This window comes from Zingiber officinale, chromosome 11B (assembly GCF_018446385.1).
Source record: "Zingiber officinale cultivar Zhangliang chromosome 11B, Zo_v1.1, whole genome shotgun sequence".
Lineage (NCBI taxonomy): Eukaryota > Viridiplantae > Streptophyta > Magnoliopsida > Zingiberales > Zingiberaceae > Zingiber > Zingiber officinale.
The window spans coordinates 25,504,982-25,577,070 of record NC_056007.1 but is presented as its reverse complement, the minus strand read 5'-3'; the positions used below and the strand labels follow the sequence as shown (position 1 = coordinate 25,577,070).

At 37.6% G+C, this 72,089-nt stretch overlaps 1 protein-coding gene across 1 annotated transcript; it reads right to left on the bottom strand.

Moving 5' to 3' along the window:
- Positions 1-25,562: 25,562 nt before the first annotated feature.
- LOC122033843 (agamous-like MADS-box protein AGL104) lies at positions 25,563-54,842 on the bottom strand. The gene is made up of 12 exons (XM_042593005.1): positions 54,658-54,842; positions 54,399-54,452; positions 54,302-54,320; positions 54,161-54,219; positions 54,017-54,044; positions 53,858-53,919; positions 53,675-53,774; positions 51,626-51,682; positions 51,397-51,530; positions 51,072-51,243; positions 50,850-50,996; positions 25,563-25,958 (listed from the first exon to the last, which is right to left on the bottom strand). The coding sequence occupies exons 1-12, from the start codon at positions 54,840-54,842 to the stop codon at positions 25,563-25,565; spliced, it is 1,413 nt and encodes a 470-aa protein (XP_042448939.1).
- Positions 54,843-72,089: the final 17,247 nt, after the last annotated feature.

Below are 72,089 nucleotides of genomic sequence, written 5' to 3'. Positions count from 1 at the left end.
GGGGAAGGCAAAAATTCATTGGCTAGGGGTGGGAAGACCTAGTGAGTAACGGCACGGCTAAAGGTCGTCGGTCGACGACATAAGGGGTCACCAGTTGGGCCGCCCAAGGGGTCGAGGGGCCGGGTCGTTACAATAAAAAGGCGCCTTTTATTGTAACGACCCGGTCCCTCGGCCCCTTGGGTGGCCCAACTGGCGACCCATTTGGCGGCTCCTTGGCGGTCCCTTAGGCGGCCCAACTGGCGACCCCTTATGTCGTCGATCGATAACCCTCGGCCGTGTCGTTACTCACTAGGTCTTCCCACCCCTGGCCAGTGGATTTTTGCCTTCCCCAGGATTCGAACTCTAGACCTCCAGGCTAAGTACTAGAGTTTATGAATTCTGGTAACCAAGTGAGCGCCACTCACTTGGCTACCAGGATTCATAAACTCTAGTACTTAGCCTGGAGGTCTAGAGTTCGAATCCTGTGGAAGGCAAAACTCCACTGGCCAGGGGTGGGAAGACCTAATGAGTAACGACACGGCCGAGGGTCGTCGGTCGGCGACATAAGGGGTCGCCAGTTTAGCCGCCCAAGGGACCGCCCAAGGGGCCGGGTCGTTACAATAGACTTGTACATCAACATAGCATGAGCATGCATAACAACTTAGACATGGCATAATCGTAAACCTAAACGTAAGCATGCAAATTCATATCATAAGCTTAAGCATAGACTTGTGTTTCAAGATAGCATGAGCATGCATAGCAACTTAAACAGGGCATAATCGTAAACCTAAACATAAGCATGCAAATTCATATTATACATATAGCCTACTAAACTATCATGATGTGAAGCAAGAGTAAGCACAAGCACACTATGCAAATTCTGAAACTTACAAGGTCTAGAAGCTAACATGGTATCATCCTCTAGATAAACAAAAGAGCATAGGAATTTATGAAATCTGAACCTTGCAAATGGTAGGAACTAATATGGTATTATCTTCTAAAACTAAGAGCTTAAGAACCTATAAAATTCGAAACCTACAAATTTATAGGAGCTAACATGATATCACCTTCTTAAAAAATAAAAGAGCATAAGAATCTATACAATTTGAAATCTACAAATTATAGGAACTAATATGGTATCATCTTCTAAAGCAAAAGAACTTAAGAATCTATAAATCCAAAACTTAGAGTACCTACATTACAATTTGAGCATGCAAAGTTCTCTATCTTCTAATGGTAAACAAATAGAAGAACATGAAGCAATTGTAGAGTTATCATCAAGATGAATAACCTCTAAAATTAGTAAAGAAAAATCCTCTTAAATAAATCCAAAACTTAGAATTCTTACACTACAACTTGAGTATGCAAAGTTCTCTATCATCTAAGGGTAAACACATAGGAAGCATGAAGCAATTGTGAAATTGTCATCAAGATGCCTAACCTTTAAAATTAGTGAATAAAACCAACCATTTAGAATCTGAAATCCACACCAAATTATAGAACTAACTAAAGTAAACACAAGTAGAGAACATGTACAAACTTGTGAAGTAAAATCATGATAAACAACCCATAACAATTTAGTGAGGAAACTACCCCCCATGAAAGCTGAAATTCTCCATCTATACAAACCCTTTGGAGTTTAAGAAAATAACTTAATGTTGGTTGCTACTCACAAAACCTAATGGTTCCACTGTACAAAAATTTTGTACAAAGGTCTGAACCTTTTCCTAGCTATCATGTGTTCTTTTAAATTAAATTTGGATCGCCTGCGGAACTTAACACGTTTGATCCAAAGTTTAATCTATTTGTTCTTTTAGGTTTAGACTCGGATCTCCTGCGGAACTTAACACGTTCGATCCAAATCACCTAGGTTATTAATTTCATTAAATATTAATTTCCAAAATTGGCTTCCAGTACTGACGTGGTGAGGCACATGGCCTTCTTGGATATGGGAACAACCACCACCGACTAGACAAAGTCTTTTAAGGAAAGTTAATATTTAATTTCCTTAAATAACTTTAGGTCAACCGAAAAGAACAATCAAATCACAAGGAAAAGAAAAAAAAATAAAAGAACACAACATCGAAAACAAATTCGAAATACTAGAATCGCATGCCTCTTGTATTTGGTATTATTTCCAAAAATAACTAGTATGATGCGGAAAGGAAAAATACTAGTTATACCTTTTAGAAAGACCTCTTGATCTTCTACCGTATTCCTCTTCTAACCTCGGACGTTGTGTGGGCAACGATCTTCCGAGATGAGAACCACCAAGAACCTTCTTCTTCCTTACGAGTTTCGGCCATCAAAACTTCTCCTAGGATGAAGAGGTTCGGCCACCACCACCATGCTCCAAGGGATGCTAGAAACAAAACTTTCTTTCTCTCCTTCTTCTTCTTCTTCTCTAAACTTGATCCAGCCACCATATGAATCTCCACAAGAAGGATGAGGTTCGGACATCAAAGAGAAGAGAGGAGGAGAGGATGGCCGGCCACACCAAGGAAGAAAAAGAGGGAGAAAATAAAATAGAGTTGTTCGCCATGAAGTCTTCTCTACCCCCTCTTTTATAATCCTTGGTCTTGGCAAATAAGGAAAATTTAATAAAAACTTCCTTAATTCTTTTGCCATTGAAAAGGAAAATTTATTTAATTAAAAACAATTTTTCTTTTCAATTTACAATGGCCGGCCACACCATAAAATTTCCAAGCAAATAAAATTTTAAACACAAATTAAAACTTCCTTATTTGCTTCCGGAAATTTATAAAAAATTTCTCCAATAATTTTTCCCTTCATGATTGGTTAATAAAAAGAAAATTTTATAAATTAAAATCTTTCTTTTAACATGTGGATAAAAAGAAAGTTATCTCTAAAAATTAAAATATCTTTTAATCTACAAATAAAGAAAGATATTAAATCTTTTCTTAATCTTTTGTAGAAACTAATAAAAGAGAATTTTTAATTTTTAAACTTTCTTTTAAATAATAAACATGATTAATAGGAAAGTTTTTACCAAAATTAAAATTAACTTTTTAATCTACAAATAAGGAAAGAGATTTAGCTCTTCTCTTAATCTTTTGTAGAATCTTATAAAAGGAAAGATTTAAATTTATAAACTCTCTTTTAAATCATGTTATCCACATAAGAAAAAAATTTTAAAATTAAAATTCCTTTTTATTTTAATAGGGTCGGCCACCTAAGCTTGAGTTCAAGCTAGGGCCGGCCACATGAATTCACCCATGAACCAAACCATGGCCGGCCCTAGCTTGGTCTCCAAGCTAGCTTGGCCGTCCCTTATAGGATGGGTAAGAAGGTGGGTATGTGGTGGGTATAAATCTCTATATACAAGAGGCTATGATAGGGACCGAGAGGAGGAATTGGTTTTGGTCTCCCGATGAAATTAAGTATCCCGTGTTCGCCCCGAACACACAACTTAACTTCATCAATAATAATTCATTCCACTAAAGAATTATTATTGAACTACCGCACCAATCCTAAATTACATTTTTGGGCTCCTTCTTATTATGAGTGTGTTAGTCTCCCTGTGTTTAAGATGTCGAATGTCCACTAATTAAATGAGTTACTGACAACTCATTTAATTAATATCTTAGTCCAAGAATAGTACCACTCAACCTTATCGTCATGTCGGACTAAGTCCACCTGCAGGGTTTAACATGACAATCCTTATGAACTCCTCTTGGGGACATTCTCAACCTAGATTACTAGGACACAGTTTTCTTCTATAATCAACAACACACACTATAAGTGATATCATTTCCCAACTTATCGGGCTTATTGATTTATCGAACTAAATCTCACCCATTGATAAATTAAAGAAATAAATATCAAATATATGTGCTTGTTATTATATTGGGATTAAGAGCACACACTTCCATAATAACTGAGGTCTTTGTTCCTTTATAAAGTCAGTATAAAAGAAACGACCTCTAATGGTCCTACTCAATACACTCTAAGTGTACTAGTGTAATTATATAGTTAAGATAAACTAATACCTAATTACACTACGACCTTCCAATGGTTTATTCCTTTCCATCTTGGCCGTGAGCTACTGTTTATAATTTATAAGGTACTGATAACATGATCTTCTGTGTGTGACACCACACACCATGTTATCTACAATATTAATTGAACAACTACATTTATCATAAATGTAGACATTTGACCAATGTGATTCTTATTTCTAGATAAATGTTTATACCAAAAGCTAGGCTTTTAGTATACATTCTAACAATCTCCCACTTATACTAAAAGATTAAGCTGCCATAACTGCTACCATACATTTGATTCCCAAACCTTCAGCATGCTCATCAAAAGCTCTTGCCTTAAGGGCTTTAGTGAAAGAATCTTCTAGGTTATCACTTGATGCAATCTAGGCAGTAACAACTTCTTCTCGTTTATACGATTTCTCGTATTGGGTGGTACTTGCGCTCTATTGCGTTTACTTTCCTTATAGACTTATGGTTTCTTCGAGTTTGCTACTGCACCACTATTATTACAATGAATTGTAATAATCTTTGGACAAACCAGAAATCATATCTAAGTCCATCTTGAGGTTATTGAGTCATTTAGCTTTTATGGCTACCTCAGAGGCTTGCCATATACTCAGCTTCTATGGTGGAGTCCAGAAAAACACCTATGCTTATCACTCTTCCATAATTATGACTTTTCCTCCTAAAGTAAACACAAAACCCCGAGGTTGACTTATTATTATCCCTATCTGATTGGAAGTCAAAATTCGTGCAACCCACAGGGACCAAATTAACTGCCTTGTAAGCTAGCATATAATCTCTAGTGCCTCTAAGGTACTTTAATATATGCTTTACTGCAGTCCAATGTCCTTGTCTAGGGTTACTTTGATATCTGTTAACTATGCCCTTGGCAAAACAGATTTCTGATCTCGTGTATAGCATACATTAGGCTGTCAAACTTTCGAAGCATAAAGAACTGCCTACATGTCCTCAATCTCCTTTGATGTCATCGGAGACATCTCTTTAGATAAAGACACTCCATGATTAAAAGGTAGAAAACCTTTCTTATAGTTTTGCATGCTAAAACGAGCTTGTTATATAAAGCTTGAGATAAGCACAACATTCTTTTCTTGCGAACCTTGTTCCCAAGAATATGTGCTTATTTTCCTAAGTCCTTTATAACGAATTGCTTGGACAACCATACCCTTACTTCCGATAACACCTTGATATTGTTTCCAACTATCAAAAATGTAATCTACGTATAGTACAAGAAATATCACCACGTTTCCATCACACCTTTTGTATACACAAGACTTATCTGGTTACTAAATAAATCCATAGGTCTGGATAACTTTGATAAACCGGATGTTCCAAGACCTTTGAAGCTTTGTCTCAGTCCATAGACTGATTGGGCTTGCACACAAGATGCTCTTAGCCCTTTGCAATGAACTCTTCTGGTTGCTTTATATGGATGCTTTCTTCAAGACTTCCATTAAGGAATGCTGTCTTGACATCCACTTGCCAAATAGATAAAAGAATCTAGATAGATTTAAGCATGGCTACCAATGAAAAAGTTTCATTTTTCATCAAGCCTTGCTTTGAAAGTTTCTACCTTCCTGTCTATCCCTCTTTTCCTATTATAGACCTTTTTATACCCAAAGGCTTTTACACCATTTGATGGTTCTACAAGCTTTCAGATTTTATTAGAATACATATATTCTAATTCTGTTATTCATTACTCTTTGCCAAGATGCTGCATCTTTATCTTGGAGTGCTTCGTCATATGTCCGGAGATCAGGTTCATGTCCTCCAGGGATCAAGTCCAAAAGCTCTCCCAAAACATGAATCTTTTTAGGTTGCCTAACAACACTCCCACTACGACGAGGCACTTTCTGCAATTGTGTATCATTTGTGATACGTGTTGTAGTTTCTTGTGATATTTCATCTTGTACAGTTGGTACTAGGTTAGACATGTCCTTTATTATTTCCTTAAGAACAAATTTACTTATGGGCACGTGATTTATTACATAGTCCTTTTCTAAAAATCGGTCATTGATGCTAACAATGACTTTCTGATTTTTAAGACTATAACCCTACTTTCATTTCTCTAGGATAACCCACAAACAAGTGAATTCCTGTCCAACTTATCATTATCTCTCTTCAGCATATGTGCTGGACTACCCGAATCCGAATATGCTTCAAAATAGGCTTACGCTTATTCAGCAATTCTATATGAGTAGAGAGTTCTGACTTTGGAAGGTACTATATTCACTTCCGTTTCCAGAGTATATCCTTAAAATGAATTTGATAATAACTCATCATCAATCTACTTATTTCCATAAGAGTCCTATACCTTCCTTTTTCTACACCATTCTGTTGGGGTGTACCAGGTGCAGTTAGTTGGGATTGAATCCCTACTTCTGATAAGTGACTCCTAAATTCTCCTAAGAGGTACTTGCCACTACGATCTCACCGTAGTATCTTGATACTTTTACTTTGACGTTTCTCCGCATCAGCCTTGTACTCTTTGAACTAATCAAAGCACTTAGTCTTGCGGCACATTAAGTAAATGTATTTGTATCTTGAATAATTGTCTATAAAATAGATGAAATATTCGATACTACCTCTTGTCTGGATAGTCATAGGATCACACAAATCAGAATGAAACAATTCCAACATATCTTTGGCTCCATACCCCTTAGACTTAAAAGCTTCTTGGTTATTTTTCCTTCCAAGTAAGACTCGCAGGTTGAAAAGATTTCCACTACCAATGAACCCAAAAGTTCACCAGCTACCAATGAATCCTACTCAAGTTAATATAACCTAGCCTTAGATGCCAAAGATATAATTGGTTCATTTCCGAAGGTTGCTTTCTCTTAAAGTTAGAAGATGTGTTATAATTTCCATTTATTGCATCGTGGGAGTTATTGGATTATAAATTGTCAACCAACATACCAGAATAGATAACTTCTCTATTTTTCTTGATAACAGCTTTGTTATCAAAATAGACACAATATCTATTCTATAATAGTTTAGAAACTGAAATTAGGTTCTTTCTAAACCTAGTACGTAAAGACAATTTCTAATAATCCATATTTTATTCCTATTAAAGGATAAACATCTCCCGCTGCAACAGCTGCCACTTTTACAGCAGTGCCCATGTGGACGGTATTTTTATTTTCATTTAGTTGTCGGGTTTCCTGGAACCCTGCAATGAATTGCGAACATGATTAATGGCATCTGTATCTACACTCCAGGTTCTGGTAGATAACACCACTAAACATGTTTCAACTAATGAATACACCTATATTGTTCTTTAGTTCTAAAAAGACAGACTACCTTAATGTCCAAGTCCTATTTCCAATTTTTACAATCGGGACTACTAAGTCTTTTCTATAGTATAACAGCTAGGGAATTGACAAACATTTTAAATCCTAAGAATCACAAAAATATTTGGTCAAGATCAATTCCTTAAAATCCCCATGAATTTTGTATGCCACGATAGTGTGGACGTATACAAAATCAAAGAAGAGATTTTATCCATTAATTTTATTATCTCGTCAACTTTACTTTATGACGAATAAAATTAATAGTTGATCTTTCTTTGATCAAATATTTGGTCAAAACTTTTGAATTTAAAATAACATTGATTCCTCAAACAATATTATTTAAATTCTTCAACACCTCAAACACCGTGAATTTTGCATGCCACGATAGTGTGGACGTATATAAAATTAAACATTTGTAAGAGGAGGGGTTTACCCATTAATTAACTTGTCAATAAATCTTTATGACAAATAAAATTACCTCAAATACCGTGAATTTTGTATGCCACGATAGTGTGGACATATACAAAATCAAACATTTGTAAGAGGGGTTTTTAATTTTATTATCTTGTCAACTTATTTATTTGACAAATCAATAGTTGGTTTTCTTCGGTCACACAAATAATAGCAGTGACTCCGATGGGGAGGATACTATTAGACGTGCCTAAGTGTATACCATTACTTGACACTAAGTCTGTTAATAAGATTGTGTCTCTTCCGATGGGGAAGATCACACGCTCTTAATTAACTTCCTATAGTCATCCAAAATGAAAGTTTAAGCTAGTGATCCGCAAACAAGCTCATCCGATATAGAGGAAGGCACTCAGAGCCAACGCGCAAGCTTGTTGCATCACTTATAAACCAGTAATGGAGACGGTGGAATTTATTTAAAAATAAATCACTCTCCTACATAGTTATTTAAAGTGAGGAATTTTGACTATGCTAGCCTACTTAGCATGCATACTAACAAACACACACATCACAGCATAAAAAGCAATAAATAGAAAATTAATTTTCAACTATTATGGCTTTTATCTATTGTTGTCCTCCGTGTGTCGCCAACCCTAGCTGCTGCCATCTTTGGCCACCGCCACCGGGTCTAGTTGTCGCATCCAACTTGCTCCTTGTTCCGCTGCGCCTCTGATCCTCAAAAGGTTCCACGCCTTGCAAGATTCGATCCGCGACATAAATAGAATTTTACATTTTTCGATCCTATATTCCTCGAAGGAATGTACATGTAAACTAGATCGAACATAAAATAAAATTTACATCCATCGATCCTATATTCTATAAAAGGAATGTACATGTAACTAGATCAAAAAATAAAATCCTAATAAAACTAAATACAGCTCCTGCTGTATTTTATAATACAATCATGCACACACAATAAAATGCCCTTGACATGTCCAAGGGTCCAATCACACACATAATAACTATAAGCCATAATAGTTGGATCCTGCATCCACAAAGTTAGCACATCCTACTATTAACCAGCCTAAATTATGTATGACATGTGCATAATTAAACTAATACCAAATACACAGAGACAAAACCCTAGCTCTGATACCAATTGTTGGTTGCTACTCGGAAAACCTAATGGTTCCACTGTACAAAAATTTTGTACAAAGGTCTGAACCTTTTCCTAGCTACCATGTGTTCTTTTAAATTAAACTTGGATCGTCTGCGGAACTTAACACGTTTGATCCAAAGTTTAATCTATTTGTTCTTTTAGGTTTAGACTCAGATCTCCTACGGAACTTAACACGTTCGATCCAAATCACCTAGGTTATTAATTTCATTAAATATTAATTTCTAAAATTGGCTTCCAGTACTGACGTGGCGAGGCACATGACCTTCTTGGATATGGGAACAACCACCACCAACTAGACAAAGTCTTTTAAGGAAAGTTAATATTTAATTTCCTTAAATAACTTTAGGTCAACCGAAAAGAACAATCAAATCACAAGGAAAAGGAAAAAAACAAAAGAACACAACATCGAAAACAAATTCGAAATACTAGAATCGCATACCTCTTGTATTTGGTATTATTTCCAAAAATAACTAGTATGATGCGGAAAGGAAAAATACTAGTTATACCTTTTAGAAAGACCTCTTGATCTTCTACCGTATTCCTCTTCTAACCTCGGACGTTGTGTGGGCAACGATCTTCCGAGATGAGAACCACCAAGCACCTTCTTCTTCCTTACGAGTTTCGGCCATCAAAACTTCTCCTAGGATGAAGAGGTTCGGCCACCACCACCATGCTCCAAGGGATGCTAGAAACAAAACTTTCTTTCTCTCATTCTTCTTCTTCTTCTTCTCTAAACTTGATCCGGCCACCATATGAATCTCCACAAGAAGGATGAGGTTCGACCATCAAAGAGAAGAGAGGAGGAGAGGATGGTCGGCCACACCAAGGAAGAAAAAGAGGGAGAAAATAGAATAGAGTTGTTCGCCATGAAGTCTTCTCTACCCCCTCTTTTATAATCCTTGGTCTTGGTAAATAAGGAAAATTTAATAAAAACTTCCTTAATTCTTTTTCCATTGAAAAGGAAAATTTATTTAATTAAAAACAATTTTTCTTTTCAATTTACAATGTCCGGCCACACCATAAAATTTCCAAGCAAATAAAATTTTAAACACAAATTAAAACTTCCTTATTTGCTTCCAGAAATTTATAAAAAATTTCTCCAATAATTTTTCCCTTCATGATTGGTTAATAAAAAGGAAATTTTATAAATTAAAATATTTCTTTTAACATGTGGATAAAAAGAAAGTTATCTCTAAAAATTAAAATCTCTTTTAATCTACAAATAAGGAAAGATATTAAATCTTTTCTTAATCTTTTGTAGAAACTAATAAAAGAGAATTTTTAATTTTTAAACTTTCTTTTAAATAATAAACATGATTAATAGGAAAGTTTTTATCAAAATTAAAATCAACCTTTTAATCTACAAATAAGGAAAGAGATTTAGCTCTTCTCTTAATCTTTTGTAGAATCTTATAAAAGGAAAGATTTAAATTTATAAACTCTCTTTTAAATCATGTTATCCACATAAGAAAAAAAATTTAAAATTAAAATTCCTTTTTATTTTAATAGGGCCGGCCACCTAAGCTTGAGTTCAAGCTAGGGTCGGCCACATGAATTCACCCATGAACCAAACCATGGTCGGCCCTAGCTTGGTCGGCCCTTATAGGATGGGTAAGAAGGTGGGTATGTAGTGGGTATAAATCTCTATATACAAGAGGCTATGATAGGGACCGAGAGAAGGAATTGGTTTTGGTCTCCTGATGAAATTAAGCATCCCGTGTTCGCCCCGAACACACAACTTAACTTCATCAATAATAATTCATTCCACTAAAGAATTATTATTCAACTACCGCACCAATCTCAAATTACATTTTTGGGCTCCTTCTTATTATGAGTGTGTTAGTCTCCCTGTGTTTAAGATGTCGAATGTCCACTAATTAAATGAGTTACTGACAACTCATTTAATTAATATCTTAGTCCAAGAGTAGTACCACTCAACCTTATCGTCATGTCGGACTAAGTCCAAATGCAGGGTTTAACATGATAATCCTTATGAGCTCCTCTTAGGGACATTCTCAACCTAGATTACTAGGACACAGTTTCCTTCTATAATCAACAACACACACTATAAGTGATATCATTTCCCAACTTATCGGGCTTATTGATTTATCGAACTAAATCTCACCCATTGATAAATTAAAGAAATAAATATCAAATATATGTGCTTGTTATTATATTGGGATTAAGAGCACACACTTCCATAATAACTGAGGTCTTTGTTCCTTTATAAAGTCAGTATAAAAGAAACGACCTCTTAATGGTCTTACTCAATACACTCTAAGTGTACTAGTGTAATTATATAGTTAAGATAAACTAATACCTAATTACACTACGACCTTCCAATGGTTTGTTCCTTTCCGTCTTGGTCGTGAGCTACTGTTTATAATTTATAAGGTACTGATAACATGATCTTCTGTGTGTGACACCACACACCATGTTATCTACAATATTAATTGAACAACTTCATTTATCATAAATGTAAACATTTGACCAATGTGATTCTTATTTCTAGATAAATGTTTATACCAAAAGCTAGGCTTTTAGTATACATTCTAACACTTAACTAGAGCATCATACTCCAAGAAAAACAACCAAGAACATCAAACTTTTAGAATCTGAAATTCGCTAATTATAGAACCAACTAGAACATAATTCAAGTAAGGAACATGCACAAACTTGTGAAGCAAAATCATGATGAACAACCCTTAAAATTAGTGAGGAAACCATCCCCAAGAAAGATTTGAAACTTACATTCATACCAACAGTTTGGGAGCACAAGGAAAGAAACTAAACCATGGGGGCATCTTTCTCAAAACCAAACAAACATTAGAAGATATAGGTTTCGAATTTCTCAAGACATAGAAACTAATTAAAGTCTTAACAAGGTAGAGAGCATGCCTTCAAATCTTTAGCTACTAACTCCCTCTTCTTGTCTTCCCTTGGAGTTTTAGAACTAGTGGAGAACAATGGGGAGGGTGGAGCTTCTTAGGGCTGACGGATGAATAAGAATATGGAGCTTTTAAAGGTAGGGGTTTTAAAGAGATGGAAGCTTAGGACTTTGTCTAAATTCTTTCAACTAAGTTATATAAACTTTATTGTACTAAGTCATAAAAAATTATATTCATATGTTATATAAATTTTTATACTAAGTTTTATAAATTCTATACATGCTGAGTCCTATAAATATTTTATTTACTAATCCCTATAAATTTTCATAAACTTACTGAGACATATATATTTTTTCGATACACATATTTGGATAATAAATTTTATACATATGTATATCCCATTATTTTTTCTTAATAAAATTGATTAATCTAAATTTCATAATTATGGGTTAGCTGAATTAATTAAATAAATTTTTAATTAAATAAACCTTCTTAATTGAACAATTGAGTTTTCGACATTATAGCAGTTTTGTAGAATTTTCCTTTAAGTTTTAGAGGTATATTACGATCACATAAAACACCCGATACTCTCCTCTATTTCAACCATCCGGTTATATTCTATGTAAGAAAGGAAACCAAAGAGTGAATAAGATAAATAACCTTCATAATATTCATGCATGCTTATGTTACTATAATCTCGAAAAGAAGCAAAGTTCTAGAGTGTCAATTATCATGAGTGCAACTGATATACAAAGAGGATAAAGAATAAGCATTGCTAAAATTCTCACTAGGTACATATGAACTATCAAGCTTATTCTATCAAGGTAGAATCTATCACCACACTAATCGATAATATGCAAACAAAATATTCAATCATGTCAAATGATCTAAAAGCTTGACGGTTAAACTTAAAAAGTTGTTACGATTCTCAAAGTATTACAAGAGAACACACAAGGGAAATGCAACCAAAACTAAACAAAGTGCAAAGAAAGAAAGCAAAGTAATGAAAGAAATCAAAGCAAAGCACACGAGAAAAAAGATAAAGAAAAACAAGAAAGAGAAAGGAAGGAGGCGAACCCCCCTTATTTCCTGACGATTGAAGGCAATTTAGTAGTAGTAGCCAGGTAGGGAGTGAAATGATACAAGTGGAGGTGAGGGCCTTCTTCAAATGGTAGAAAACTTCGTTAAGTTTTGCTCCCTCCAACATTGCCTCCTTGAAAGTTCTGTAGGTGGTTGACAACGATTCAGTTGTAGCATCCACTCTGGAGGAGGAATAATACGATGTAAGTAGGACCACTCCTTCCAGTATATACCCTTTGAAAGTTCTTCTGGGAGGTTGGAGGCAATTCAGTTGGAGTATCCCCTTTGGAGTGTTGGAATACAAACAATCTGTTGCCAGAGATTTTAGGGGATTTAGTTGAATTTAAAAATTACATGGAATTTAAATTCAACTTACAGTTGAGCTGACCTGAGCAGATGATCTCAGGCTGCTAGCAGGGGTTGGTTTTTATCCAAGTGGTAACCTCAGAGTGACTGAGTGAGCAGAGCGCCCGAGCAAAGAGGTCGGTCGGACGAGGCAGACAGGCCTAACAGAAGAGGTCGATCGGACGAGGCAGATAGGCCGAGCAAGAGAGGTCGGTTGGGTCGAGCAAACAGACTGGGCGACAGACAAGTTGGGCTATCAGAGAGGTCGGACGGGTCGAGCAAACAGGCCGAGTGAAGTAGACAGGTCGGGCTGTCAGAGAGGTCGGCCGGGTCGAGCAGATAGGCCGAGTGAAGCAGACAGGTCGGGCTGTCAAAGAAACTGGCCGACCGGGTGAGCTGACATGCTGGGCTAAGATCCCGAGCGGGCAGAGAAGTCTGTCGATCTGACAAAGAGACCGAGCGAGCTGATCGAGTCCTGCGAGTCATAGTTTCCTTGAAATAGATTCGCCCATGACCCACCTCTGGCTATACTTCGAGGCTTACAAGAGTCATCTGTTTCCCAGGATACAATGGCTGACCGTGAATCCAACCAAGCACTGGTGGTACCTAAATACGACCACGGGCACTCCGCCGAGCAGGAGATGCACGACAGAGGAGGAGGAAGAAAAGTGAAACGACCACCGTTTCACGCATTATTACTCGATCGGATTTATTCTGTATTAATCTTGAATTTAATGCATTCGATTCATAACAGCAAAAGATCTATATGGTAAAATGTTGGTTGTTCCACTTGGGCAAATTTTACCCTGACCGATCCGACATTCGTGTGCATAAGTCGTGCTCGCACACGAGTCAACTTGGTTCAGTGCAATTCGAGTCCTGGATTTGCACCCCCTGTGCATCCACGCGTGAGAGAGAATCTCTCCCCACATCTTCAATGTATGTGAATCAATATAAACCAACAAAAATACCTTGAAATTTCCAATGTGGGACTAAAGTCTCATTCACAATGGAACCTCTTCCATTTCTTCTCATTCACTTATTCAACATGGAGTTGGGATGATTGTAGATGAGGTCAAGATTGCTCTGTCCACCATTTTTTCCATAGAGTTCCGCAGTTGGAGATAGTTTAATTGGAGAATCCACTTCGGGGGATGATTATTGCAATGGAAATTAGGGCCTCCTTTAGCATGGATCTTAGAGTTGAGGCATAATATATGATGCGAAGTGCTATCCCAATCCACGAAGCAATAACCACTCCTACTGCATAGTAGGAGGATCACAAAATAGATCCAATTGGAATGTCTAATCTGGGGCCTCTAGCTATTCATCACTTGCATGAGGATTAACTCATCATTTTTGTTTGCTCCTAAGTGTTCATCCAATAGTTTCGTTGCATTGCCTAAAAACACCCAACAGGTTCTTCTCCGGATCAGATTGAGGATTCTGAGCAATGATATCTTGAAACTATTCGTCCTCCTATAAGTATGCCTCCTTCAAGTGATTAGGAAGGAGTTGTAGCTATAGTTTAGGTGGTTGCACAATTGAATGAAGCAATTTTGTAGGCATTGGCTCCATTATACAAATGCACTTTCATCTAAACAAAATCACAGGATCAGTAGACAACTCACCAACATCATCATCCATCTCTGCCACATCAATATTTTTATCAAGAGTTTTGCATGCAACATCCATATAATCAGAATCTACAACATGTTGTTTCCGGTAAATTCCGGAGTATGCAAACTGATCGTCGAGGCTAGTGTTCGACACTATCTCCGTAAACGATATTGCTCCGCTACGGTGCTTAACGGATTGTTGCAATTCGTTCCCAAGATACAACGACGACAATCGTCTCGGAATCGTAGCACTCCGACTTCCGAGACCAGCGAACCTTCTCGTAGGCTTCTTGGACTCTTGAATGCACAAGATGAGTGAGTGAATACTTGAGGAAGAGAAGATTAAGTTGAGTGATTTGATTTCAATCTGGAGGGTTCTATTTATACAGAAGGAAGAGGCTTTAGGGAGGGGTGTGACCTTTGGGTGGATTAATCTGGTCCGTCCGGACTGAAGAGTTATAACCCTTCACATAGCCCCTTTAATCTCATCCATCAGATCTAAGAGTTGTGACCCTCAGATCTATCAGCCATCGGATCTGGATCCATTGATCCGATGCTTCAGATCATGTCTCATCCCAAGCCGTCAGATCGTGACTCATTGTGATCCAACGCTCTAGATCGCATCACAAGCGATCCACCATACTTCTTTGATCAACGTTGATCAACGGCTGCCATCCGTTCGCCCAACCAACTGTCCAGTCATCTCCCTTTGCCCACGAGGATGCCACATAGGCACTGCCATGTCAGGTACTAGCCTAACACGTCATCGAAGTGCAAAGTGCGCCTACAAAGCGCCCATTGCGCACGTGCGCACGTGCGCACGTGGCGGGTGGCGGGCTCACAGGTGCGAGCACCTGCTCGCCCCTGAGCAGAGAGTACCTGGTACTTTTCTGAGTTAACTCCAATAACTCAACATCATTAATAAGTAAGGAATGCACATCGGAAATTTCCGATGTGGGACTATTCTCCCTTGCATTTCCTTAATGAATAACCAACGTTATTTTGGGCCGACTTTGAACATTAATTTCTCATTCACCCTTAATTGATTTTGAGCAAATTAATAGTCTAAATCTATCTACGCGAAACGTAGATTTCAATTTTGAAGTCAATTACGACTTTCAACAATTGATGGCTTCCGATTTTTCCTCCTCAAAATCGTATTGGTCCATTTAGGCCCCAATATCCAACAATCCCCCACATGAATGGAAATTAATGTAATGCGTGTATGCATGCTGACACTTTACAAGAGTCCAATCGATAAGTCACTGCATCGGGAGAGGTAGCTTGTGGCTTTGAACCTTCCGTAGTGGAATGCTATCGAGTATACTAGGCTGCGCAGTGAACGTGATGTCTTGAACTGCTCAGCTGTTTGTGTATACTAAGACAATAACACCCACACAGAGACCTATCTCACCTACTTTAGGTTCTCATGGTTGGTTCCGTTTTGGCCATGGACACCATCTTGGATTCATGAGTGTTTCATTGAAGCGGCCTGTCTTCACACTCACATAGGTGACACTTCTATCAAGAGTATCCTACCATACTCCACCTTATAAGGTATAGAAGTCACTAAAAGCATAAGCTTAACCTCACTACATGAGGTAGGATAGCACAAATTCATCCTAGGATTGGGATAGAGATAAACTATCTCCTGTGCTGAACCACAACTTCTGAAACTTTGTTGTCCCATTGAACCAAGATCTTGGGATCTCCAGTCAACAAGGTTGGGTTTTCCACTTCAGTCGTTTTCAGTTGTAGATTTTTTAATCCCATTCCTCTTGATGAGCAGTATACTTGATCTCGACTCAACCCTTTCGTAAGAGGATCTGCCAAATTATCTTTGGACTTAACATAGTCGATTGCAATCACTCCATTCGAGATCAACTGCCTAATGGTATTATGTCTACGACGTATATGTCTTGACTTCCCATTATACATACTACTCTGTGCCATTCCAATCGCCGATTGACTATCACAATGGATCAATACGGCAGGCACAGGTTTCGTCCAGCTCGGAATATCTTCCAAGAAGTTCCGCAGCCATTCAGCTTCCTCAGCTGCTTTGTCTAGTGCTATAAACTCGGATTCCATAGTTGACCGAGCAATGCACGTCTGCTTAGTGGATTTCCAAGATACTGCTCCCCCACCGATCGTGAATACATATCCACTAGTGGATTTGGAGTCTTTTGTATCTGATATCCAATTAGCATCACAATATCCCTCCAACACAGCGGGATATTTTCCATAATGTAATCCATAGTTCATAGTATATTTCAAATATCTAAGAACTCGCATCAATGCCTTCCAATGGGCGTCGTTTGGATTACTGGTGAAACGACTCAGCTTGTTGACCGTACAGGCAATATCCGGACGTGTGCAGTTTGTAAGATACATCAAACTGCCTATTATCCGAGAGTATTCCAACTGCGATATGGTCTCACCATGGTTTTTCGCTAAGTGTTGACTTAGATCCATAGGTGTTTTTACAGTAGAAAGATCGTACGCATTGAATCTTTTCAAATGGGATTGTGTTAGAACTATCCCCTCTGATGTCCTGAGAATTTTAATTCCCAATATAACATCTGCTTGACCCATATCTTTCATATCGAAATTTTTGGTCAACATTTTCTTTGTAGTCATGATTACATCATGATTACTGCCCATTATTAGCATGTCGTCTACGTACAGACAGACGATTATATAGCCTTTGGGTGTGTCTTTGACATAAATGCATTTGTCACATTCATTTATTCTGAATTCGTTTGACAGCATTACTTTGTCAAATTGTTCGTGCCATTGTTTAGGCGCTTGCTTAAGTCCGTATAACGACTTAACAAGTCGACACACCTTTTTCTCATTTCTTGGAGCTATGAACCCTTCGGGTTGCTCCATATAAATTTCTTCTTCCAACTCACCATTTAAGAACGCAGTCTTAACATCCATTTGATGTATTTCAAGGTCATACAGTGCTGCAATGGCTATTAGCACTCGTATGGACGTAATCCTTGTCACCGGTGAGTAGGTGTCGAAGTAATTAAGGCCTTCCTCTTGCTTGTACCCTTTGGCTACAAGTCTGGCCTTATACTTGTCAATTGATCCATCAGCTTTATACTTACGTTTTAGTATCCACTTACAACCTAATGGTTTATTACCAGAAGGAAGGTCTACTAATTCCCAAGTATGATTATTCATGATAGACTCAATCTCACTATTGACAGCTTCTTTCCACATTGGAGCATCGGGACTAGAGAGAGCCTCACTTAATGTTCTTGGTTCCATTTCTGACATGAAAGTCATGTAATCTGGCCCGAACGATTTCTCAACTCTAGCCCGTTTGCTACGACGTGGCTCTTTGTTTTGATCGTCAATAGTTCTTTTATAACAGCTAAGTTCGGTAACGACATTCTCGTTTGAACTTCCGTTGTTATCATTTTCAACATTTCCTTCTTATTTGGGAATACGTTTTCAAAGAATATTGCATTTCGAGATTCTATGGTTGTTCCCACATGAATATCAGGAATGTCTGATTTGTGAACTAGGAAACGATATGCACTACTATTATGGGCATATCCGACAAATACCGCATCGAACGTTTTAGGTCCGATCTTTACTTGCTTTGGTTTAGGTACTTCGACCTTTGCCAAGCACCCCCACACTTTCAGGTATTTGTACGATGGCTCGCGGCCTTTCCATAGTTCATAAGGAGTTTTATCACTTTTCTTATGAGGGATTTTGTTGAGAATGTGATTTGCCGATAATATTGCTTCCCCCCACAAGTTTTGAGGTAAGCCTGAATTTATCAACAAGGCATTCATCATCTCTTTTAGTGTCCGATTTTTACGTTCGGCAACACCGTTCGATTGAGGTGAGTAAGGTGTCGTTGTTTGATGAATAATGCCAGATTCTGAACAAAATTCATTAAACGGTGCACCATATTCTCCACCTCTATCGCTACGAATTATTTTAATTCGTTTGTCAAGTTGATTTTCAACTTCTGTTTTATAAGTTCTAAATGCCTCTAGGGCTTCGTCTTTACTTCTTAAAAGAAAGACATAACAGAACTTTGTGCAGTCATCGATAAAAGTAATAAAATACTTTTTACCTCCTCTAGTTTGCACAAATTTCAAGTCGCATAGATCACTATGTATTAACTCTAGAGGAGTCGTTGACCTTTCCACCGAATGAAAAGGTAGTTTCGTCATTTTTGCTTCCACGCACACTTCACATTTGTGTGTTCCGTCAACATTGACGTTTGGTAATAAATTTAATTTGACGAGACGTTTAAGAGTATTATTATGCACATGTCCGAGTCGATCATGTCACAAATTAAAACACTCAACAACATAGCTGGAAGCATTTATTTTATTACCATCAAATTTTCGGAATACAGGCATTACAACCATTTTGAATAGACCTTTTCTAGGTACCCCTTTCCTACGAAGATGTTATTCTTCGTAAGTACAAAGTTGTCTGACTGGAACACTAGCCTAAATCCGGCCTTAACTAGTGCCGCTCCAGAAACTAGGTTCTTACTGATGTCGGGAACATGGAGTACATCAATGAGTGTTAGCTCCTTTTCGGACGTCATCTTCAGAACAACTTTTCCGAGTCCGACAATTGGCGACGTCGTGGAATTACCCATATAGAGCTTCCTGCCATTTATCGGAGTATACTTGGAGAACATCGCCTTATCGGAACAGATATGACGAGTTGCTCCAGTATCAATGAACCACTGCTTCGGGTTGGTATCCACCAAGTTGGCTTCAAATACAACCGCAGTGAGATCCAAGTCCTCAAGAGAGGTTGCGACGTGGTTCGCAGCATCCTTTGGCCCCTTGGTTGGCTTCTTCGGGCGTCTGCAGTCCTTGGACAGGTGTCCTGCCTTTCCACAGTTGTAGCAGGATCCCTTGAACTTCTTCGCTTGTGCCTTCTTCTTGAACTGTTTCGGCTTTTTAGCGTTCGGCTCGACCAGGTTGGACATATCGTCTATAGTCCGCTTGGTTCCTCTGCAGTCGGATAACTTTCGATTATCCTCCTCTATTCGTAGCCTCAGGATCAGGTCTTGCAGCCCTATCTCCTTTTGCTTGTGCTTTAGGTAATTCTTGAAATCCTTCCATGACGGAGGGAGCTTCTCAATTACCGCAGCAACTGCGAATGACTCGTTCAGCTTCATTCCTTCGGAGTCCAGATCATGCAGTATTAATTGCATATCTTGGACTTGAGATGAGACGCTCTTTGAGTCCACCATCTTGAAATCCAGAAACCGGCCGACGATGAATTTCTTCAGTCCGGCATTTTCGGTCTTGTATTTCTTCTCAAGTGATTCCCACAAAGATTTCGCTGTCTCCAATGAACAATACACGTTATACAACGTGTTGTCCAAGGCGTTGAGAATGTAGTTGCGACATAGAAAATCTCCGTGCGTCCACGTATCGCAAGCAGCCTTGCTACCGTCCGTAGCGACTGGCGGGTCTTCACGCAAAAACCGTACAAGGTTTAGCGTTGTTAAGTAGAACAGCATCTTCTGCTGCCATCTTTTGAAGTCGGCTCCGGTGAATTTCTCCGGCTTTTCTCCGTGCGGAATGGATGTCGGAACGGCCGTCGGAACAGCGGTCGGAATGGTGGTTGGAACGTCGTTGGTAGCCATATCAGTTTGTACGGAATATCATTTACGACTGTTGTTTCCGGTAAATTCCGGAGTATGCAAACTGATCGTCGAGGCTAGTGTTCGACACTATCTCCGTAAACGATATTGCTCCGCTACAGTGCTTAACGGATTGTTGCAATTCGTTCCCAAGATACAACGACGACAATCGTCTCGGAATCGTAGCACTCCGACTTCCGAGACCAGCGAACCTTCTCGTAGGCTTCTTGGACTCTTGAATGCACAAGATGAGTGAGTGAATACTTGAGGAAGAGAAGATTAAGTTGAGTGATTTGATTCCAATCTGGAGGGTTCTATTTATACAGAAGGAAGAGGCTTTAGGGAGGGGTGTGACCTTTGGGTGGATTAATCTGGTCCGTCCGGACTGAAGAGTTATAACCCTTCACATAGCCCCTTTAATCTCATCCATCAGATCTAAGAGTTGTGACCCTTAGATCTATCAGCCATCGGATCTGGATCCATTGATCCGATGCTTCAGATCATGTCTCATCCCAAGCCGTCAGATCGTGACTCATTGTGATCCAACGCTCTAGATCGCATCACAAGCGATCCACCATACTTCTTTGATCAACGTTGATCAACGGCTGCCATCCGTTCGCCCAACCAACTATCCAGTCATCTCCCTTTGCCCACGAGGATGCCACATAGGCACTGCCATGTCAGGTACTAGCCTGACACGTCATCGAAGTGCAAAGTGCGCCTACAAAGCGCCCATTGCGCACGTGCGCACGTGCGCACGTGCGCACGTGGCGGGCTCACAGGTGCGAGCACCTGCTCGCCCCTGAGCAGAGAGTACCTGGTACTTTTCTGAGTTAACTCCAATAACTCAACATCATTAATAAGTAAGGAATGCACATCGGAAATTTCCGATGTGGGACTATTCTCCCTTGCATTTCCTTAATGAATAACCAACGTTATTTTGGGCCGACTTTGAACATTAATTTCTCATTCACCCTTAATTGATTTTGAGCAAATTAATAGTCTAAATCTATCTACGCGAAACGTAGATTTCAATTTTGAAGTCAATTACGACTTTCAACAATTGATGGCTTCCGATTTTTCCTCCTCAAAATTGTATTGGTCCATTTAGGCCCCAATATCCAACACAACATTAACAACTTCATCAGAAATTTTGCATGCACCATCCTCACCATCAAAATTGACATCATCATTAGGAATGGTTTAAAGGGAAGTTGCTAGGAATGATTGTAGTAAGGACCAGGGATTGATGTTGCAACTCACAAATATAAACAACGTAAAAATCATAAGACACTCTACCATAAAAAAGGATGCAACCTCATCAATCAAAATAGATTTTGATAAAATTGAGATAGTTCTTTCATCATATCTACTAATTGTGTAATAAAAGTATTCATAAAAAAATTATACATCATAGTTAATAACAATAATGAGTGACTAGCTCCAAGGAAATGAATCATCTACAACTAAGCAATATCAATATCTCAGCATAACATTAGGACCGGTAGAAATCAATTTGCAAACTTGAATCGGAAAGAATGGAACATTTTTAAAGTGTTATAACCTTATAAGAAACGATGCCAACCTCTGGTGTGTGCGCTTGAATGCAGGATCCAAAACCAATGCCTCTTCACACTCCTTTATACAAAATTGAATTGCCAGTTTAACATGGGAGATGTGCTTATTGGTGGTAAATCTATTAATATTGCATGCAGACTGATTTATTTTGTTCCAATTATTCAATTCATGTCTTCTATAGCACAATTTAATTACTCAAACATTTCCAAAGGCAAGGAGATAAAAAAAAAACAAAACAAAACTAAGGATCATACCTTCTTTAAGGATTTCAAATCTTCGAAGAACACGCCCGAAGAAGAAAACTGATCCTTCAGACGTGCACCAGCATGAGCACCGCGACAACAAGCATTAAGACCAACATCCGCCATCATAACTATACCGTGAGAGGAGAAATTTAAAAGGGGAGGGGAACGGGTGTCAACCAACAAACACGAAAAATAGTTAGAAAAAGAGAAGGATGCAGTGCTGACAACAAATCCTTCAAACTTGCTCCAACAAGAGCACCGTAAGACTGTGCCATGAGGGGAAGAATTGAAAAGGGAGGAGGGACAATCGAGGATTAGGACACAAACCTAAGAAAAGATTAATGATGATAATGGAAAATAATTTCGAATTGATTTCAATTAATTGAGATTTATTATATTTAGTATCACAATCAAGATCGACATCACAATCAAAATCGATATGAATCAAATAGTAAAAAATAATGTTTTCAAATCTATTATATTTATTGCTATACTTATAAATTGTATGTTATATTTAATCTCTTCATTATTGTTTAGACAACTTGTATAAATAAGTCTATTGACTTTAGTAAATATCAATGAAAGAATTATTCACTATTCTATTTCTTTTCTTCATCTATTAGCTCCAACATGGTATTAGAGTCATCTTATTTTCCTTCTAATTTTCCTCTTCTGAATTTTTGTTCTAGCAAATACAGGAGTTTTTACATCAAGGTTTGATATTATCGTCTACAGTATGGCAACTTCGACAATAGTAACTCTGGTAGCATCAACTTTTCTTCTCCTTTCATCAACAACTCTTTTCCATCAACGACAATAATGTCGACAATGCCAATCGTAGCAAGGTAAAGTTGTTATTCGTTTGTTTTATTTTTTTCTCTTTATTTTTTTCCTTGTCCATTTTTCTTTCGTTCTTGTTAGAAAAACAAAACAAAAAAATAGGAAAAAAAATAGAGAAAGAAAAAAAAAAGAGCAAACAAAAAAAAACAAAAAGGAGGGGGAAAATGAGCAAAAAAAAAGGGAAAAAAACATAGACAAAAAAATCAGGAAAAAGAAATGTTTTCTATCAATTTTACTGAGATCCCTACGCCATCACAAAATATATCTTTTCCTTTTCATATGATTCCTTCTTTTTCTGTTAAACTTGACCATAATAACTATTTACTCTAAAAATTACAATTTCTTCCTTTACTTTATGTTCATGATTTACTTGATCATGTTGATGGTACTTCATCCTCACCTCAAAAAGATGATCCATCTTATGCTATTTGATTTTAAAAGGATCAATTAGTCTTGTCTTGGTTAATCTCATTAATTACTGAGTCTATACTTCCAATGCTCGTTGACCTCAACACCTCTCGCCAGGTTTGGAAAGCTCTTGATTATTCTTTTGCATCTCACTCTCAAGCACAGGTTCTCCAACTTCGTTTACAATTGTAGTATGTGCAACAAGGAGATGTCTCTATCAGTGACTATATACAATCAGTCAAGAACATTGCCAACAACCTAACTACAATTGGACATTTGGGCTCTGATACCATATTGGGGAGGAGATTGACTATGTTGATAAGATTGTGGAGTTTTGCTAATCATGTGTGCGATAAAGACATAGAATCTGACAGTATTTGAGATTGTATTTGTAGAAGCCTTTCATAAGAGGATAGCATACCATGAAGAGTTTCGAGTGATACTTGATCCATGTGAATTGTCACACTAGGAACAAAGCTATCATATTGAGGAACAATCATTGAAGGTGATTTCACTTCACCTTCATCATCCTCTTCAATGTTTGACCTTTAGATCTACCGAAGCATTGTTGGTTACCTACAATATGTCACAATTATACGACTCAATATTGTTTTCGCTGTAAATCGTGTTTGTCAATTTATGCATGCTCCTACTGAACACCATTAGGAAGGTGTTTAGAGAATTCTTCGATATTTCAAAGGCACTATTCTATATGGTCTTCTTTTATATCTCCAGTCCTCACAAAAGTTAATTGCCTACAGTGATGCAGATTGGGTTGAATCTCCCAAAGATAAATGTTCTACTAGTGGATATGTCATATTTCTTGGGCAAAATCTTATTTCCTAGCTTTCAAAGAAGCAACGTACAGTCTCTCGCTCAAGCACTGAAGCTGAATATAAAGTTATAGCTAACGTGACATGAGAAATTATTTTGTTACAATCTCTTCTTTATGAATTACACTTTTCCCTAACTGTTACGCCTAAAATCTGATGTGGTAATATTGGAGCAACTTATCTTGTGACAAATCCTATTTTTCATACTCGAACCAAGCATGTAGAATTGATTTTTATTTTTTTCGTGAGCGTGTGACGACTCGACAACTTTCAGTTTCTTACATCTCTACTGAAGAACAAATTATTGATATATTTATCAAGTCATTTCCCAGACAACATTTCACTAAGTTAGCACTCAAACTCAACATTCAAGCACTCCCATTGAATTTATCGAGGGGTAATGACGATAATGGAAAATAATCTCGAATTGATTTCAATCAATTGAGATTTATTATATTTGGCATCACAATCAAGATCGACATCACAATCAAGATCGATATGAATCAAATAGAAAAAAATAATACTTCTAAATCTATTATATTTATTGCTATGCTTATAAATTGTATGTCATATTTAATCTTTCCATTATTGTTTAGACAACTTGTATAAATAAACCTATTGATTTTAGTAAATATCAATGAAAGAATTATTCTCTATTTTATTTTTTTTCTTCATCTATTAGTTCCAACAAAGATGAATGTTGAGAAAGGAAAGGTCGATCGTTTCGGCTAGGTGCTGCGTGAAGAAAAGGGCAAGCTTCCTACCAGTATATGTGTTGGAAATGGGGAGAGTGGAGATATGGGAACATGACCCATGTTCTCCACTACTCATAATGGAAAAGGTCCATTATGCCCCTGGTTTATTTCCCTATATAAAGGGGATGCGTCCAAGGATCAAGTAGGAGAATCAGGGGGTGTTGGAGACGAGAGTAAGAGGTGAATATCCAAGGCAGTGGGATTTGGTTTGTGGAATTGCGGAGGGCTTTCCGATCCTGTGATCGCTCTTCCAACAGTGAGTTTTGTCATTGCCGATTGCGGATCTGCGGGAGATCGCTGTAAGTTTTTACCGCTTTTAATTTAATTAATTCATCTATCATGCATTTAGAATATAGATCTGCATTGGTATCAGAGCACAAGTTATTTCTAAATGCTTATAGACGAATTATGAAATTGTCGTACGAATGTTTCCTCGTTTGTTTTGTCATTTCCCGTCGCTGTTTTGCACGACTAATGTGTCGTAGCATACACGTTGTGCCAAATTTGTAAAATCAAGACCGCTGGATTTGCCGGCGACGGCAGTCCGTTGTCGTCGTTGGCGTCCTGGCTGGTCGGCTATGTGTTGGTGGCTAGGACAGGCAGAACCACTGTCGGCGATCTCATCGAGCCTAATATTGACTGTTTTTTGGTGCTGGAAAGAACCGGCTACCACCGGCAGAGGCTGGCGATAACTTCTAGTTTGGCCGGCGAAGTGATCATGGCTACCTCGCGTTGCAACCTGTGTTCGTCGCGGGAAAGACGGCGTGCACAACGTGCACGATCTGCGGCGTGCGAACGTGGCCAGCGGGTGTGGGCAGTGGGCGGCGGAGAAAATGCGATGCTAAGAAAAAGGAAGAACGTGCTTCGTGAGGAAACATTTCATAAGGAAAAGTTTGATTTAAATAAATTAAATTTATAAAAAAAAATATGTTGTCGCATGCAATTATAAAAAACCAAAACCTTTTGGTTTCGAATAGTTCTTCCTACAAATTTTTTTTAAGCTTCTGTGTTTAAAAAAAAATTATTTGCATGGTGAAATTAATTAAAATTAGGATTATTGGTCCATTTTTAATTAATTATATGGGTTTAAATTGATTGGTCTAATTAGACCTAATTTAGATTAAATCATTAGTTGGTTTAATCAAATAAATTTGATCTAAACCCGAATCAATTTGGGTTGATTAATTGGACTTGAACCAAATATGATCAAATGACCAGATTTGGGTCAGATTTGATCAAAACAATTAGATTTGTTCTAATTGGTCGGACTTAAACCAATGGACATTGGTTTGATCAAACGGACCTGAGTTTGATCAATAAGTTTGAAATTAGTAGAAATGAACTTAGAGAAAAAGTAACAGAATATAGGTACAAAAATCTCTGCCCAATTAGATTAGTTCTAATTATGGACAATGGACCGAGCTTAGGATCTGGATCCCTAATCAACCGATCCAATGGGTCTGACCAATTAGATTAGTTCTAATTGTCGACTTAAACTCCTGAAAATCGAGAAGATTTATTTTTCTTGATTTATTATGTTGGTATTATGCCTATATAAATTGAAATAAGCCAATTTTATACTGGTTAGTCGGTTTTGTACTGACTTATTTATTTTCAATTTTTCAGATGGCTAGTCATGATTTACGACAACATGAGCTTTGGGAGGAGATTAAGGAGCTTGATTTCGACCCCGTTCAAGGACTTGGATGACTTATTGGTCGGCTCAATCGGTTGTTCTGGAAATTCGAGCGAGAAGAATTTCCAGAACACACACAGAAGATTTGCTCTAGTCTATTAACTGCCGGAAAATCTTAGGCAGATAGCATTCCAACTTTGGGATGATTATGATGGACACATCTCGTATTCAGAGATGTGCAGACAGTTACTTCATCTCTATTGGGGTCCTGAAGACCCAGAGGAGGATCCAGATGAATCTGAAGAGGATTCAGAAGATCCTGTAGATCCTCCAGAGGAGGATCCAGAAAAATCTGAAGAGCTTTCAAAAGATCCTGAAGATCCAGAGGAGGATTAAGATGAATCTGAAGAGGATCTGGGAGAGTGTGTGTGGGATCCAATTGAAAATCTTGAAGTTGTCCTACCTGTGATTACCTCAAATAAATCTAGGCTGAGAGGGATTATTTTGGCCACTGCACTAGTGTCTGTCCTAGTGGGAGTGGTAGTTGCCTATCTAGTTTATTAGTGTTCTGTTATTTTTATTGTCGTTTTGTATGAACAATAGATAGTCAATTTCATTCATGTCAGTTAGTTATATGTTAACATTATGCAGCGTAATTTTATGTTAATGATATATTCATTTATTTATGCTGTTTACTTGACATGATGCATGATTAGTTCATGATGTATTAAATGATTAATTCATTTAATTAAAAAAATCATGATATATTAAATGATTAGTTTATTCAATTAAAGAATTGATGATATTAAAAATGATCAGTTCATTTGTTGGGATGTATGTAATAGAATTGATTAATATTAATTTGATTGGTCATACGGATGATGAGTGAAAACATAGTTGTCACTTGATTTTGTAAACCAACTCAAAGTAATATTAAGTCAATCATAAATTGCATACATATGATATACACTGAATACTAAATAATATATTTATTTATGATAGATTATGGCAACCAAAAACATAATAGCTGAACTCAATAAAGGTGAAAAACTTAATGGAGATAATTATAAGATCTGGCACCTCAAGATACAATATGTACTTGAGGAACAAGAAGTTCTAAAGGCTGTAAATAAAGTTATGGAAGTACCTGTAGATGGTCCCACTGCACAACACAGACGAGATCTTGATGTCTATAAGGCATGGAAGAAAAAGGACTCCACTGCAAAGGGCATATTGATTAGTTCAATGGTAGATGACCTAGCTTTTGAGTATGAGTCATATCTTACGGCTCATGCAGTCTGGGTAGCTCTTAAAGAAAAATACAGTGGAGTAAGTCTGAGCAAGCTTCGACAGCTGACAATCAAGTTTGACAGCTACAAAAAGCGTCCAAATGTATCAATGGTTCAACACCTCAGGGAGATGTCGAACATGATTCGGGAGCTTAAAACTGTTGGTTATGAGTTGACTGATGAACAACAAGTTCAAGCAATTATACGTTCACTTCCATATTCTTGGGAGACCATGAAGCAGACCTTAACTCACAGTAAGAGTATCAAGACTTTCACTAACGTCTCACGGCATGTAGAATTGGAGGCGGAGAGAGTTAAATCCGCAAGGATTTCTGGACAAGCCTATGTGGTTGTAGGTTCTGCTGGATCATATGAATCCAAGAAAAGGAAATGGTTCAAGAAAGGGAAGGGAAAGAAAAGAGAAGCTGCTGGTGTGGGATAGGGCCCAATCAAGAAGATAGTCAAGAAGACTGGAAAGAAACCTAAAAACAAGTTGACTTGTTTTAACTGTGGCAAAAAGGGTCACTTTGCTCGGGAGTGCACTGAGCCGAAAAAGGTAAATCCAAGTGTGTCTTCTTTTCAAGAGCATTTTGTTGCTAGTTCAGTGTTGTTAGCTGATTCTTATCCTTTGTGGATTATAGATTCGGGAGCAACCAACCATGTAGCTCGGGAATGAGTTACATTTTTTGAGTATCGTCGGGTACCAGCTGGCAACAAGTGGATCTATGTGGGAAACAATGCAAGAGTTGAAGTCAAAGGAGCCGGCACTTGCAAACTCAACCTCCATGGTGGTAGAGTTTTGTTTCTACATGATATCTTGTATGCTCCTGAAATTCGACGGAATCTTGTTTCTGTTATGTGTCTTCTTGATTTAGGGTATTGTATTAATTTTTAGAGTTGATCTGTTGAACTTAAGATTGACTCAGTGTCAATCGGATATGATTTTTTAACAAATGGTTTTATGGTTCTTGATGTAGAACCAGATGTCAATTATGCTATTGATGGTTGTTTTTCAAACATTGCTTTAACTAGTGATGCAGATATAACTGATGAGGTTTGGCATGCTAGATTAGGACACATAGGACAAGAATGTATGAATCGGTTAGCTAGAGAGGGTCTATTGGGCACTCGGGCTAAGATTCAATTGTCTATATGTGAGCATTATCTTGCTGGAAAAGCAACTAGGAAACCATTTGGTAAGGCTATTAGATCTGAATCAACATTGTAGTTAATTCATTCGGATATTTGTGGTCCAATGAATGTGAAGGCTAGACATGGAGCTTCCTATTTCATTACATTTATTGATGATTTCTCTAGGTTCAGTCATGTGTATTTGATTTCTCACAAATCTGAAGCATTAGATTGCTTCATTCGTTATATAAACGAAGTTGAGAATCAAACGGAACGTAAAGTTAAGACTTTACGCACTGACCGTGGAGGGGAGTATTTGTCTGATATGTTCAAGACAATATGTAATGATAGAGGGATTATTAGACAGCTGACAATCCCTGAAACTCCACAGCAAAATGGGGTAGCTGAAAGAAGAAATATGACTTTTCTTGAAATGGTTAGGTCTATGATGGCGCAAGCTAATTTTCCAATCTCCTATTGGGGAGATGCATTATTAACTGCAGCCTGTATACTTAACAAAGTATCTTTAAAGTCAGTTCCATCTACCCCATATGAACGTTAGACAGGTAGAAAACCATATTTGAGTAATCTGAGACCCTGGGGGTCAGTTGCTTATGTTCATGATAGTTCTCACAAGTATGGAAAACTAGGGCCTAGGGGTAAGAAATGTATCTTTATAAGATATCATAAGACCTCCAAAGGTTATGTTTTCATAGGTGAGCAACTAGATGGAACCATCTCTGAAATAGACTCGAGATATGCGACTTTTCTCGAAACAGAGTTCCCAATCAGAGGTGATGTTGATAAAAATGTTCCTCTATTTGAGGAGGATGAGATATTATCAACGAGAGAGGTGTCAAAAGGGATACCTGAGTCTAGTCAACCGAGTGGGAGTGATATGTCGAGTCATGAGTTGACTTCTCAACAACCCAACTTATGGAGAAGTGTTCGTAAGATCAAACCTAAGAAGAGGTTTGATATTGAGAATGAGGCATTGGTAACACTTCCAATTGATGATGACGAACCTCAATCTATTGAGGAAGCATTGGGATGTAGAGTTAGAGAAAAATGGAAAGCTGCAATGGTTGAAGAAATGGAGTCCATGATTCAAAATCATATTTGGGACTTAGTCGATCTTCCTCCGGGCCGAAGGGCTATTGGGAATAAGTGGATTCTCAAAATAAAGAGGAAAGCAGATGGATCGATTAACAGATACAAACCTCGTTTAGTTGCAAAAGGATATACCCAATTGGAGGGTATTGACTTTGAAGAGACATTTTCTCCCGTAGTAAAATTTTTATCAATAAGAGTTATTTTGGCCTTTGTGGCACATTATTGTTAGGATCCTTCGTACGGAGGCTAGAGAGGGGGGGTGTGAATAGCCGACCCCAAATCGTCGCGTTTCTACAAACTAGGTTAGCGCAGCGGAAAATAACACGTAGAAACGAAGGAGAAGAAAACAAACCTCAAACAAACAGATGTAACGAGGTTCGGAGGTTAGGGCTCCTACTCCTCGGCGTGTCCGTAAGGTGGACGAGTCCAGTCAATCCGTCGGTGGATGAGTCCCCGGAGAACCGGCTAATACAATATACTCCTTCTGGGTGGAGAAACCTCGCCACAATGTTTCTTGCACAAGCAAGATAGGAGTACAACAGATACAAGAAAGCAAAAGACAATATGAAACACTTGCTTGCCTTTCTTGTTGACTGGAGTGATGAAGCAGCAGCTTCACACCAGCAGCAGCTGACGAGAATCCAGTCGAGAAGCTCACGCGAAGCTTCAGCTGCGAGGAGCTCAGCAAAGCTCTGATAGCAGGTAAGAGCAGAAGCTCTAGAGCACAAGAACAGAAGTTCTAAGGAGGAAGCAGTAGCAGCAACGAAACCCTGTAGCGTCTTTTATACCTGCGAAGAAAAACACGAAGGAATCTAGCCGTTGCGTCGCAACGGCTAGTGCCCTGATCGGTCCACAGACCGATCAGGAGTGTGCCTGATCGGTCCCCAGATCGATCAGCGCTTTCTCCCGAACTCCGCTAGCTACTGATCGTGCTCTGATCGGTCGTGGGGACCGATCAGGGTATGGCCTGATCGGTCTGCTGACCGATCAGGGCTTATTGAGTGCGGTTCCTCGCACTCCTCAAGATCGTCACCTGATCGGTCGGCAGACCGATCAGGCTCCATGCTGATCGGTCCCCAGACCGATCAGTAAGCTCACAGAATCGATGCGTGCCTTCTGTTTGTTATCTGATCGGTCACCAGACCGATCAAATACACAAGCGTATCACTGGATCGGTCTGGTGACCGATCCAGAGCTTGGTTTTTGCCCAAACCAAGTCCCAAGTCTCCCAAACCAACATCCGGTCAACCTTGACCTGTTGGTACATCATGCTTAGCATCCGGTCACTCCCTTGACCTGCTAAGACTCCCTACCAAGTGTCCGGTCAATCCCTTTGACCCACTTGGACTTTCCTCTTTGTGTCAAGTATCCGGTCACTCCCTTGACCTACTTGACCTTCTCAACACCAGATGTCCGATCACCCTTGATCCATCTGGATTTTCCCTTGCCTGGCTTCACTCACCAGGACTTTCCACCTGCCTAACATCCCAGTTAGGACTTTCCCTCGTGCCAAGCTCCCTGCTTGGACTTCTCCGTGCCAAGTCTCCATACTTGGACTTTTCCAGTGCCAAGTCTCCATACTTGGACTTTTCGCGTGCCAAGCTCCCTGCTTGGACTTTTCCAGTGCCAAGTTCCCTGCTTGGACTTTTCCGTTGCCAAGTCTCCATACTTGGACTCTTTCCCAAATCAGGTCAACCAGGTCAACCTTGACCTACGGTTGCACCAATAATCTCCCAAACATCTATTCTTGTCCCATATCAAGAATACAACTCTTCCACGAGTGTCAAACATCAAAATACAACTCAACTAGGTCAACCTTGACCTAAGGTTGCACCAACAATCTTCATAAGTCAAACATCAAAATACAACTCGAGTCAGGTCAACTCGAGTCAGGTCAACCAGGTCAACCTTGACCTAAGGTTGCACCAACAATCTCCCCCTTTTTGATGTTTGACAAAACCATAATCAAGTTAGGTTAATCCGATAACCTAACTTAGGTTTCCCAATGTTCTTCAATGTTCTTCCTTGAACATTATCTAGAACATTCTCCCATTCTCCAACACTCTCCCCCTTTTTGACACACATCAAAAAGAGAGAATTAAGGTCAAGAGTTTTCTCCTAATGAAAGTCCCATACCTTTCATTGAAACTCTTAATTTCCCCCTTGATACTAAACTCAACAATCAACTTAGTGACAATCCTATGTCACTAATCCTCAAAAGTCTTAAGGAGTAAAAACTCCCCCTAAGAGTCAACTCCCCTTGACAATTAGATAAAAACTCCCCCTAAAGGTCAACTCCCCCTTGACCATTGCACCAACAATGTCTTGGAGAGTTTCAAACCTTTAGAAACCCGAAACTCAACTCCCAAAAACTGAAATTTCAGACACCTGCTGAAAATCAGACACTGGCACGCACTGATCGGTCCTCAGGCCGATCAAAAACCCCCTGGATCGGTCCCCAGACCGATCCATGCTTCATTGATCGCACTGGCCTTCACCAGATCGCACAAGCTCTCTGGATCTTACTGGATCAGTCTGCAGACCGATCCATGCTTCACTAGATCGGTCCGCAGACCGATCAGGACTTCCCTGGATCGGTCCCCAGACTGATCCAGACTCTGACAGGAGATTTCTGAAATATCCTTCCCGAAATTCAGAAACTCCTAGAAAATTCCAGAAAATTCGAAAAATTGTGAAATTTTGAGGATACATTCCTCATAACATATACTATCATGGAAAAATAGTTTTCTATGAAAATAACTTCTATTTTTCAATCTTGATACAAAGTTCAAAAACTTTGAAATAGTTCAAGTTTAACTCAACTTTGTATCACAATGTTCAATGATGAATGCAATCACTAAGATGGCTTCATCAAGGTTTTCCAAATCAATTTCAAAATGATTTTAAACCTTTTAATTTAGGACCATAATTTTAGGGCTAAATGTACATGACTTGTACACAAGCTTTCCCTATGATCCTCCATTTCTTGAATTAGGCTCATCTAGGTACAAGAACTATGCACCTTGATCCTAATTCATGATCCTAATATCTCACACACATCTAAAGTGTATCAAACACATCCATGGCAATTTTGATGTGAGATATGGGTTTAGGTATCTTAGACTAAGGTCTCATGCATTTTCTAACCACAAATTTGATCTCAATATCAAAATGTGTTTTTCATCCTTAAATCAATTCAATTGATTATTAATGCAAGAGATGATGACATGGCATAAAATGGTATCATAAATGAAAACATGTGCCAATGTCATGATTGTTGGTTGCTACTCGGAAAACCTGGAGGTTCCACTGTACAAAAATTTTGTACAAAGGTCTGAACCTTTTCCTAGCTACCATGTGTTCTTTTAAATTAAATTTTGGATCGCCTGCGGAACTTAACACGTTTGATCCAAAACTTAATCTATTTGTTCTTTTAGGTTTTGACTTGGATCTCCTGCGGAACTTAACACGTTCGACCCAAGTCACCTTAAGTTATTAATTCCATTAAATATTAATTTCCATAATTGGTTCCCAGTACTGACGTGGCGAGGCACATGGCCTTCTTGGATATGGGAGCAACCATCACCGACTAGACAAAACCTTTTATAGAAAGCTAATATTTAATTTCCTAAAATAACTTTAGGTTAACCGAAAAGAACAATCAAATCACAAGGGAAAGAAAAAAAAAAGAACACTATATCGAAAACAAATTCGAAACTCTAGAATCGTATGCCTCTTGTATTTAGTATTATTTCCAAAAATAACTAGTATGATGCGGAAACAAAAATTACTAGTTATACCTTTTAGAAAGACCTCTTGATCTTCTACCGTATTCCTCTTCTAACCTCGGACGTTGTGTGGGCAACGATCTTCCGAGATGAGAACCACCAAGCACCTTCTTCTTCCTTACAAGTTTCGGCCATCAAAACTTCTCCTAGGATGAAGAGGTTCGGCCACCACCACCATGCTCCAAGGGATGCTAGAAAGAGGCTTCTTTCTCTCCTTCTTCTCCTTCTTAGATCCGCCACCAAAGATATCTCCACCATGAGAAGGTTTCGCCACACAAAGGAGAGGAGAGGAAAGAAAGGGCCACACCCAAAGAGAAAAGAGAGGAAAATAGAATAGAGTCGTTCCTTGAAGCCTCCTCTACCCCTCTTTTATAATCCTTGGTCTTGGCAAATAAGGAAAATTTAATAAAACTTCCTTAATTCTTTTGCCATTGAAAAGGAAAATTTATTTAATTAAAATAATTTTCTTTTCAAATTATAATGGTCGGCCACTCTTCTCCCCAAAACAAGGAGAGTTTTAATTAAAACAAAATTAAAACTTCCTAATTTGTTTCTAGAAATTTATAAAAATTTCTCCAATAATTTTAATCCCTTCATGATTGGTTAATAAAAGAAATTTTATAAATTAAAATCTTTCTTTTAAACATGTGAATAATTTCCAAAAGGAAAGTTATCTCTAAAATTAAAATCTCCTTTCAATCTACAAATAAGGAAAGATATTAAATCTTTTCTTAATCTTTGTAGAAACTAATAAAAGAGAATTTTTAATTTTTTAAACTTTCTTTTAAATCATGAATATAATTAAAAGGAAAGTTTTTACCAAAATTAAAATCAACCTTTTAATCTACAAATAAGGAAAGAGATTTTAACTCTTCTCTTAATCTTTTGTAGAATCTTATAAAAGGAAGGATTTAAATTTTTAAACTCTCTTTTAAATTATATTATCCACATAAGAAAAATTTTAAAATTAAAATTCCTTTTTATTTTAATAGGGACGACCACATGAATTCACCCATGAACATACCCATGGCCGGCCCTAGCTTGGTCTCCAAGCTAGCTTGGCCGGCCCCTATAGGATGGGTAAGAAGGTGGGTATAGGTGGGTATAGTACTCTATAATTAAGAGGCTACGATAGGGACCGAGAGGAGGAATTGGTTTTGGTCTCCCGATAAAATTAAGCATCCCGTGTTCGCCCCGAACACACAACTTAATTTTATCAATAATAATTCATTCCACTAGAGAATTATTATTGAACTACCGCACCAATCCCAAATTACATTTTTGGGCTCCTTCTTATTATGAGTGTGTTAGTCTCCCCGTGTTTAAGATATCGAATGTCCACTAATTAAGTGAGTTACTGACAACTCATTTAATTAATATCTAAATCCAAGAGTAGTACCACTCAACCTTATTATCATGTCGGACTAAGTCCACCATCAGGGTTTAACATGATAATCCTTATGAGCTCCTCTTGAGGACATTATCAACCTAGTATCTCTAGGACACAGTTTCCTTCTATAATCAACAACACACACTATAAGTGATACCATTTCCCAACTTATCGGGCTTATTGATTCATCGAACTAAATCTCACCCATTGATAAATTAAAGAAATAAATATCAAATATATGTGCTTGTTATTATATTAGGATTAAGAGCACACACTTCCATAATAACCGAGGTCTTTGTTCCTTTATAAAGTCAGTATAAAAGAAACGACCTCAAATGGTCCTACTCAATACACTCTGAGTGTACTAGTGTAATTATATAGTCAAGATAAACTAATACCTAATTACACTACGACCTTCTAATGGTTTGTTCCTTTCCATTTTGGTCGTGAGCTACTGTTTATAATTTATAAGGAACTGATAACATCATCTTCTGCATGTGACACCACATACTATGTTATCTACAATATAAATTAAATGAACAACTACAAACAAATGTAGACAATTTGACCAAATGTGATTCTTTATTCATAATAAATATTTATACCAAAAGCTAGGCTTTTAGTATACACTCTAACAATCTCCCACTTATACTAAAAGACTAAGCTGCCATATCTGCTGTCATACATCTGATTCCCATGCCTTTCAAAAAGCTCTTGCCTTAAGGACCTTAGGTTATCATCTGATGCAATCTAGGCGGCAACAACTTCTCCTCGTTATACAATTTCTCGTATTGGGTAGTACTTGCGCTCTATTGTGTTTACTTGCCTTATAGACTCATGGTTTCTTCGAGTTTGTTACTGCACCATTATTATTACAATAAATTGTAATAATCTTTGGACAAAGTAGAAATCATATCTAAGTCTATTTTGAGGTAATTAAGTCATTCAGCTTTTATGGCTACCTCAGAGGCTTGCCATATACTCAGCTTCTATGGTGGAGTCCAGAAAAACACCTATGCTTATCACCCTTCCATAGTTATGACTTTTCCTCCTAAAGTAAACACAAAACCCCGAGGTCGACTTATTATTGTCCCTATCCGATTGGAAGTCAAAATCCGTGTAACCCACAGGGACCAAATTAACTGTCTTGTAAGCTAGCATATAGTCTCTAGCGCCTCTAAGGTACTTTAATATATGCTTTACTGCAGTCCAATGTCCTTGTCTAGGGTTGCTTTGATATCTGCTAACTATGCCCTTGGCAAAACAGATTTCTGATCTCGTGCATAGCATACATTAGGTTGTCTAACTGCCGAAGCATAAAGAACTGCCTACATGTCCTCAATCTCCTTTGATGTCATCGGAGACATCTCTTTAGATAAAGACACTCCATGCTTAAAAGGTAAGAAACCTTTTGAGGAGTTTTGCATGCTTAAAACGAGCAAGGATTTTCTGATGTATCAAGCTTGGGATAAGTAAAATATATTTTTTCTTTCGATCCCTTATTACTTTGATCTCAAAAATATATACATTCTCCCAAGTCCTTTATATCGAATTATTTGGACAACCATACCCTTACTTCTGACAACATTTTGATATTGTTTCCAACTACCAAAAATGTTATCTACGTATAGTACAAGAAATACCACCACGTTTCCATCACACCTTTTGTATACACAAGACTTATCCGTTTACTCAATAAATCCATAGGTCTGGATTACTTTGATAAACCGGATGTTCCAAGACCTTGAAGCTTTGCCTCAGTCCATAGACTGATTGAGCTTGCACACAAGATGCTCTTAGCCCTTTGCAATGAACCCTTCTGGTTGCTTTATATGGATGCTTTCATCAAGACTTCCATTAAGGAATGCTGTCTTGACATCCACTTGCCAAATAGATGAAAGAATCCGGATAGACTTAAGCATGGATACCAGTGAAAAAGTTTCCTTTTTCATCAAGCCTTGCTTTGAAAGTTACTACCTTCCTTTCTATCCCTCTTTTCCTATTATAGACCTTTTTACACCCAAAGGCTTTTACACCATTTGGTGGTTCTACAAGCTTCCAGATTTTATTAGAATACATATATTCTAATTCTGATATTCATTACTCTTTTCCAAGATGTTGCATCTTTATCTTGGAGTGTTTCTTCATATGTCCGGAGATCAGGTTCATGTCCTCCAGGGATCGAGTCCAAAAACTCTCCCAAAACATGAATCTTTTTAGGTTGCCTAACAACCCTCCCACTACGACAAGACACTTTCTGCAATTGTGTATCATTTGTGATACGTGTTGCAGTTTCCTTGTGGTATCTCATCTTGTACAGTTGGTACTAGATTAGATATGCCTTTTATTATTTCCTTAAGAACAAATTTTCTTATGGGCACATGGTTTATTACATAGTCCTTTTCTAAAAATCGGTCATTGATACTAACAATGATCTTCTGATTTTTAAGATTATAAACCTACTTTCATTTTACTAGGATAACCCACAAACAAGTGAATTCCTGTTCAACTTATCATTGTCTCTCTTCTGCATATGTGCTGGACTTCTCAAATCCGAATATGCTTCGAAATAGGCTTACGCCTATTCAGTAATTCTATATGAGTAGAGAGTTCTGACTTTAGAAGGTACTATATTCACTCCTGTTTCCAGAGTATATCCTTAAAATGATTTTGATAATATTCTTAATAACTCATCAATCTACTTATTTCCATAAGAGTCCTATACCTTCCTTTTCCTACACCATTCTGTTGGGGTGTACCAGGTGCAGTTAGTTTGGATTGAATCCCTACTTCTGATAAATGACTCCTAAATTCTCCCAAGAGGTACTTGCCACTAAGATCTTACCGTAGTGTCTTGATACTTTTACTTTGTCGTTTCTCCACATCAGCCTCGTACTCTTTGAACTAATCAAAGCACTTAGACTTGCGACACATCAAGTAAATATATCCGTAACTCAAATAGTATTCTATAAAATAGATGAAATATTTGAAACAACCTCTTGCCTGGATGCTCATAGGATCACACAAATCAGAATGATCCAATTCCAATATATCTTTGACTCCATACCCCTTAGACTTAAAAGCTTCTTGGTTATTTTTCCTTCCAAGTAAGACTCGTAGGTTGGATAGATTTCCACTGCTAATGAACCGAAAAGTTCATCAGCTACCAATGAATCCTACTTAAGTTAATATAACCTAGCTTTAGATGCCAAAGATATAATTGGTTCATTTCCGAAGGTTGCTTTCTCTTAAAGTTAGAAGATGTGTTACTAATTTCTATTTGTTGCATTGTGGGAGTTATTGGATTATAAATTTTCAACTAACATACCAGAATAGATAACTTCCCTATTTTTCTTGATAACAACTTTGTTATCAAAATAGACACAATATCTATTCTATAATAGTTTAGAAACTGAAATCAGGTTCTTTCTAAACTTAGTATGTAAAGACAATTTCTAATAATCCATATTTTATTTCTATTAGAGAATAAACCTCTCCCACTGCAACAGCTGCTATTTTTGCAGTAATGCCCATGTAGATGGTGTTTTTATTTTCATTTAGTTGTCGGGGTTCCTGGAACCCTGCAATGAATTGCAGACATGATTAATGGCATTTGTATCTACACTCCAGGTTCTGGTAGATAACACCACTAGACATGTTTCAACTAATGAATTAAATACACCTAAATTGTTCTTAGTTCTAAGAGGACAGTCTACCTTAATGTCCAAATCCTATTTCCAATCAATTATTATTGGGACCACTAAGTCTATCCTAAAGTATATCAGCTAGGGATTGATCATCATCCTAAGAATCACAAAAATATTTGGTTAAGACCAACTCCTTAAAAATCCCCATGAATTTTGTATGCCACGTTAGTGTGGACGTATACAAATTCAAAGAGGAAATTTTATCATTTAATTTTATTATCTCGTCAACCTTACTTTATGACGAATAAAATTAATAGTTGATCTATCTTTAATCAAATATTTGGTCAAGACTCTAAATTTAAAATAATATTGATTCCTCTAACAATACTATTTAAATTTACCAACACGTCAAAACACCGTGAATTTTGCATGCCACGTTAGTGTGGACGTATACAAAATCAACATTTGTAAGAGGAGGGTTTTACCCATTAACTATCTTGTCAACGTAACTTTATGATAAATAAAATTATCTCAAACACCGTTAATTTTGTATGCCACGTTAGTGTGGACGTATACAAAATCAATCATTTGTAAGAGGGGTTTTAACCCTTTAATTTTATTATCTTGTCAACCTAGTTTTATGACAAATTAATAGTTGGTTTCATTTGGTCACACAAATAATAGCAGTGACTCCGATGGGGAGGATACTATTAGATGTGTCTAAGTGTATACCATTACTTGACACTAAGTCCATTAATAAGATTATGCCACTTCCGTTGGGGAAGATCACACGCTCTTAATTAACTTCCTATAGTCATCCAGAAATGGAAGTCTGTTCTAGTGATCCGCAAACAAGCTCATCCGTTATGGAGGAAGGCACTCAGAGCCAACGTGCAAGCTTATTTGCATCACTTACAAACCAGTAATGGAGACCATGAGATTTACTTAAAAATCCCTCTCCCACTTAGTTATTTATAAATGAGGAATTTTAACTATGCTAGCCTACTAAACTTGTAAACTAACATGCACACACAGCACAATATAAAAGCAATAAATAGAAAAATCTAATTTTCAACTATTATGGCTTTTATCTCTGGTTGTCCTCCGTGTGTTGTCATCCCAAGCTGCTGCCATATTTGGCCAACGCCACCGGGTCTAGCTGTCGCATCCATCTTGCTCCTAGTTCCGCTGCGCCTATGGTCCTTAGAAGGTTCCACGCTTTGCAAGATTCGATCCGCGACATAAATAGAATTTTACATTTTGATCCTATATTCCATAAAAGGAATGTACATGTATCTAGATCAAAAATAAAATCCTAATAAAACTAAATACAGCTCCTGCTGTATTTTAATACAATCATGCGCACACATATAAATGCCCTTGACATGTCCAAGGGTCCAATCACATACATAATAACTAAAAGCCATAATAGTTGGATCCTGTATCCACAAAGTTAGCACATCCTACTATTAACCTGCCTAAATTATGTATGACATGTGCATAATTAACCTAATACCAAATACACAGAGGCAAAACCCTAGCTCTGATACCAATTGTTGGTTGCTACTCGGAAAACCTATAGGTTCCACTGTACAAAAATTTTGTACAAAGGTCTGAACCTTTTCCTAGCTACCATGTGTTCTTTTAAATTAAATTTTGGATCGCCTGCGGAACTTAACACGTTTGATCCAAAACTTAATCTATTTGTTCTTTTAGGTTTTGACTTGGATCTCCTGCGGAACTTAACACGTTCGACCCAAGTCACCTTAAGTTATTAATTCCATTAAATATTAATTTCCATAATTGGTTCCCAGTACTGACGTGGCGAGGCACATGACCTTCTTGGATATGGGAGCAACCACCACCGACTAGACAAAACCTTTTATAGAAAGCTAATATTTAATTTCCTAAAATAACTTTAGGTTAACCGAAAAGAACAATCAAATCACAAGGAAAAGAAAAACAAAAGAACACTATATCGAAAACAAATTCGAAACTCTAGAATCGTATGCCTCTTGTATTTAGTATTATTTCCAAAAATAACTAGTATGATGCGGAAACAAAAATTACTAATTATACCTTTTAGAAAGACCTCTTGATCTTCTACCGTATTCCTCTTCTAACCTCGGACGTTGTGTGGGCAACGATCTTCCGAGATGAGAACCACCAAGCACCTTCTTCTTCCTTACAAGTTTCGGCCATCAAAACTTCTCCTAGGATGAAGAGGTTCGGCCACCACCACCATGCTCCAAGGGATGCTAGAAAAGAGGCTTCTTTTCTCTCCTTCTTCTCCTTCTTAGATCCGGCCACCAAAGCTATCTCCACCATGAGAAGGTTTCGGCCACACAAAGGAGAGGAGAGGAAAGAAAGGGCCAGCCACACCCAAGGAGAAAAGAGAGGAAAAATAGAATAGAGTCGTTCACCTTGAAGCCTCCTCTACCCCCTCTTTTATAATCCTTGGTCTTGGCAAATAAGGAAAATTTAATAAAAACTTCCTTAATTCTTTTGCCATTGAAAAGGAAAATTTATTTAATTAAAATAATTTTCTCTTTTCAAATTATAATGGCCGACCACTCTTCTCCCCAAAACAAGGAGAGTTTTAATTAAAACTAAAATTAAAACTTCCTAATTTGTTTCTAGAAATTTATAAAAATTTCTCCAATAATTTTAATCCCTTCATGATTGGTTAATAAAAAGAAATTTTATAAATTAAAATCTTTCTTTTAAACATGTGAATAATTTCCAAAAAGGAAAGTTATCTCTAAAAATTAAAATCTCCTTTCAATCTACAAATAAGGAAAGATATTAAATCTTTTCTTAATCTTTTGTAGAAACTAATAAAAGAGAATTTTTAATTTTTAAACTTTCTTTTAAATCATGAATATAATTAAAAGGAAAGTTTTTACCAAAATTAAAATCAACCTTTTAATCTACAAATAAGGAAAGAGATTTTAACTCTTCTCTTAATCTTTTGTAGAATCTTATAAAAGGAAGGATTTAAATTTTTAAACTCTCTTTTAAATTATATTATCCACATAAGAAAATTTTTAAAATTAAAATTCCTTTTTATTTTAATAGGGACGACCACATGAATTCACCCATGAACATACCCATGGCCGGCCCTAGCTTGGTCTCCAAGCTAGCTTGGCCGGCCCCTATAGGATGGGTAAGAAGGTGGGTATAGGTGGGTATAGTACTCTATAATTAAGAGGCTACGATAGGGACCGAGAGGAGGAATTGGTTTTGGTCTCCCGATAAAATTAAGCATCCCGTGCTCGCCCCGAACACACAACTTAATTTTATCAATAATAATTCATTCCACTAGAGAATTATTATTGAACTACCGCACCAATCCCAAATTACATTTTGGGCTCCTTCATATTATGAGTGTGTTAGTCTCCCTGTATTTAAGATATCGAATGTCCACTAATTAAGTGAGTTACTGACAACTCATTTAATTAATATCTAAATCCAAGAGTAGTACCACTCAACCTTATTATCATGTCGGACTAAGTCCACCATCAGGGTTTAACATGATAATCCTTATGAGCTCCTCTTGAGGACATTATCAACCTAGTATCTCTAGGACACAGTTTCCTTCTATAATCAACAACACACACTATAAGTGATACCATTTCCCAACTTATCGGGCTTATTGATTCATCGAACTAAATCTCACCCATTGATAAATTAAAGAAATAAATATCAAATATATGTGCTTGTTATTATATTAGGATTAAGAGCACACACTTCCATAATAACCGAGGTCTTTGTTCCTTTATAAAGTCAGTATAAAAGAAACGACCTCAAATGGTCCTACTCAATACACTCTGAGTGTACTAGTGTAATTATATAGTCAAGATAAACTAATACCTAATTACACTACGACCTTCTAATGGTTTGTTCCTTTCCATTTTGGTCGTGAGCTACTGTTTATAATTTATAAGGAACTGATAACATCATCTTCTGTATGTGACACCACATACTATGTTATCTACAATATAAATTAAATGAACAACTACAAACAAATGTAGACAATTTGACCAAATGTGATTCTTTATTCATAATAAATATTTATACCAAAAGCTAGGCTTTTAGTATACACTCTAACAATGATGTCATGACATAAAGTTTGAAACTTAAATAAACATGACATAAAAACTAGCCTAAGCATTATCATGACATTTCAAATGATAATGAAACTAAACATGATGTCATGACATGTGAGGGCAAACAATCATGGCAAGATTTAGCATAAATAAATATACCTAGATTACCTATCTAAGTATCCTTAACCACTTGGCTAACTTCAAATTTAATCCTAGATTGCCCCAAAATGCCAAAATCCTAATTTTGACACTTCTTGAACTCTAGATTAATTCATGCCACTTAAAGATCAAATTTATCCTCAAAACTTGGCATGTTTCATTTTTCCTCGAGAGTTCTCTAGATTTTCCCAAATTGTGCCAATTGAGATTAAAAATGAAATTTCCAATCTTTAGGCACATTTAACTCTTCAAAGGAGTAAATGATAATTCCATTTCATTTTCAAAAGTTCTCAAAACCTTAAAAATGCTCCTTGAGTGTCAATTTCCTCAAAGTTGGGTTAACTACCCTTCTAATCGGAGTTGACACTCTCTAACCCATCTATGGGGTAGAGAAGATGGTCCTAGGAACCCAATACCTATTAGAGCTCATTGGGTTCACTAAATATTCACTAGTGATAACTTCCCTAGCAACCCTCCTAATGACCCTCTTAGGCTTTAAAGCCTTGGTCATTTGGGTCTCATCAAGGTCAACTATAGAGGTGACTCCCCTTGTGACCTTGGTAATGGTCTTCCTAGCCCTAGGCTTTGTTCCATAATCGAATGAAACATTATGATAAGTGGGCTTGACCAATTGGGACTTAGGTTTGTGACCCAAACCTTTCTTGTCCTTGGACTTGGGTTTTTGACCCCTAGACCCTAGAGTCAAATCCTTAAGAGCCTTTTCTAGAGAGTCAAATCTTGACCTCAAGACTTGATTTTCTTTCTCTAATACCTCAAGTTTTGATTTATCATTTTTCTTTGAGGTATTCCTAGGCATGTGTCTAGATGATTTGGGATTTCTATCTAGATTTTCCTTAGCCTTAGATGAGTTAATTCTAGGGTTAGCATTTCTAGAATTGTTCTTATCTAGGCTAACATGCTTGGCTCCTAAGCACATGTATCGATTTCTAGTGTTAACATGCTTATCATTATTGACAATGGCAATAAGACTACTAGCATGCATCCTACTAGAATTGCAAGAATGAGCTTTAAATGTTACCTTAGGGTTTGCCTTAGCTCCCCCTTTACACGTGTTTGGCCTCTTGTCCTTGTGAGGTTGCCTCCCCCTTGGACATTGACTCCTATAGTGTCCCCGTTGCTTGCATTGGAAGCACACCACGTGCTTCTTGCTCTTGCATGTCGGGACTCCGGCTTCCTTGACCTTTGGTGCCGGTGGAGTCTTTCTAACCCTCTTTGGACACTTACTCTTGTAGTGCCCAAACTTCCTACACTCAAAACACATTATGTGTAATTTGCTTGAAATCACAGTGTTTGAGTTACCTAGGGTTGTGGATGTAGATGAGCTTTCTTCTTCATCCCTTCCGGAGGTAGATGCCTCTTCTTGCTCCGATCTTGAACAAGAGCTCTCCTCCTCTTCTTCCTTGGATGTTGAGTAGCCCTCAACTCCCAATTCGCTTCCTCCATGATGTGAGCTACTTGGCTCACTAGGCTCCTCTTCATGGAATTTTGCCAAATTGTTCCACAATTCCTTGGCGTTGTTGTACCTATCTATCTTGCACAAAACATTATTAGGTAAAGCAAATTCAATAATTTTTGTTACCTCGTCATTGATTTCGGATTGTCGGATTTGCTCTTTCGTCCACTCCTTCTTCTTGATAGGTTTTCCTTCCTCATCCATCGGAGGGGAAAACCCTTCTTGTACACAAAACCAATTTAACATATTAGTCCTAAGAAAATACATCATCCTTACCTTCCAATATGTGAAGTTGTCGTGAGACTCGTAGAAGGGTTGAATCGTGACATCTTCTCCATAGAGATCCATCTCTAGCCCGTGCTCCCCCGGGTGTTGATCCGTCGAAGAGCGGCCTCGCTCCGATACCACTTGTTAGGATCCTTCGTACGGAGGCTAGAGAGGGGGGGTGTGAATAGCCAACCCCAAATCGTCGCGTTTCTACAAACTAGGTTAGCGCAGCGGAAAATAACACGTAGAAACGAAGGAGAAGAAAACAAACCTCAAACAAACCGATGTAACGAGGTTCGGAGGTTAGGGCTCCTACTCCTCAGCATGTCCGTAAGGTGGACGAGTCCAGTCAATCCGTCGGTGGATGAGTCCCCGGAGAACCGGCTAATACAATATACTCCTTCTGGGTGAAGAAACCTCGCCACAATATTTCTTGCACAAGCAAGATAGGAGTACAACAGATACAAGAAAGCAAAAGACAATATGAAACACTTGCTTGCCTTTCTTGTTGACTGGAGTGATGAAGCAGCAGCTTCACACCAGCAGCAGCTAATGAGAATCCAGTCGAGAAGCTCACGCGAAGCTTCAGCTGCTCTGATAGCAGGTAAGAGCAGAAGCTCTAGAGCACAAGAATAGAAGTTCTAAGGAGGAAGCAGTAGCAGCAACGAAACCCTGTAGCGTCTTTTATACCTGCGAAGAAAAAACACGAAGGAATCTAGCCGTTGCGTCGCAACGGCTAGTTCCCTGATCGGTCCACAGACCGATCAGGAGTGTGCCTGATCGGTCCACAGACCGATCAGCGCCTTCTCCCGAACTCCGCTAGCTACTGATCGTGCTCTGATCGGTCTGCTGACCGATCAGGGTATGGCCTGATCGGTCTGCTGACCGATCAGGGCTTATTGAGTGCGGTTCCTCGCACTCCTCAAGATCGTTACCTGATCGGTCGGCAGACCGATCAGGATATCGCCTGATCGGTCCCCAGACCGATCAGTAAGCTCACAGAATCGATCCCTGCCTTCTGTTTGTTATCTGATCGGTCACCAGACCGATCAAATACACAAGCGTATCACTGGATCGGTCTGGTGACCGATCCAGAGCTTGGTTTTTGCCCAAACCAAGTCCCAAGTCTCCCAAACCAACATCCGGTCAACCTTGACCTGTTGGTACATCATGCTTAGCATCCGGTCACTCCCTTGACATGCTAAGACTCCTTACCAAGTGTCCGGTCAATCCCTTTGACCCACTTGGACTTTCCTCTTTGTGTCAAGTATCCGGTCACTCCCTTGACCTACTTGACCTTCTCAACACCAGATGTCCGATCACCCTTGATCCATCTGGATTTTCCCTTGACTGGCTTCACTCACCAGGACTTTCCACCTGCCTAACATCCCAGTTAGGACTTTCCCTCGTGCCAAGCTCCCTGCTTGGACTTCTCCGTGCCAAGTCTCTATACTTGGACTTTTCCAGTGCCAAGTCTCCATACTTGGACTTTTCGCGTGCCAAGCTCCCTGCTTGGACTTTTCCAGTGCCAAGTTCCCTGCTTGGACTTTTCCGTTGCCAAGTCTCCATACTTGGACTCTTTCCCAAATCAGGTCAACTAGGTCAACCTTGACCTACGGTTGCACCAATAATCTCCCAAACATCTATTCTTGTCCCATATCAAGAATACAACTCTTCCACGAGTGTCAAACATCAAAATACAACTCAACTAGGTCAACCTTGACCTAAGGTTGCACCAACAATCTTCCTAAGTCAAACATCAAAATACAACTCGAGTCAGGTCAACCTTGACCTAAGGTTGCACCAACAATTATGACTTAGAATTACATCAAATGGATGCAAAAACCACTTTCCTTAACGGTGATCTTGACGAAGAAATCTATATGGTTCAACCAGAAGGTTTCATTGCTGAAGGCCAAGAGTAGAAAGTATGTAGACTTAGAAAGTCTATATATGGGCTAAAGCAAGCGTCAAGACAATGGAACATAAGATTTAACGACGTCGTTTTATCTTATGGTTTTGAGATGATCAATGAGGATCATTGTGTTTTCCTGAAAAGGGAAAAAGGAAAGTATGTCATTTTATCATTATATGTTGATGATATGCTGATAGCTGGAAATGACATAGGATATGTGAATGAAGTCAAGAAGTGGCTATCATCACAGTTTGATACAACAGATATGGGAGAAACTGAATACATCTTAGGAGTGAAGATCATAAGAGATCGTCCTAAAAGACTTTTGGGTCTGTCACAAGAATCTTATATAAATAAGATGTTACATTATTTCAGCATGTCTAATTGCAACATAGAACATACACCTATTGTGAAAGGTATTGTGTTGAGCAAGAGTATGTGTCCTAAAACTCCAGAGGAAATAGCTTAGATGAATAAAAAACCATATGCCAGTGCTATTGGTAGTTTGATGTACACTATGTTGTGTACACGTCCCGATATCAGCTATGTTGTGGGCTTGGTCAGTCTCTTCCAGTCAAACCCAGGACCAAGATACTGGAAGGCAGTAAAAAGGATATTCAGATATCTGAAGGCGACAACAGATTATTGTCTCTGTTTTCAAGGATTAGATATGAGTCTGAAAGGTTATTCAGATGCAGATTGGGCTGGAGACCTGGATGATAGAAAATCCACATCAAACTATGCATTCTTGTTGAATGGTGACATCATCTCCTGGAACAGCAAGAAACAAGCTTGTGTAGCTTTGTCAACTATGGAAGCTGAATATGTGGCATGTTCAGCAGCTGTGCAAGAAGCAGTCTGGTTGAGAAGGTTTCTGAAGCATCTGAAAATTACTGAGGATAGTGGGAGTCCAGTAACTGTCTACTGTGACAGTCAAGCTGCAATAGCTTTTTCCAAGGATCCCAAATATCATAGCAAAGGCAAGCATATAGAAATTAAATATAATTTTGTAAGGGATATTGTGGCTAAAAGAAAAGTCATCCTTGAGTATGTCCCTGCACGTGTTATACTTGCAGATCATTTTACTAAGCCAATGACTAAAGAGTCATTTAAAGAACATGTAAAGTCTTTGGGACTTCGTAGAATATAACACCATTGAAATAACAATCAGACTTTGTGTTTTGATTGTGTCATTTGCCATAATTTATTCAGTGTATATGTTGTATTTGTTACATTCATATAAGATCTCGGTGAGCATGTTGGCAGGTGGAGATTGGTCCACTCACATGGACAATCATCTCTGTTTGTTAAGTACAAATAGGGATAAGACCGTTACTTATGAAACAGCTTACATAGCTGAAATTATGAAATAGAGACAGATTCATAAGTTGAGGTCGCCTTGATAATTGTGTCAAGATGAGATCATTTATGTGTAAATAATATCTAAGTAAATGAACCCACCATTTACTAAACCTGTTGAAGGCCAGATTAGAATTTATATGTTGAATTCCGGATTAGACGTTAAGTATATCTAGATCAAAATCTGTACGATGTTAAATTTGAAGTCAACATGCGCTTTTTTAGTAAAGAGAATAACATCGTAGCATGTGATTCATACCACATGTGCTATTGCGACAATAAAGGTAGTAGGAGAAAGAATTTCTGTTTCTCTACTATGTGAGACCTTTGAGATTATATATTAATCTCAATTTTTGCCTTAGTGACTATTTAGCTGTTTACTTGAAGTTTTAATCAGTGTCTGCTATTTTAGCGTGTATCCTATGGCTATAGATGATTCGGTCTATGGAGCATAACTAGGAAAGCAACTGATTAAAATGAATTGATTCTAGCTAAAAAGGAAGATTAAATATATTTACATCTTTTGTTGTTATTCACTGGTCGACCCATTTCTGTTATGTACGGAAATGAATGTGAATATAAGATATGGAACATGCTCATGACAATATGATCATTATAAGGGATTAGAGATGTTCATATCGATGTAAATGAAAATTATTTAATCTGGGTAAATAGCAAGACATGGATATCTTCAAGATAATGGTTGTGCCACTTGAAGATTAGATGGATCCTAGATAAAGGCTATGTGCTACCAGGAAAGTGGCTAAGTACCATGAAGAGTGTGTCTCTAATTTATTTGAGCAGCTAAGCAAAGTGTAACAACTTTATTAGCATTGATTGCTCAACGAGCGGCTAAGTCAAGGTGTAACAATCTTCTTAGCAACTATCGCTCAGTGTGCTTGCTGTCGCACGAACCATTTTCTCTAAGTATGGATTGGATGTTCTCATATGGTCTATGTGACCAAACTCTCTAATAGTCTATGTGACTCATTAAGTCTTTGTGACTTACCTGAATGAACTAGTCTTAGTGACTTACCTTGGACGAGTGGGAGATGTTGGAAATGGGGAGAGTGGAGATATGAAAACATGGCCCATGTTCTCCACTACTCATAATGGAAAAGGTCCATTATGCCCCTGGTTTATTTCCCTATATAAAGGGAATGCGTCCAAGGATCAAGTAGGAGAATCAGGGGGTGTTGGAGACGAGAGTAAGAGGTGAATATCCAAGGCAGTGAGATTTGGTTTATGGAATTGCGGAGGGCTTTCCGATCCTGTGATCGCTCTTCCGACAGTGAGTTTCGCCATTGCTGATTGCGGATCTGCGGGAGATCGCTGTAAGTTTTTACCGCTTTTAATTTAATTAATTCGTCTATCATGTATTTAGAATATAGATCTATAATATGGAGATGGAAAAGGGCAAGAGTTTCAGAAGAAGATAGCAATGTCGCTGCCTTGCTACAGGCCACTGCTCGACATCGGCCCCCTCGTTTGCGCTCGTTTGTGAACGAGCTACCTGGCGAGGCATCGACTCCTTGCGTGTAGTCGTTCGTGAATTGACCGCTAGCGCTCGGCGACCTAGAGAGGTTGCGGCCCCCTCGAGTGCGGTCGCTTGTAAAACGACTACTCGTCGCCTGGCGAGGCTGCGCACGGCGTTGCGAAAAGGGAAGAAATAAGAAATAGGGTTACCTTTGAGACACTCCTTGCTTGCTGCAGAGAGGTAAAAACCTGGCTGCGCTATGAAGAGAGAAGAAAAGAAGTGGTGGGAGACGGAAGAAACCCAGTGACAATAAAGGAAAGGAAAAGAAAGGAAAGGAACGAAACGAAGAAGAAATGAGAGAGGGAAGGAAATGATCGCTTATAAAATATGTCATTGTAAGAGGTAAGAGGTCTAATATGATAATTTTTATAAAAAAGTAATCAGTTGTAAAATGTGTCGTTATTAAATATTTCTAATGACATAGTTTAATAAATGTCATAAAGAAAATGTTACAATAAAACTTTTTTCTTCTCTTCTTAGTATAACTAACTAACAGTAGCAAGACCAATTGATTTCTGAAAACATATTAAACAATATATATGGCCAAGAAATTCCACAAAATGTTAACATATTTCACGAAATGTGAAACATATATACACATATGTATCTCGATTATCGTTACAGGTAGTGCACTCAAAAAAGCAATTCCACTCTTGCCTCTAACACACACTACTCTCGTTCTTTTTTTTTTTTCTAAATACAAAGAACACTTATTTTTCTGGCATATATAAATTTCACTTTCTCAAGTAAAGAACATAAATGCACACCGCCACATTATTGCTTCGCCTCTGTCTAGTGAATGAACTCCTTCCCCACCTGCACAATGCACGCAGACATGCGTGCGTCAACCGATCGAGCAGCCACACGACCCGCACTGCACAAATTAAACCGCAATCATTCGAACAGAAATCAACTCACATGGCTCTGAGTCGAGCTGCCATCGTACGCGCCAGCGTGCACAGAGTCCACAGCCTCCATCTGCGCGTGCGAGCAGCTCGCCGCCATTGCTGCATCCACCTGCTCATGCAGCACCATCCCCGGCATCTCACTCGTCCCCATCGAGTTCTGTATATATATCACAATATATAACAACATCATCATCGCCATCATCAACAATAATGATAATCGATAGTTACGTGCCTGCATGAGGGGGTATGGAGGCGATGGGATGAGGGCAGACAGGAGCTCCGTGGAGTTGTAAGCCTGGTGCCATGACGCCTCCTGCTGATCGCTGACATGGCAGCCGGTCGAGCAAGGATCCACCTGCAGACCCATGTTTTGGTGGGGGATTGCCTCGTACATCCCGTGCTCCCTGCTCATCACACTCACAATTCATTCAACGTTTATTCAACCGTATTTTATTAAACTAATTTTTCATATTGTTCTAACAAACTTTTATAATACTCAAAAATAATATACTCCTAAAATATTCTTTAAGATATATTTGGTAAGAATATATACCCACCTCATGTCGATCAAGGGATCGGATCCTACGAAGATCTGGTGACTGTGATTTGAGACGGCGTCGGGCACCCACTGCACGGCCATCTCGTTGGCGTACGGGTTGGCCAGTCTCTCCTGCTGCGACTGGAGGTACATCTGAAGAATCAATATAATATTCAGTTTACTTCATTAATTAAACATTCTGTTAAGAAAATGATCGTGTTATATATATTTCAGTAATCAGTAATTACTTGCATGCTTGATGTGGAGGGATCGTAGGAAGGCAATTGGTTGCCGAGCAAATATTCCTGCATGTAACTGAAATTAGAGAGAATGAACACAAATTATATTGACAAGAGTGAAGATTTCACATGCCGACTTAATCGAAGTAATTTTTATAAAAATACGGTTACATTACAAATTAGTTCTAAATGTCCGTCCCTTTCTTTTAATATTAATCTTGGACGAATTCTCATTCGGTGTATTCAAGATATGCCGCCCTGATATATTTTATTATTGGCCGATGATATTATTTTGATGGATTAGATACATGAAGGAGTAAATGTTAAACTCAAATTTGAGTAAAAATTATTAGAAATGAATAATTTTATATTTAGTAGAGTAAAGATAAAATGTATAAAATTTAAGTAAGATGATAATTGTCTGTAATTGAGAGTTTTAAGTATTTAAATTATTTTTATAAAATGATTGAAGGACTGAGAGATATTTTATATAAAATTAAACACAAGTAGGATGATTGTGTTATAACCAAAAGAATTCTCATATCTCCATAATAGTATAATATTATTCACTTTGGATCTAAATCTTCATATATTTATTTTAAGATTTTACCCAAAAGATCTCATACTAATAGAGATATCTTTCATTATCTTATAGGTGGTTACTTCAATAGGTCTTGTGGTCAATTCCTGATGGGTGCACATATCTCGCTAGGAGCCTTATCTCCCTATACAAAGGGCTACTATGTTAGGGTAAATGCCACTCGTGATTTATCCCCTTCTAGAGAGTGTAGGGTCATCTTGGAGAAGCCGCTAAGGTGACGACTTCACCTTTGTTCCAATAAACCCATGATTTTTTCAATGTATTTCTAATGTGAGACTTTGATTATATTTCCAAAAATCATTTTTTTCAAACGAAGGACCATCATTATTCTCATGGTCTGGACCTCCTTCTCTAAAGCATCTGTTCATTATTGATCTGCTTCAGGCCTCCCCTCAAGCATCTGTTCAATTGAAGTCACTTCTTTCCTCTAAGATTTTTTTACCACCTAGGATTTACTCTCCTGGATTTCCGCCAAACATTCGGTCACCCATGACTTGCTTAGACTTTTCACCACCTAAGGTTCACTCCTCTAGGATTTTTGTCAAGTATCTAGTCACTCTTGACCTTCTTGGATTTTTCACTTAGAGTTCACTCCTTTGGAAACCCTCACCTCGTTTATTGAAGGTCACTATTCTATCTACATAGCTCGATCTAAACCATAACTCTGATATTATTTATTAGGACCAAAAGAATTCATATATCTGCACAATGGTATAATATTATCCACTTTGTGTTTAAGCCCTCATGAATTTATTTTTGGGCTCTACCCAAAAGACCTAATCTTAATAGAGATATCTTCCATCTTATAAACCCACGGACATTTCTAATTATTTTTAATGTGAGATTTTGATTGCATTCTCAACAGATTGAAATGGAGGAGTTTGTCATTTTTTTTTTAATAATCGTAAAGTACCTCTAAGAGTTAAAAGAAAGTTTTATAAAATGATGATTAAACTAGTTATATTATATATGAAGATGAATATTGGGCTATAACTTAAGCACATGAACAAAAGATTAGAGTTGCAGAGATGAGGATATTAAGGTGGATATGCGAATATACAATGATCAATGAGATAAAAAATAAAAATATTAGAGAGACAGTTAGAAATTTATCTATTAAGAAAAAACTCTGGAAGACGACGCATTTAAAATGGTAAAGTACTTAGTTGACCAATAAATACTTAGTTAGATGATATAAAACTATGATAAATATGTACATCAAATGAGGAAGAGGAAAATAAAAAAAAAACTATGTTAGCAATAATAAAATAAAATAAATTTATTTAAATATAAATGATAATATAACAAGGATAGAGTCCAATGACGTAAAGATTCCATATAATTGACTTCACCTAGTGAGATAAGATTTGATGCTTGTTGTCATTTTTGTAAACTTAAAAGAACGATTTACAAGACGATAGTTAGACCTTCATGAATAATAAAGTGTCGCGTAAGACCTTTCTAGCCGTGACACGCTGCAAGGCTTCCATGATAAACTTCTCGCAGGATTCGAGCTCAGTCGTGTTTGTCATGGCGAGAGGATCGGGCTCAAAGAATCTGCATTTAAATGTATCTGAAAATCATATTATTCATGTTCACCGACCCGGATCATGTTTAATGATCATGATTTTCTTACGAACCTTAATCGTTGTTTTGAGAGCTGCAACTGTTGCTGATATCGACCGATCTCTTGTTGAAGCTCCTAAAAACATTTATATCAAATTATAATTAAGCAAATGACTGAATTAATAATTAAATCTGTATATTTTCATAATACGATGATATTAAGATTTACTCACGTCAATGTTGGAGTTGACCACCCCAGGACTAATCCAAATTACCATATAATTAAGATGCAAATAAGTAAGATATATTAATTAGTTAGAAGATTAGGCAATAATTTATCAATATTTATGTGTATAAATATATACATATACACGTACTTAGCTAGGGCTGCCATGTCATTCTCACACCTGAGTTTTTCCAAGATCCTCATCAAGAACTGTATGAATGCTATATTTATGCATTGTCTAAAAGGACAAACTATAGAAGGAATGGATCGATGTTTTTTTCAGGGTTCTTACCTCTCGATCTTGGACGATCCTGCATGTTTTAAATTGGGATTATTATCATGAGCATTCAAATGAAACGAATTAATGGTAGAATAAATAGAAAGCTCACCCTCCTCTATCGTTCTCGGGGAGGTTTATGTATCTGGTGAGCACATCTTCAATCCTAAAGTAATCGAAAGAAGCAATTAGTTGTATTCTCAAAAACTATACAATTTGTTAAAAAAAAAAAAAGAATTTTTTTAAAGGATGTTTTGAATTATAACTTAATTAACCTAAGCATTTTGATATATATCGACATGAATTAGCATTTCTAGTCGACATGTTACGTTATGAAGAAAGAATTTACATGTGATAAAACATTATTGTACCTTCTTCTCCCTGAGAAATAACTGAGTTTGCCGGAGGGTGAGAACATGATGAGAGCGATCGGGATATCACACAAAACGGAGAGCTCATATGCCTTTTTGATCAGTCCATTTCGACGTTTTGAGAAGGTCACATGTCTATTTGTTGTATTCTCGATTCTCTTTATTTGCAACTTTACTCTCCCCATCAACACTATTCTTTTCAGACAAATCCTCAAAACTAGAGATCTCTAAGAAATGATCTTTGATTGAATTAACAAAGAAATTAAAAGAATCAAAGAAAGAGGAAAAAAAACATATAGAAAGTTGAATTGTGAAATTTAAAGGAAAGAAATGTGAAGAGAAAATCAAGGAGAGAGTTAAGAAACAACACATATTGGGCGACAAACATGGGTAACCTCAAATTAAGAGACAACACATATCGTGCGTAAGTATGGATAACATTATTATCTATTTTCATCCTTGATAAATCTTGCAAATGTTTTGTCACTATGAAAAAAAAGAAGGGATTACCAATATGAATTTTGTTGGTATTTTACTGATCATACTTAATTTTTAATCCGTAAAATATTCATAAATACAGTCTAGCTAGAAAATTTTTGGTTGGTAATATATATATTAAATTTTGACCAATAAAAATTTAATTAAACCATATTTTTGTTATTAGTTTTTTTTAATATTTCTCTTTCAATGTTCTCCATATCTCTCCCTAAGTTTTAAGTGCTCAATTTGGTTAAATTCACATTTCACTAGTTGGCATGTTACTTAAAGTTCAATTTATGACTATCCTATTTGATCATTCACACTTATTTACATCTCCAGCTTACTTAATTGTTTAATCCTTTAGATATCTTATCTCACTTCAAACCTAACATCACATGATTCTTGTATTGAGCCGAAATGATAGAATTATGGGTTTTGGTCAAAAATGCTTGTTATGATGCATCTAGTTGTATCAAATATTATCAATATACATACATTATTAAATGATCAATTATTGAGAAGACTAATTATGTGCAACCTAGGAAGATGTCGTTCACATGATCATGATTGATTTTTTTTTAAATATTCAATCAAAAATGTTTCTAAAATGTCAAATGCATCTATTTACTAATAGGATATATATTTTTTGAAACTTACTTGCTTATAATACTAAATACAAAGTTTGATTCGAACACTAAAGTTTTCAACCTTTTACTAATTTGTTAAAATATGAAGTATTTTCATGAAGAACTATTTTTTCTCGTGTTGTTGATAACATTGACATTTAGGTCGATTGAAATTAGTTGAAACCTGAGAATACTTTGTTTTTATAATTTTTCCAAATTTTTACCTCCCTTACAATGGGATAGTATTCTAAAATATTTGAACTTAATTATTTTTTATTTAATGGAAAAATCTTGGTTTAAAAATAATAGTTTTAATTGGGAGAAATATGGATTAAGGAGGAGAGTAACTAGCTTAAGGGGAGGCAAATTCAAGTTTGAATTTTGTTTCTCATTTATTTGCTCCGATCAATTATATGCTAATTTGCATATGCTTTTCATTTACATTTGGTATCATAACGTGATCTAATTTGTATGATCAATTATTTCCATAGTTGTATTTGTGTATATTTTTCTTATATGCCAAGGGCGAAAAAAAATTATTGGATCATTAGATGGTGGCAAAATGTAAATACGCTCGTCCCTAGTACCCTCGCCAACCCGTCCCAAGGTGAACACGGAGAAGGTAAATCACAAACGACTATTAGCCTTTGAATAGTACATGACTAGCACATAAGGGAAGCATTTATCTCAACTATGCCGAGATTCAAATCCCAAATCTCATGGTAGCAATACCTCATGCGCTAGTCACTGGATCATCTCGAGACGAGGGAGTTGAATAACAAATTACTATGTCTACAATTTTATTAATACGCAATGAAAATATCAAAACATCGGAGATTTATCAAACAACGTAGCTAGTCTTGCATATATTACCCAAAAACTGTACCCATTTTGGAATTAACCAAATCACGTATCTCTTCACATTTTCTTTCCTATAATAGCCCCTCTTTCTTTTTACTATTCATCTAAAAAAACTCTGAATCACTTTATTTTTTTCTCCAAAAAAAAAAAAAACTAGATCTCCTTTCGTTACGGAGTGGGCTAATAGTTTGCTTCTCACGTGTTGAGCTTCATCTCAGAGTCTACGATTGTACACGAGGTAGGGCTACCACCGCCGAGGTTACCATTATGACTAAGAATCTACGGAAAGGACGCATGGATTGTTGGCAACATATTTCTCATCCTCGTAGTTCCCCTTATCATCGAGATGGACTGTGAGTCGTAGTTGAATGAGTTGGAGATGTAACAGTCAACCTTCTGTTGGGGTTGCAAGGTTGCAAATATAGTCCCACATTAAAAACTCATGGGAAAGATCATGGGTTTATAAGAGAAAAGATATCTCCATTGAAATGAGGCATTTTGGGTAAAGCTCAAGAGCAAAACCATGAGGGCTTAAACCCAAAGTGGATAATATCATGCAATTGTGGAAATATCTAAATTCTTTTCGATCCTACAAGTGGTATCAAAGCCCGGATTGCCAGAAGGTTTAACCGTCGACTGTGCACAAGAGCTATGGTTGAGGAGGAATTGTTAGGGTTGCAAGTTTGTGATCCTACACTTTCCTCCTCGTCTCCAACACCCTGATGCCCCTCTACACAACCGCCATACCATCCAAGTGAGAAAAAGAATGAGATAGTTATAGTCTAATCTCATGTTTAGATATGTGGTAATATTAATTTCTATTTAAGGTAATGCATTAAAATTTGATGAGTTAAAAATACTTTAGTGTTTTTGTCTAATTGAATCTTGGATTTCATTGTAGATAACTTTAATTATTTATTTTATGATTATCTTAAGGTTGACTTAAAATTATAGATGACCTCCTAATTGATTTGTTCAAGAGTATAGTTTTAACCATTTTCATATAAGTTTGCTGGATTTTTTGTTGTCACTTTGATCAGATATTTTAGTGTCTGATCTTTAGCTTTATAACTAATTACTAGGACTGGAATGGTTTTCTTAAAATATACAAAGGCCTTATTAACAATGTGGAGGAAGAATGAATAAATTATGTTATGAAATATCATGATCTTGTACTAGATTTAAAGCTTCAATATTAAGCGATTATTTATTCATATAATTATAATAGCATTAATACTGCTTTATTCTTCTGAATTAATAAAATCCTCTTTAATTTTTATTTGCAAAATATTCTTATAAAAGACTAAGAATAATAAAAGGATTTGAAGCAAGAGTCATAAAGGAGGACCACTTGAGCTATCTTACTACAAAAAAAATCATCTAGGATACTTAAAAATACTAGAAAACTTAATTTTTAATTGGATGATATGAAGATCTTTACTCTTCCTGACCAATAAAATTGTAAGCATGGCTTATTGCTGTGGATCTTCAAAAGGAATATTCATAATATTTTATTTCTATAGTTGTCTACATAATTTTTTTATTGATGTAATATGTGTTGTGTGTTCTTGTAATCAATACAGGAAAAACTCAAAAAATAAAAATAAAATGTTTATTCACATATGAAAATTTTATTATTTGTGAATGTCATAATAGATAGACTTTTTAAAAATTACATAAATTTTAGGTAAAATAAGTAGAATTTATTACTTTACACGTTAAATAGTCGATACTTTATTACTCATGAAGAACTAGTGATATGCACCCATAATATAAATTTAGTGTGATGTCTCAGAGGAGTCCCTGCTAGATAAAAATCCGACATTATCTCCCCTGTACCGATGATAATCTGAATCATACATACATCCACAAGAATAAATCAGTCCACACGGCTGGAATATATACAACCACGCAGTTATATACTCAGCCTACTCGGCTGGAACAAAATATCACAACTACACAGTTATATATATTAAACAGTCCACTCGGTTGTACAAAAAAAACAAACACAGCAGAAAAAGAAAGAAAGCCCACAAAAATTAAAAAGAAAGACTGCTAGCTGACTAGACTTACACAACCACAACAAAATAATAAAGAAGGACTGCCAGCTGACTAGACTTACACAACCACAACAAAACAATTACAACTCCACATAGCAAACTCCAAAAAAACAAGGTCGAATTTATGCAACACCAAGTCCACCAAAAACATAAGACAAGTAAAGCAGAGGTAATGCCGGAAACAATCCTCGGATGTGACGTGGGATCGACAGACAGGATACTCCAAGTGACACGACAGATTTATGTGCTAACCTGAAAATAACAGGAAAAATAAAAGGTAGTAAGTATAACATACTCAGCAGGTATCAACAGACATGCATAGTAAAATATAACTATCAGTAATAATCATGCAGTACAGTCTCCTGATCTATAACAGGAAATGCGAAAACTGAACAAAGAGAGAAGCTGTATTCATCAGGACCTCCTATCCGGGTATAAGGGTCGTCAGACCACTTGTGGAATAGTTACAGATAGACCAGTGATAGGGTCATAGGGCTGCGACTGAGTCGCTCGCTGTGACAGTGCTGCTGCAGAGTAGCGAGCTGTGCCAAGCAGGGAAATCATGACAACGTCTTAAATTCCACCGGAGCCAAGCTCGCATCAAGGAGGTATGCCGACGACAGCATTCTGGAGCCGACAAAGGCATCTGTTTTAGCTGGCGAAGTGTTAATGGTCGGGTGCACTGAAAAGCACTGAAAATTTCCTCTCGCAATGGGCGGCGATGCATCAGTGGCTGGGGCGCGATGCGTTAGAGGCTGAAGATGCGTTCGTGGCCGACAAAGGCATCCACGGCTGGTCGTTGTGGCTGGCAATCGCATCTTTTGCAGTTGGCGTGAGATCGTGGCAAAGTAAGTGGCCAAAAAAAAAATGTGCTACAGAAATATGACAAAGCTTTGAGAAAAAGTTTGATTTATATAAATCAAACAAAAAATAAAAAAAAAATAAAAACAAAAAGGAAAAGAAAAGAAAATATTCTCTCGTCAACGAGAGAATGAAAAACAAAAGAAAATATCAAGTTAATTTATTTTTTCTCTTCTCTCATGAAACAGAGAAAAAAAAATAAAGTTGTTTTTATTCCATTTTTATCAATCTAATTTCAAATCAAATTAGTTTGAACCAGTTTAATTGAAATCAGACCATTTTAATTCAATTAGACTTTAGTCTTATTCAAATCATTAATTGATTTAATTGAATCAGTTTGATCCAAAACAAAATCAATTTGGATTGATTTGATTAATTAGGCTTGGATCAGATATGATCAAATGATCAGATTTATTCTATTAGATCAAATTTAATCTAATGGATTAAATTTATTTTAATTAATCAGACTTAATTCATTGGGCATTTGTTTGATCAAACGAATCTTAGTTTGATCAATACGTTTGAGATTCACTTAAATGAGCTTAGCTAAATAACAACAAAATATAAGTACAGATGATCGTTGTCCAATTAGATTAGTTCTAACAAGGACAATGGACCAAAGTTAGGATCTGGATTCCCAATTACCCGGTCCAATGAGTCATTCGACTTAGACACCTGAAAATTGAGAACAATTATTTTTTTTTATTAATAATGTTAGTTCTATGCCTGTATAGAGTGAATTAAGCCAGTTTTGTATTGGTTAGTTGGTTTTATACTCATTTAATTTCAATTTACAGATGACACGGACGATTACCACCTTGACTCATCATGAACTGCGATGGAATCAGTTGAGGGAGGAAATTCAAAAGAATGAGTAGAATCTTGTTTATGGAGTCGACGGACATATTGGATGACTTGATAAATTATCCTGGAAACTCGAGCGGGAAGAGTTTCTAATCTTGGACAATTATTAGATCTGAGCATGCGTTCATTGTTAGCATATCCCAAGGTGTTAATAGATTATGTATGGGGAGTCATGAATGATGCGTCACATATTCAGAGTTATGTGAGGAACTGCTTCATCATATAGATAAAGAGGATCCTGAAGTGTCTGAAGAGGACCCTAAATAATCTGAGGAAGATCCTAAAGAATTTGAGGAGGATCTTGAAGAATTTGAAGAGGATTATGAAGAAGGTTTGATCTTAGACCAAATTAAAAATCCTAAAGTTAGTCTATCTGAGATTGCCTCAAATGAGTCCAGGTTGAAGGGGATTGAGTTGACTATTACACTGATGTTTGTCCTAGTGGGAGTGGTGTTTGTTAGTGCGGGAAGCATCCGACGATCGAACCTAAGTTTTGATAATGGTAAAGGATTCAAAGTTAAGGTTATTTGTTATCTAACGTGTTTGAATGAGCTTACAGGAAAGTCCTAAGTGTACTTAGGCAAAATTCCTAGCTACGGTTAGGCAGGTGGAAAACCCTAAGGGGTGATAACCCTAGGCGGGAAGTCTTGGTAGGTCGAGGGCTTCGAGCAAAAGTTCTAGAGTCGAGGACTCTAGGTGGAAAGTCCTGGTGTTACGAACCAGGTGAAAGACTGGGCGGGTCATAGAGCGGGCGTCCAGTGGAAAGTCCTGAAGCCTCGCGCCCTGAGCAAAAGTCTAGTTGGTCTGGAGGATCAACTGACAACAAGTAAATTCTCCTGAGTGGAGTAGGTGAGGACGTGTTCCCCGGTAGGGACAGTAGGCGTCGATTCGACCTAGGGTTTCCGGATGAAAATCCGAAGTCAGAATCGGACAGTCCGGTGACTGTCAAATTATTATGTTTAACTTATTTAGTTGTGCTAAACTCTGTCTTGCAGAATGTGTGTTGTATTTTGGACTAACCCATCTTGCAGTGGGTGAAAAAGCAATAAAAGCCTCGGATGAACAATCCTGAGGCGCTCTCCATGGAGCTTGGAGGCGCCTCAGGTCACTGGTTGATGACCTCTGTGCAGCAGGGCAGAGGGCGCCCTCATGGAGCTTGAGGGCGCCCTAGATGCAGGTGGAGGGCGCCCTCCATGCGGTTGGAGGTGCCCTCAGGCGGATAAGCTGCGAAGTGGTAAGAGCTCATCCACGTTGCAGATTCGGTGCTGATGAGGGCGCCCTCCATGGTGTTGGAGGCGCCCTTAATGGGATTTATAAGGCATCTTTAAGTAGCAGCAAAATAGAACAACAAAAATGTGATCTATCTTATGTGCACTGCTCAAAGAACCACCTGATAAAGCTATAGCAAGACACCGACAACCTGAAGCCTCGAATTTCCTATTCTTAAAGTTGTTGGTATATTTTCTTACTATACTTAATTGTTGTACTCTAAAATTATACTCTTGCGAACTTATAGTGATTGCCCAAAGTAAATGCTCAATGAGCGTGGGCCTTGGAGTAGGAGTCGCCCCAGGCTCCGAACCAAGTAAAAAATCCTTGGTGTTTGCGTTTGTATTGTTTACTTTTCCGCTGCATTTACTCAAAAGTCTTCCGAAATGAAAGTGAAAGTCACGAGCGCTATTCACCCCCCTCTAGCGCTTTCGATCCAACAATTGGTATCAGAGCGGGGTCACTTCGAATTGATGAAACCACCATTCTAGAAATCTTTTTCCTTTCTTTCGTGGTAATTTTATGATTTTTCGGAGTCAATCGGAATCAGTATAATTCTCGTCTTCTGATCTATTTTTTTCGTAATCGAAATTTTTACTCGAAGCTGGTGCAACACCACTCGAGTTCGTGTTTTAATTTCTTAATCCCGCACTACTAATCCAAGACTAAGCCTTGGAACAAGTTTTCTATTTTTTTTATGTGTGCGAGATTTCCTTTGCTATAATGGTCCATCAAGAAGGCTACAGCACATCCCTCCCTCCGCTCTTCACCGGTGAGGACTTCAGCTACGGGAAGGGCTGAATGAAGTCATACCTCCAAACTCAGTTCGAGATGTGGATGATCATCAAGACGGGGATCACACTTCTACTCGACGGCTCGGGAAAACTGATACCATGCAAGAACTGGGACGCAAGCATAATCAAGAAGGTCGAGGTCAATGCCAAAGCAACCTGCACCCTCCAATGCAGACTAACAAAGGAGGAGCTGAACCAAGTCAGCTCATTCTCAAGCGTGAAAGAGCTATGGGAAAAACTGATCGAGTTGCACGAAGGCACGTCTGACACAAAGGTAAGTAAGCGTGATCTACTCTTTAACAAATTATATAACATCAAAATGCAGGAAGGAGAAACAGCAAGTGAGCTTCACGAGCGAATTCAAGACCTGTTGAATGGACTCCATGCGATCGGACAGAAAGTGGAGAATTGCGACGTCATAAGGTACGCAATCAACGCTTTTCCAAGGAATACATTGTGGGCATCAATGGTAGATGCCTACAAAGTTTCTAAGGATTTGTCTTAAATTAAACTAGATGAGTTATTTTTCGAATTCGAATTACATGAACAGACTAATGCACGTCTAACCGAGAAAGGTATTGCATTGTTTACAGGTACAAGTAGGACAAAGGAGACAAGAAAGAAGCGTCAGATCGAACCCGAGTCCAAAGAAGAACCGGACTCAGACAACGACGACGACAAGAAGATAGCGATCGAACTCGTCAACCTAGTACACAAGCTCTACAGAAAGAAGAAGGGGTTCACAAAGAAGGATATCAAGAAGGTGGTTCAATCCAAAAAGGTACAGACAAGTCCAAAGGTAAAGTTTGAAGTAACCTGCTACGGGTGCGATCAAAAGGGACACATCAAGGCCAATTGTCCGAACCTGAAAGAAGCAAAGAAGCATAGGAAGAAGAAAGCACTACAAGCCACATGGGACGAGTCTTCTTCAGAAGATTCTGATGAAGAGCTCGAGCAGACGAGCTTCCTTGCACTGACGACCCAGGAACACATCGACGAATCAGAGACCGAGAGCGAATCGGAAGCTAAGTCTGAGTGAAGCCACGGATCCATATCCATTTCCGAAGGGCCTAAACCCACTGGAAGTGTTTATCAAATAGATAAATTATACAGTTTTGTTAATTATTTATTGCGTAAGTTAGCTAAATCTAATGTCCGGGTCAAGTCACTTCAAAAGGAGGTAACAACCCTTAAAGAAGTGACTAACCCTAGCTCCTTGACTGATCTTGATCAGACTAGAACCTCAACGCAAGTCCAAAAGCTTGAGGAAGAGAATTCTAGCTTGAAAAATCAAGTCAAGGAACTAAAGGACATGTTGGAACAGTTCACTCTGGGTTCCAAGAATCTTGATCTGATTCTTGGAAAATAACGAGCCGTTTACAACAGGTTCGGACTTGGATTTAAAACTAAGCGCAACTACAAGTCTTATTTATCTCTTGTTAATAGAACAAATAGCAAATTAGTCCAAGCATGGGTCCCCAAGTTAAACTTGGTTAATCAAGTTGGACTTGGACAATATTAGGTCCCCAAGGATCCAATCCATTACCTTGATAAACTATATCAAGGCTATGATCCAGGGGGAGCCAATAGGAAGATCATTTTTAGAATTGTTTGATAATTGCCTTTATTGCTTTCACTATGCATGCTTAGATTAGGCTAGATAAGGACCTAAGCGTAATTTACACTTGATTAGTTAGACCTAGGGGTTTTAAAAGGAAAATTAAATATCCAATTTCTTTGAAATGCTTTGTCTAGAAGTGGTGGATGATCCTATACCCAAGAAGGCCTAGCGCCTCGCCACAGCCTGGAAGCCAATCTTTGAAATATATATTTAATTGACCAATTGAAAAACCTTAGTCTAACCCAAATGTAAATTAATCCTTAGACATAATTTAAATCAAAGATAAAATTAACCATCTCAAAAAATCCATAAGGTTTCCTGATTGATAACTTAGAAATGGGTGGGATGAACCTAGGTAAAATTTAGAATTAAATTAAATAATTTAACTAAATTAATAAATCAACTTAAAATAATTTAACTAACTTAACAAATAAAATCAATTAATCAATTTAACTTAATTAATTAATATTAACTTAACAAATAAAATCAATTAATTAATTTAACTTAATTAATTAATATTAACTTAACAAATAAAATCAATTAATCAAGATTAACTTAATAAATAAAATTAATAAAATCAATTTAACTTAAATTAAGCTTAAGTAATAAATCAAATAATAAATAAATAAATAAAAATAAAAAAAATTAATAAAATATTTTTACCCGCTTAGGGCACCTCACGAAGGCGCCTCCGAATAAAAGGAGCCGCCCTCGTGAGCGGCGGGAAAATTCTCGCCGAAACCATGGAGGGCGCCTCCCACCAGTCGGAGGCGCCCCCATAACCCGTTGAGGGTGCCTTCCATGTTGTTGAGGGCGCCCTCAACACTGTTTTTTCCCAACAAACAAAAAGGACTCTGTTCGTGTTCTTCACAGCTCAAGCACGAAATATCTCACATCGAGACGCCCTCCAACACCATATTTTCTCCCTTTCGACCCCAACATGCCTCCTAGGTATACCCTACTTCGTTTATCACATCGATATGTATTTCCTTTGTACTTTTTGTTATATGTTTTCTTGTGTAAAAATAGGAAGAGAAGGAATGTAGACGCTGCTTCTAGCAGCACACCATCCAGGGATCCTAGGTTTCCCTCTGAGCGGCATAAGATAGAGTTCTTTAGGCATAAATTTACTGCTTTAAAATGTCGTTATTTAAGCAGATCTTTTTTTACTAGATATTGTCCATCTATCATCCAGTTGTTTGAGCACTACTAGCTAGATAAGCTGGTTTACTGCAGCCATGAAGTTAATCTTGACCTATGTGCACAATTTTATAATAATCTAGATAGAGTAGATGATTTGACTTACTCCACCAGAGTTGGTAGAAGGGATATTTAGTTTTCTCCCACCCTTTTATGCACTAGTCTAGTACTTAGGTCATCAACATGTTCCTTTTTGTGCTACCCTATTAGGGGCTTGCCATTTGGTGAGCCCTACTCCCATATCACCCTAGATACTATCTATATGTATCTTTTTGGGGAGGAGAGACCACCTGTAGTGAATGACTTCAAGTCACTCTCCCTTAGGGTCCAGGACTATATTATATACTATTACGAACCGCAAGTGCACGGATTTGTCATCAGTAATAAAGATTATCGATCCCATGAGAATTGGTTATAAGCACTAGCTATGGCTCTTTGGATTAGCTAAACTACCGATAGTTGTAAGTTATCTAAAGAAATGAGATTAGGAAGCGGAAATGAGAACTAGCATAGTAGAAGTAATTGACTTGGTTTATGAAGAGTGCTAGGAGTTTGGTTTCATTGTGGTGGTATTGGCGTATCACATTCTATCCTTTACTCATTGTCCATCAACATGCATTCACCGGAAGCTAAAGCAACTATCCTTAAGTACCAAATAGAGAAGATCCCTATAAAATCCTGTTACAGTTAACCCCTGTCACTAGGGCACCTCGGTAGATCACAAGAACGCAACTCTAATTGGTGTCATTAAGGATAGAAATAAGAAGCTTAGTTTAGTCTATTACTTTCTTGTGGAGAAGTTGCCTCTCCTTTCAAGGAAGTACCCTAGATGTCCGTGAATGGGTTATCTCGTCACTAGGGCTCCTCGGGTGTACAATCTAAGATATTCCCTCTACAAGGTTGACAATTCCTATACAATTAATTAACACGATATAGAGATCGAGTAGTCGAAACAAAGCAAGCGAAATCATCCAATGAAATAAAGCATAAATATGAGTCTTACATCAAAACCAATGCACAATTACTCCCTTATCATAGAACAAGGACTCTACTCCATAGACGTCAGAGAAAAACCCGAAGACATAGTGTATTTAAACATACAATTCTCAAACACGAAGAGAGAAAGAAGAAGTATGCTTATCCAACGACGACGAGTGATCTTGAGATCCAATCCTTTGCTTCTGGAGTTGATATGGTGATGAAAGATCGCTGGACCGATGTCCTGGATGGCGTGGAACGACACCAAGGTGATTCTCCTACTGCCGGATCGCTTCTCGATTCTCCCCCCTTGAGAAAAAGGGTTAAAACCCTTTTATAGGCTAGGGCACGACTACGGCGGCACGGCTGTGCCAATATGGTACGGGTGTGCCCTTTTCTGCCTCTAGCTGTGCTGTACGGTCGTGCCAATTGGCACATCCGTGTGAACTTCGGGCTCGGCTCTTGGGACACGGCCTTGCAGGGTTGCACGGTCATTCCTTGTTTGGCTTCGGTCTTGGGGGCGGCACGACCGTGCAAGTTTGCATGACCATGCTCTGATCTGCGTCTTGTTGGTCGCACGACCATGCAAGAGTTGCACGGTTGTGCACTGCTCCTCTTCTATTTGGCCACACGGCCATGCGAGGTTGCACGACCGTGTTCTTTGGCTCGTTCCGGTGTGTCGACAATCATTTTTGCTCTGAAAGTTGTCCCTGTCAACACAAAACCAAACAAAGAACAGATATCCGAACAAAAGAGTATATATGATGAGTACATGATAAAAGAGGCGATCATGCAAAGAATATATACGTATAAAGCAAATGAATATGCGTTAAAACATGCATAAACGATCATAATATTTACGCACATCATACACCGAGTCCTGACTTCTTGCATTTTACCGATCGCATCTCGGAACGTTCCGAAGATGCACCCTTCTCATTCTTTCTTTTTATATGCCCTGTGTCCGCGGTTGGAGATAAATATAGCTTTACATATGTTCCATAACATTATACGTGCCGCCGGTCTCGTCACTAGGCTTGAGATCTATAACGCCCGCCCCTCCACTGCTACTGGAGAAGGGACGGGGTCACTTACTACTGAAGACTATATATGTATATGCATATGAACTCATGGCAGCGGAAGTAGGTTGTCTAAAATTTAATTTAATCATATGCATATGGACTAAACATGACATGTGAACCATATCATCATATAACATAGTAAGCATGCTTAACATACTAATCCTTCAAACATAACATGTAACTTGATTTATCATCACTACTTAAAACATGATTCATGATATCATGAGCATACCAACATGAAACAATAAAACATAAGAGCATAATCTATCCATGCTAGTTCAAGTAGTTATCAAGCATATAGTTAAACATGGTTCACATAAAAGGTCAAGGCATAATATAAGTTCTGAAACGCAAAGGGATCTATTCCACCATGCCACTTCCACACACATTCTTGTCCTTCCTGCTGCTCCTCTTAATTTAGCTATTCCTTTCCTTTTTCTGCAGTACAAGAAAACATGAAACTATAAGCACATAGGCTTAGTAAGTCCTTTTCCTACTCACAAAAATCACAACTCATGCATAAACATAAAGTCTTATCATAGCATGTGAAAGCATAAACATAAAATCGTATCATATCATGTGAGCACATAAACATGGAATCATATTCTATCATGTGAGAGCATAAATATAAAATCGTATCATATCATGTGAGCACATAAACATGGAATCATATTCTATCATGTGAGAGCATAAACATAAAATCATATCATATCATGTGAGCACATAAACATGGAATCATATTCTATCATGTGAGAGCATAAACATAAAATCATATCATATCATGTGAGAGTATTAACATAAAATCATATCATATCATGTGAGAGCATAAATATAAAATCATAACATAGCATGTGAGAATATAAACATAAAATCATATCATATCATATGAGAGCATAATCATAAAATAGTAACATGTTCATATACATATCATAGACATATTTTCAAGAGCATCTTAAATAGGCATAAAGAAACCATATAGCATGAACTTGTAGATGCAAGATGTTCTTTTGAAAACATGTATCATGAAATGAATTTATATGCAAGATGTCTTTTTGAAAACATATATCATATACATACTTAAATATAATCTCAACATGAGGGTCCGGCTTGTACCATATACATACATGAATGCGCGCATCCTAAATAGATCCAAGGTAGCTAATCTTGAACCTACTAGGAACTAGGCCCGTTTCATAGACCATCGACCTAGGGGCAACTTAGGAGCCCATCCCTTTTACTTGGCCCGTTTCATAGACCATCGACCTAGGGGTGCTTATGGAGCCCACCCTTGGTACAAGCCATACAAAAGTAAAATAGCATATCATGTTTCTTATCATATCATACATATCATGTTCTTGTCATATTTTGGCTTATCATATTCTTGTCTTATCATGAAGAGTACTCTTGATCCCAACTTAAGGGAAGCATCTCTTAGGATTTTCATCTTACATAAGCCTTTCATAAACATATCATGTCCTTGTCATATCATGTAACATAGCATGTTCTTATCATATCATGAAACATAGCATGTTCTTAGCATATCATGAAACATAGCATGTTCTTAGTATATCATGAAACATAGCATGTTCTTAGTATATCATGAAACATAGCATGTTCTTAGCATATCATGAAGCATAGCATGTTCTTGTCATATCATAGCATAGCATACATAACATAAAGCATAACCTAAGGAATCATAACATGATGGCATGTGAGTACATAACATAAAGTATATCATAGCATAAAAGTTCATACCATATCATGTAGAATCATTATCATGCATGGTTAGGGTTTTGAACTTCTTACAAACCCTAAAACCTAACTTGGCCGAACCATCAAGAGTAGGAATCTTAGGTTTTTTTGCAACATAAAACATGGAAATCAAATACCTAAGTTCTCATAACATTTAGTATAACAAGTGAGTCCCTTAGGAACCCTAGGTAGCTTCCTAACCTAATTCCCTTGTCTTGGCCGAAACTTGTGAGCATGCTTCTTGGGTTTTCAAGTAACATAAAACATGGAAATTAAATACTTGAGTTCTTATAATACTTGATATAGCATGTAAGAGCTTTAGAGACCCTAGTTAGCTTTAAACCTAATCCTTTCTTCTTTTTTTTCTTCTTGACCGAACCCTAGTAGCATGGTTCTCTTTTTTTTTTCAACATGAAGCATGGAAATCTTAAACTAACATAATATAGTGGGTGACATATAATGAGGATTCATAAACAAGCATAATTATATTCTAAGACTTCCTCTAATTCCTTTATTCCTTCTTGGCCGAAACCTTATGAGCATGGTTCTATATCTTTAAGCAACATGAAGCATGAAAACTTTAATCTATCATCATGTAGTGAGTTACAAATCATTAAGGGATCATAAACAAGCATAGTTTTCATTTAAACTTTCTCTAACCATCCTTATCTTTTCATGGCCAAAACTTCAAGGAGCAAGGTTCCAAGATTTAAGCAACATCAAACATTAAAACCGTAACCTAACATCATGTAGTGAGTTACAAATCATAAAGGGATCATAAACAATCATTGTTTTCATTTAAACTTTCTCTAACCATCCTTATCTTTTCATGGCCGCAACTTCAAGGAGCAAGATTCCAAGATTTAAGCAACATCAAATATTAAAACCTTAACCTAACATCATGTAGTGAGTTACAAATCATAAAGGGATTATAAACAAGCATAGTTTTCATTTAAACTTTCTCTAACCATCCTTATCTTTTCATGGCCAAAACTTCAAGGAGCAAGATTCCAAGATTTAAGCAACATCAAACATTAAAACCTTAACCTAACATCATGTAGTGAGTTACCAATCATAAAGGATCATGTACAAGCATGGTTTACATCTTAACTTTCCCTAACCTCTTTATTCTTTTTATAGCCGAAACTCAAGAAACAAGGTTCCATCCTAAGTTTTTCAAAACATTAAAACGTAGAAGGCTACTTGTACTGCAGGTGAGGGGGATACTTACATCCTCTCGCTTGATTCTCTAAGAAGATGACCTTGCCTTGTGATATTTTTCTTTAGAGAGGACTCTTGGCTTGAATTCGGCACCAAGGAGGGAGAGAGCTTAGGTTTGGTGGGGAGAGGAAGGAAGAGGAAGAAGAGAAAAATGAATTTTCTATTCTCTTTCTCCTTTTATTCCAAATGAGAGGAAGAAGGAAAAATGAACTTTTCCTCCCCTTTTCTTTTACTCATCCTAAATGAAGGGAGAAAGCAAACTCTCTTTTCATTGGAAGAAGAAGAAGAAAACTTAAACTTGAACTTCTCCTTCTTAGTGAAGAGAGCCTTCACTTTCCTTACCTTTAACTATCTTGTCCCTTTCCTTTCTAACAGCACACCCCTGCTGGGGCTACTGGTTATGACATAGAACTACTTACTAAGAGGTCCAAGGTTCAAACCTTGGTCATGCCTCTTTTTGGTTCTATTTTTCTTTTATTTTTGGATATATTCACATAAGGCTTATTAAATCATACAATAATTCTCATAAAATAACTTAGGGATCCTATGGGTGTTACAAGATCCATATGCCCTATTGTCATGTCTTGACATATATGTTTTCATCCCTAGAGATAGACACGACCCAGGGGAGGGTTACTTCTCTTGGTTCTTACGATGAGTTCGGACAACGTCAGTTTGCCCTAGTGCATGTAGATATTATCTCTCAGGGGATCCTAGCCTAGAGAGGTGGGCCAGAGCTAGCTGCTCCAGTAGGAGATAACTTTTACGCCCTTGTCAAGGGAGAGGAGTAGTTAGAGTTTACAGTGGCAGATCTCTTTGAGGATCCTCCTCCAGCACAACCCTCGACTTCGACCTGGCCCTTGACTTCGACCCGACCCTCGACTTCGAGTTGGCCCTCGACTTCATTGTCCGTAGAGAATCGCCTCACTCGTCTCGAGGAGTCCTCCATGCATTTACAGTAGTCAGTCTCGGATGGCTTCAGCACACTCTAGGGAGAGATGATTGCTCTCTGGGATGACGTGACTTCTAGACTTGATCAGATTCTTCAGACTCTCCGGGGCCTTGAGCGACCATTACCACCACCTACTGATGATGCTCCGACTTGATTAGTCCTTATATTTCTCTATGATTTGTATATGTTTGGCATTCTACAGTTTGTTCTAGTTTGTTTGATAAACATCCTTTATAGACTTAGATTTGCTTTACTACTATTTCAGTTTGTTATTTAGTTTTAAAAATTCTAGGAAAAATATTTTCAAAAATCCCAATTTTATAAGTTTTCAAAATATTGGATTTAGCCTAGGACTTTACCCCCTAGAAAGCATGTGCCCCTAGTTCTTAGCTAGAGCATCTCACAAGCACACTAGGATTACCTTGCTTATGAATGAAAAATACTTAGAATGGTGTGAGATGCATAGGGTACTCCCTGGACTTCAGAATGCTTATGTTTGTGCATGGACATAAGTCTTGGCAATGAATTCAAAATTCATATTAATCAAATTAAGTAATCCATATTTAGTCAAAACTAACTAGAACGTTTACCTAATTTGACTAACCAAGTGAGAGCTACTACCTCCTGGTAAACAACTAGTAACTAAAGGTTAAACATTTGTTTGAAAGTAGAATTTTTATCTCTTACTCATGCTTGGACTCTAGGACTTTAAATTGACTGGCATGAATCAAGGGGGAGTGAAAAAAATTCTTTTAACTAAGTTATTTTTTACTTGAATTTAAAATTATTTTTTGACTTAAAAAGTATTTTT

Coding starts and splice junctions, on each gene's coding strand:
- LOC122033843 (XM_042593005.1), bottom strand. CDS start 54,842: ATGGGGAGAGTAAAGTTGCAAATAAAGAGAATCGAGAATACAACAAAT. Junction 51,531..51,625: donor CCTCCACATCAAGCATGCAA/GTAATTACTGAT, acceptor TTGATTCTTCAG/ATGTACCTCCAGTCGCAGCA. Junction 25,959..50,849: donor GCAGCTCGACTCAGAGCCAT/GTGAGTTGATTT, acceptor CCTTTTTCTTAG/CATCGCATTTTCTCCGCCGC.